Consider the following 72,089-nt stretch of genomic DNA (forward strand, 5'->3'; position numbering starts at 1 on the left):
TCATGGGACGACATAAACACACACATACACACACTAAGAAGTGAAGTGCTTCACTTTTCATTGTCACAGATGCGCTTGTGTTTTCAAGCACACAAAATAATACCAGCACAGTTCTCTGGTCATGGTAACCTTTGACCCTTCATGACTACACATGAACTATAATTGTTTAATTATGACTCTGTCCACTTAGTGCAAAAGGATGCTGACCACTAAAGCCATGCCCCCACACAAATACACTATATGATGCCTTGCAAAAGCATTCAGACCAATTATCACTGAAATGACCGAACCTGTAATAATGCTGATTTACAAATCCTAACTTTAAATATCCTTTTGTATTTTATTTCTAAGCACTGAAATATAAAATGACTATATTAATGTAACAATGTGAATGCAATATGTATACTGACTAAAGCCTCATTTATACTATGGAAGAAGACAAAAAAAATGTCTGCCTCTGAATGGGGATCGTCTGACACAATAGAGTTGTCGCAACCGTTGTTACACACCATACTACAGCCCAGGGCCCCTTCAACAAGACGAATGTATGCCTAAAAGTGGTGATTATTTGATGATTTGTGCTCCTCACGCGGTGATGACATAACACATTGCCCTGTGCAGGTGATATCTCCTTTTTACAAGAGTGTTTGGATGCAGGACTCACTGCTCAAGGTATATGTCACAACCATAACAACCACTCATGAACTCTGAGGGCTTGTCAATAGAAAAACACCCTCTGGTCAGCAGATTTCTGCATGGTGCGAGAATGCTAAGATCTTTTTTCGCCCCGCTACCATGCTAGGACTTAGCGCTGGTATTAGACGTGCTTACAGGTTCCACGTTTGACCCACTAGATGTGGTAAGCTTATGCATACTCTCACTGGATACTGTTCTGCTTCTCACTTTGGCATCAGTAAAACGTGTTGGGGACCAGGTTGGCGTCTAGCTCAGAGATTGGACCAGGACATTCAAAGGCCATTCTCAAGCCCAGAGAGAGTTCTGTGCCCAAATTACTGGCAACTAACTTTAGATCTCAGGTTGTTACCCTGCAGGCGTTCTCTCCTCCTAACTTTGAGTCAGACGATGTGCAAGCAAAAACAAATCACAATGTGTCATGGATGCTTTTACCCAACTAGGATTCTTAAGGCTTAAAATTTCCCATGGGCATAAAAGCTCATTAGGAGTACTACCTTCTCCTGGGCATGGGCAAAGGGTGTGTCACTTAAAGGACATATGTCTGGCTGCAGGCTGGGCTTACCCTAAAACCTTTGCCAGGTTTTAAAACCTGCACATACCACCCCTGTCTTCCCAGATCTATACAGAAGAAGAGGTTTGATCACTCACCATTCCATTTTTTTGAATGAGAGCATGTGTCATTGGTTAGTCATTTTACAAAAGCCCTTGGCTAAGCAATCGCTCTGCTCCTCTCCTTCCTGCTAATTTGGGTAGATGTGTTGAGACATTGCTCCACTACCTGGAATGATGCTTGTCTCTGTCTTGGCGTTTAGTCATTGGTTTATTGTCCACACTTTCATATTTTTCAGTATGAATGGGTGGTTACACCAGTGCCTTTTACTACCCTGTTGGCTAGTGGGCATTGCGCATCTGTGCTATGGCGTTATGGTGTACAGCTCCCATAGCATCAGCTTTTGACACAGTGTCTGTTACTTTAATAAAAGGGAACTTCTCGGTTACTCTAGTAACCTTGGCTCCCTGAAACCGGCAGTTAAACATTTTTCACTGTTATGGGACAAGAGATTCGTTCTCCTTCCTGTCATCTGGAATATGAATGTGTGTGTGTGTGTGTGTGTGTTTCAGTTTCAGTGCTTTGATAATAAACTATTTTCAAAGAACATATTTTCATTTTAAAGTATTTTTTTTTAAATAAGTGAACTGGCTTTTAGTCTGAAAATATTTTTTTAGCAAGGCACCATGCACATACTGGCAAACCCCTTCCCTAACTGCAAGGATTCTTAAAGGGACTGATGCACCGTTGTAAACACAAGGAGAGATGGAAAGGAGAGAAACGGAGGAAGACTTGTGATGTGTCCAAATAGCCATTTGCAGTTGTTCCTGTCACATTTTGTTTGTGCCATGAGAATAAAATGTGATTGTGGATGGGACGCACCGGCAAAAAGGACAGGCAGCTCTCCTAAACATCTGGCTATGCGAAGTATTTGTCATTAAGTCCGACTGTTGAAATGTGAAGTTTTGAGTCACTCAGGTACAACACCAACAACAGAGAGTTTGATTCAAAGTGTCACTGTAAGCACACAAGCAAACACTCATCCATACCTTGCTAAACATAAACACACACACACACACATACACACACACACACACACACTTTTAACCACACGTACACTCACAACCTTGTGAAAAATAAAGAACTTTGACTTTGGCTATGTTCGGAACAGCATACTAACATACTACTATTTCTGCGGTATATATTTTGTAATGTGCTATTTATTATGTTAATAACATGTAAAAGTGCTGTAATGTTATATGTAATGTGCTCGATTAGACCTTCCTTTCCAGTGTGAAGGTTGGAGAATAAACCAGAATTACAGTTTAGATTTTTATCATCTCTTTTATGACTCATTATGTGATGAAACTGCCAAAGGTTAAGATATTTTGTAACACAAAACTGAATTAAAAATATATTTCAGATATGTTAACTGGATGCCACTGAGATGCAATGTCATGAGGTCATATGACAACAATGTAGCATACTATTTGTTTAAATAGTAGATAGAATACAGTGTATACTGTGCAGTTTTTAAGTAGTAAACTAGTATTCCACTCCGAAAATAGCCAGTTTCATTCACTTCCTTCTAAAGTTCCGCTTCCTGCAAGACTTCCTCATGGAAGACAAAAGCTTCAGTCTCTCTGAATGAGGACATTTAAAGACGGCATGTTCTTAGTTATTCTTTGCCGCATTTCTTCGATGTTGCCGACAGCTGTTTGGGAGTTTCCTTTGTAGATATGTCAAGATATACAGAGAGCAGTGCAGTATGGAAGCATGTTGCTGAAGGCATGCAGGTGTTTTAATATACTGGAGTGCAGAGAAGCGATGGCACACCGTCAATGTCTTTTCCCCCTTGCTTTCTTTGTCTTTACCATCTGCACATGTTCTGGTCATCTCTCACGCACGTGACTCTTTCTTGGATTGAGGCTTGTTTCCCAGCAGAGCATCTATCTCACTTACAGTCTGAGGCGTCATTTGAGAGAGAATCTAATGAAAATAAATGGAAGGAAAATAATGTTAATTAAAAGTGTGTTTTTGTGTGTGTAGAGGAGCTGATTAGTTCTTCCACCATGTCTCCACTCCATGAAGGATGCCGTTTTTTATTGATAAGCTGTTCCTCATTTTCTCTCAGAATGTACAATGATTGAAACCAGTGGTTGCACTAACAAGATATGTTTCGCTATTTAGAGAATGTTTTAAACATTAATGGATAATTCCAACATGTTTTCCTCTAGACACACACATATATATATATATGATCAATAAAATGAAAAGTTATGTGCTTATTCTATTTCATGCATCCAAAATAGTTTTCATTCTTGTTTATAGTATATATATATATATATATATATATATATATATATATATATATATATATATATATATATATATATATATATATATAAAGAATGAAAACTATATCTTGTTTTATATATATATATATATATATATATATATATATATATATATATATATATATATATATATATATATATATATATAACAAGAATGAAAACTATTTTGGATGCATGAAATAGAATAAGCACATAACTTTTCATTTTATTGATCATTACATGTCTTCACTACATGTGTATGTGTGTGTGAAAGATTGAGCGGTCTCTTCCAAGACTAAGAAAATGCAAATGTTTAATGCAAAAATAATGCAAAAGTAACTGATGGATAGAAATGGATCCCCTACCATGTGGCGGCATTTTGCATGTCAATAAGGTATGTGGTTTAAAGTGCTTTTTGCAGTTTTGCAGGTTATGATGTTGCAGAAACTCCATGATTTGCTTTAAGAAATGCACGTGGCCATGTGACAGCAGACGTGTTTGATGCGTTTCATCCTTGTGCAGATTTCATTTTGTTATTAAACTTTTTAAATCATTCAGACAAGAATTTGTCAAGCCAACAAAGTTTTTTATAATTTGGCAGTACCATGTTGAGATGTGGATGCTGATATATTACAAGGGCTAGACAACAAAATAGCAAGATTCTGAGACACCGATTCATTTTTGGCATTTTTCCACTGCAGGCTACGGTTCGACTCGCCTCGACTCTACTCGCTTTACTTTTCTGAGCTTGCATTTCCACTGCAGTTTAGTGCCACCTCAACGTGGGTGGGATTATAGGATGATCGTCATAGTTGCGCCGCCTCTACTGCCGTGACATCATCTTAAACATGACACAAACTGACCAAAACAATAACACAACTGCTAGCTGTTAGCTACTAGCTCGTTGTGCTGCATAAAGCAGTTGTTGCATGGTGATTTTACACAAGTGTAACAGTTAAATTGGCCTGGTTGTTTTAGAAGCAAGCTTCCAGTAGCTGGTCAACTAAATAAAGTGAAGCTTTCAAGCAGAGTATAGAGTTAACATAACAAAACGTACCATCCTCCATCATGGCAGATGCTCGCGGGTTTAGATAGCATCCATTTGGTTGAACCACTTCCACTTTTCCTTGATGGTTCTGTAGTCAATTTAAGATTTTTTTCTTTTCCCTGTTGGTAGGTCCGGTGGTAGCCGTGTGCGGCCAAAAGCTGATACAATTCCTGAGAGACTTTTTCATTTCACTCATCGCTAACGAGTGGACTGTCTGCACCTCGTTTATTGACCATGGCATGGTTTTGCGCACAGCCATTTCTTTTTTCACAATTTGAAAGTCACGTGAACAAATGATACTGCTATCGCAGTTACTAAAACTTTAAAACTAGTAAGTTGACGTTGCCTGTCGGAAATCCAGTGACGCTGGTAGTGACGATTCTCCCTGACCAATCAGTGATCTGCAGGATTTTGACATCACATTTAGTATCGCCTCGGCTCGCTTGGAACCTTGGCCGAGGTGGTACTAAAAAAAGTATCAGGTACCAGGTACTATCCACAGTGGAAAAGCCCCATTTGTGAAGCATTGGATTGACTAGCACTGACACCATGTGCTATTTATAACATTATAAATGTAATTATTTATTAATCAATCTTTGGAACAGAATTTATGGTTCTTTGACCAAGTCAAATCAAATGAGGTCACTCTACCCTGTGAACTCTGACACCCCCTTAGTGGGGAGAGGACCTCAGGTTAGGAACCACTGATCTAAAGTCAGTTACACTTGTTCTACCCTGTTGTTGAAAAGAGCAGAATTGCTGGTCACTAGCATATGTCGTGTTTTGGATGCTGGCGCATGGTATGGGATGCTGGTTTGCTTATTAACTAGCTTAGCCAGCAAATCTTCCTTAGTAACCAGTATTTATTTATTATATTTTTTGCTGGTGCACCATGGCATTGGTGGACCACCAGCAAAACCAACACCAAACCAAACAGATATTAGCGATATACATAGCAAAAAAGGAAACTTCCTCTGTCCACAAACTGCATTGCAGTGTAGTTGTGTGTCCATAGTTTTGTATTGTAATCCAACATTAGGTGGAAAGCCTTTTCAGAAGAGTGTTAGATATTATAGCAGTAAAGAGTGGGATTCATTTAAAGGAATAGTTCACCCAAAAATGAAAATTACTCACCCTCATGCCATCCCAGATATGTATGACTTTCTGAAGATTTTTAGAAGAATGTCTCAGCTTTGTAGGTCCATACAATGCAAGTGAATGGTGATCAGGCCTTTGAAGGTCTAAAAAGGAGATAAAGGCAGCATAAAAGTAACCCATACAGCTGTGGCGGTCTAATCTATGTCTTTAGAAGCAATCCAGTTGGTATTGGGTGAGAAAAGACCAAAATATAATTCCTTTTCACTGTTCATCTTGCCATTGCAGCCTCTAGCCATGATCATCATTTCAAGCTCGATTACACTTCCTAGTGCTTGACACATGTGCAGAGCGCTAGATGGTGTTTTATGAAGTGTAATCGAGATAGAAATCATGGTTTCCAAAGAGACTGCTGTTAAGATATACAGTGGAAAAGGAGTTACATTTTGGTCTGTTCTCAAACAAAACCAACTGGATTGCTTTAGAAGACACTGATTAAACCACCGGAGTCAAACGGATTACTGACTTTATCTCCTTTTTGGAGCTTCAAAGTCCTGATCACCATTCACTTGAATTTTATGGACCATCAAAGATGAGATATTCTTCTAAAAATCTTCGTTTGTGTTGTGCAGAAGAAAGAAAGTCATACACATCTTAGGTGGCATGAGGGTGAGTAAATGTTGAGAGAATTTTCATTTTGGGGTGAACTATCCCTTTAATGGTTTTGAAATGAAATGTTCACGTGTCCACAAACTTTTGGCCATATCCAACATATTTTTTTACGTAACTAGGGATGCGCCTATTATTAACCTTGAATGTGGACCCTTTATGGTATGATCCAATTCCAGTTATTTTAGCTATATAAAAATACTAAATGAAAAAATGACGCTGCTTCATTTCACACTATTGCACAGGTAGACGACTGTGTAAACTATCTATGAATGAGAGATCCGGCGCTGAAATGGACAGTCCTCAGCTCTGTCTGACATGGCTTCAGCAAACTATATGCAGCCAGGAGAGAGAGAGAGAAAGCAAAAGAGCGCTGAAAGCAACTAGACAAAAAGCAGCTCAACTTAGCGTGCACTTTTATTACCGGTACTTCTTCAACTTTTAATGCACCAAAAACTGCATCTTGTTTCATCTTTTGTAAGAGAACATTCTCTCTTTCTTTACGGTGTATAGTAAACAGACAAGCGAATCTCACATTTATCATGGCTTATGAAATATCACCTATTATTGGAAATAAAAAAATAAAGGTATCACCGGAGGTTGTGCAGGTACATATGATGGACGTTTACATGGAGACTGCAATACTGCATCGTCACGCTGTCAGTAAAGTTAAAAGTTTATGATCATCTCTTTAACACATCACAGAGCAACAAGTAAATGATCTACTTACTCTTTTACGATAAATGTGAAATGTTTATAAGTCCACACCACTAAATATGGTATTATTATCCTTTGAGTTGATTACATTGCGGCTAATGATAACAGAACTTTGTAGCACTTGCCAGAAATGCAACTGCTTGCTTACATTCACGTCGTAAAATATGGTGGATAGTGTATCATTTTAAATGCATAAATCAGCTACATTACTTTATTATCAGCTAGGGTATTTTTATCAGCTCTTATAAATACACTAGCATATTTAAAGCATATTCAAAGGCTTCCAAGATAATAGAAATGAATTAAAAAGACAAACATTTTTTTTACATGGCATTGGACTTGCCAGAAACAAAGACTGCTGATGCTGCATGATGTTGAGTGTTTCTCATACATAAGGGAACCACAGACTAGTTTTCGTTTCTTCACAACAATTCTACTAGTAAAAAAGTGTGAGAGTATGTGTGTGTGTGTGTGTGTGTGTGTGTGTGTGTGTATGTGTGTGTGTGTGTGTGTGTTACCCGAAGGGCTCCAAGGTTCTCTAGAAGCTGGTCTGTATTGGAGACACCAAGAAGTACAGAACTGACTCCTTCACTACGTAAACACCACGCTGAGTGAGAGAATTTACAATACATTTATATTAGTCAGCTGTTTATATTAATAAATAATATCATATCCTGAAAATTGAGTTTCCTTGAATAAAAAAAATTTGATTTACTATGTAAACTTTGAAAAGATCACCCAAATATGAAAATTCATTCATTATTTACTCACCTTTATGTTTCAAACGAGTATGACAGTCTTTATTCTGTGGAAAACAAAAGGACATGACAACCCCAGTCACTATTCACTTTCATTGTATGGAAAGAAATATTGAATGAAAGTGAACAGTGACTGAGACTAACATACCTGATGGCCTGATGTCATCTTTTGTGTTCCACAGAAGACAAAAGCCATACAGGTTTGAAACAACATAAGTCGTAAGTCAATTATGAAATAATTGTATTTTTGGGTGAACTATCCCTTTAACTCTAGCTTTTAGAACTTCCTTCCTAGTCCAAAAATACAGTTTAATGAAACCAACCAACAAAACAATATTACAATAAAAATCCTGACTGTCTTACTTATAGACACTCACCAATGGCAAGTTGAGAAGCGGTGCAGCCCAGCCTGTCTGCCACCAAGTGGAGCTCTTTAATTTTAGCGAGCTGTCTGCGGCCCTCTTCACTGTACACTCGCTCCTTCAGCCACTGATAACCCTGATAAACACATTCACATAATACATATGGCAACTACAGATGAAGAGAATGTCAATTGCTATGTAAACACTTTCCGACTCACTTTCATAGCGGCTCTTGAACAGTCTGGAACCCCATCACTGTATTTCCCTGTGATCAGCCCACATGCAAGAGGAGACCATGTCAATGCTCCAACACCTGAGACAGTGAACATGTGAGAGTCACAAGGCTTGTAACTTGATTTAAGAACTTTCTAGTTCGCAATAGCCAAACAAAAACCAAACAAATAAAATTAAGCTGTTGAGCACTTTTGCTACAACAAGTTATTCATTTTAAAATGTAGATTTTTTTAGATTTGCTTTTAGAGACAAAAGATTACAATATAGACCTTAAAAATTCTACTTATGTGTGTTATCTCCCATATAAACTGAAGTTTAGAGGATATTAACTTGTTAGCACTTTATCATTTACTGTATACAGCATATATATAATATAGTACTACATATTCATAATGCCATCACAGATCATAACAACATTTTAAAGACAGTAATGTTGTTGTCCGTTAACTATAAACAACTGATTTAATTGATTGAACTAAAAATCTAATTAAAAATGGTCTATTTGACCCAATATTTATGTGTGCTTATGTAATGGTAGCCAGCTGGTATGTGATAGCTGTGCAGTGTGTAAACCTCACTCTCCTGGCCTTAAGAGACACATTAGCGTCAGAGGCTAATGGCCATGGCTTTTATAGCCTCCTTGACAAGCACGTCCGACTCCCATGCCAGGGATTGCTGGTCGAATCCTGGTCGGGGTGGATCGAATATGACCATTGACACTAAGTATTTTTGTGCTTAGTTGATTAGTAAAATATTCACATAGTGGAGTTTTTGTATCATTAGCTTAGCAACAAGCTAATGCTAAACTCTTTTGGAATTTGGAACTTTGAGTTGCATCTCGTGTCCTTCACGTGAGGAGTGCTATTTTTGTGGGGCGTGGAGTTTCTGCCCTTCTAGAGTGTTTTAATTCAGTCACTTATGAGGTTACGTTTTGGTTTAAGATGCTGCCTTAAGGCAGGGCTGGCACTAGAATTTTGGGGCCCTAGGCAGATTTTCAAAATGGGCCCCCCTGTACACATACACCTAACCAAACACACCCAACACCAATAACTAAGCAAAAAAAATGCAAGTTTTTTAAATGAATGAGACAGAATTAAATGACAAAGAGAACTCGCTGGTCGCTTTTCACTGGCCCGAGAGATGCCGAGCCACTAAAGAAAGCTGCCATCCACACGCCCAGAACCAGGAAAGTGCCACACTGGCTCTTAAATGTACTCACAGCGGTTGTTCAAAGAGGGAGCAGTGTTTTCCTGACGTAATGACAGAAAAAAAGCATCTGGAGTTATTCACACTAAGTAATGACAAACCTAGATGTGACATTTATAATGGGTTTATATTATTTATATTTTTACAGGCTTATTTATATTCGGGTGTTAAAACATAGTATATACAGTGTTTTGAATGTGACGTCTCCTCAGTTCCCGAGGGATTATGGGATTGTTAAGTGTCCAGTCGATCCACACTTCAGAATCTCGCCGGTAATAGTAGGTCATCCGTGTATTTCTTGCTTATTGCTTCATGAATACTGTGGCCTCCTGGTCAGTCGGTGCCACCTGTGTCTTCTGGTAAGTTGGCACCACCTTGATCTCCAGGACCTGGGTCTCCTTCAGAGTCTCCTGCTCCTGCTATATTGTTTCTTGATACTTGTCTTGTCTCAGTACCTGGTTCCCTCTCTGACTGTTCCCCATCTGTGTCTTGTTGACCTCTGTACTTGTGTGTATATATTACCCTTATGTTCACTCTGTCTTTAGCTGTCTTGTTTGGAAGGCTGCGTCCTCCAGATGTCGCAATTGTCGGCCACATACGTCATTATTTCAGAAAAGCGAGTAGGACACTTCGAATGCAGCCTTTGAATGCGACCTTCTTTCACGGGAATTCAGAGGAAGCATGAGGTGTATCCTTCGTAGGCACTCACAACCCACAATTCTTTGCTTCAACGGAAATGTTTATGTCTCACACAAAGCACTCGTGCTTGTTAAAGAGTGGCGTGCTGTCATAGCAACCATGTTACGTTCCGTTTCCATTTGTCTTACAAAGGCCGTCTCATTTAAACAAAGCTAGTTTAAAGGAGGACACTCGGTATACTGCAGCCTTAAAAGGACGCGTCCTACCTAGCACACAGCCTTCGAAACGAGACACAGCCTTTGTCAGTTCTAGTCCATTGTAGGCTGTTGTGCTGGTTTGCTTTGGTTTCCTGTGTTTTGAGTTTCCATTAAAGCTGCACATAAGATACTCATTTTCACTTCTATAGACTCAAATAAAACAGACGCAATATTTAAAATCACAACAGTTGATGGCACTATTTTGCTACCGTTGTTTTTGAGAACTGTGAGAAGATGCACTCTTGCTCTCTGATTACAATGGTGATGCTCTCAATGGTAAGTATCTTTGGAGGGTGGGGATTTGGAAAGAGAGGGGCATGTCTAAATTTGTGGCTAAGTCTGACGGAAGTTCCAGAACAGTCAACATCGCTTACAGCACCTTTACCTGTATAAATGTTACTGCGATGACAATAATAGGATTGTTTTCCAATATTTTCAATCATTCATGACTATCAAACTGATTCTTGTTATTAATGCTATTTTTAGAGTCTTGAATTGTATTGAACTGATTTTGGGTAGATGATCTTGTGCATTGAGCCACCTATTCTCTCACTTTTCTTTCCATGTTTGGTGTGAAAGGGCCTTTGGAATGTTGCTGCATTTGTAGGCTGTATCCAGTGACACAGCTAACGAGTACAATCCCTTTTAATATTGCCTGAAGATTATTTTAAATTGAGAGTAACATTTGTAGACTGACCAATCTTGTGGTAGAGCTCGGGCAGCTGCACCTCTACTTTATCCCTCTGGAAATAGTGATACTCGGCCTGCTCACACACTGGTGGGATCAAGTTAAACTGCCTTGCTACAGAGTATGCCTCCTACACAAACAAACACATAGACCATAAATGTAGTTAAACTGTCCTTTCAGTGGCAAAGTATCTATAATGACCCCATAGAATATATTAATGTAATTGCATTAGACAACAAAATATCAAACCAAGTGACATCTTCATTCACACTTCACTTTTCTGAACCTTGTTTGAAATCACTTTTACCCAACTGGTCTAAAGGGTATTTTAGTGGGTGTATGAAGTGAGTTCTCCTCAAGTTCCTAGCAGAGTAACTAGAGGTGTAGTTCAGCAAGTTAACTGTGGACATTATGTACATATGGACATAGATTTATCATTTGATTGTATCAAACGTCAACTTCTTTTTGTTTGTGCTTGTGCTATTTTTCTTTAAAATACATGCCATTTGATTTGATATTTTTAATGTAATGCAATGCCATTAAAACATTTGTATAGTATCACTTAATTGTCCAAATACATTTTGGGCTTGCTGTACTATTAGCATTGTAGATAGTAGCCCGTTTCACACATGCAACCAGGTAAATTACAGGAAAATTGTTGGGTTGTCTTTACTGGTAAATATACCACATGTCTCATGCGGAGTGGTGGTGGCGTAGTGGGCTAAAGCATATAACTGTTAATCAGAAGGTCGCTGGTTCGATCCCCAAAGCCACCACCATTGTGTCCTTGAGCAAGGCACTTAACTCCAGGTTGCTTTGGATAAAAGCGTCTGTCAAATGCATAAATGTAAATGTAAAAATGCAGTAAATTATTTGGAAAAGGCTGTATGTGTGAAAGGGGCTAATAACAACTAATATTGTATACAGTAATTTAATTAAGATGGAAATGTATGATATAAACTTTGTTATATGTCTGAGAGAAAGGATAAATAGAGGAAGAGATGGCTAGAACTTACCATGATCTCCATGGCACTCCATCGGGATGTGCCCCAGTACATGGCCATTCCCTGGTTTATAACGAATGTCATCGCACGTACTACCTCTGTAAACCACAAACACACCACTGTGCTGTTGATATGCCATAACTTATGCATTTTTAACTGCCATTTCAAGACTTTAAGGTAAAAAAAAATGTCAAGACCTTCCATAGGGCTGTTCACATCACTTCGATTGGCAAAGACGATATCCACATAATCCAGCTGTAGTCTAGACAGCGAACCTCTGAGACCTGCAGATACATCACCGTCACTATCATCATTATTGCCACCATTACTGCAGTCACCATGAAGAGCAGTTTACCTTCTATAATGTGTTTTCTGGACAGACCTCTCTCCGTCTCTGCTCTGTAGATTATGAATAATAATGTTAGAGAGGAACTTTGTCATTTGTGTCATTTTGAAAATATGGCATGGTAGAACTGAATATATACTCACTGTCCTCCCCAGTAGATCTTAGTTGTTACTACATAACTGGACCGTCTGAAACACATTTTTGAGGAAGACTGGTTATTATACAGTAAACAATCTTAATCTTCTCCTTAATTGATTAAATGGACTTTTCCTAACCTAGAGTACACAAATACAAAAATAAAAACATATATCTGCCCAGACCATACTAGTGTTATGTATACCTTGTCTTGTTTCACTGTTGCCCTTTTGTTTGCCATTTTTGTCACTTTTGCACTCCTTAGTCTCCTTGTTAGCGTTCGTGTTCCCTGTCATTGTTTTCACCTGCCCTTGTTAATTTGCCTTTGGTTTCTGTTAATCACTTTGTCATCTAGTTTGTGTTCTGTTTGTTCATTGGCCCCTTTGTCCCATGTTTTTGTATTTATATCCTGGTTTTTGGTTCAGTCCTTGTCTGTCGTTGGATGTTTGTGAATGCTGTTACCCTGGTCTGTGTTCCCTGCCCGAGTTCTCTATTTATGTTTATTTCCCCACTGAGGGTTTTCCTTTGTGTTTTTGTGAACAATAAAGTAAGCTGCATTTGGATCCTCAACCTTTGTCTGCCTTCATTGCCTTACATTCGTGACAGAACGACAGACCACCATGGATCCAGTGGTCTTACGTGCCAGATACCACCTGCTCTGCCTGAGGCAAGAGGACCCTCCGATTGAGGCCCACGTCCGCGACTTCCTTGGTCTTGCGGCTGTTGCGGACTTCCCGGACACCTCCCTTGTGGTCTTCTTCAGGGAAAACCTGAGTGGCTGGCTGAAGGAGCGTCTGCCGCTGGCATCATGCGGCTGGACTCTCCGCGACTTCCTGGAGTTGACCTTATTGTTGTGCGGCTCCCCGTTCACTGTGGGACATGCTGGGAAGGACCCTACCAACCCCACCTACTGTGGAGACTCTTCAGCCATCCCAGGCTCTCCCTGTTACGCCTGCCCCGGTCTGCGAGCCAGAGCCCACGCCTTCCCCGGTCTGCGAGCCAGAGCCCACGCATGTCATGGTGAGCGAGCCAGAGCCTATGCATGTCACGGTGAGCGAGCCTGCGCCCACGCCTGCCCCGGTCTGCGAGCCAGAGCCCACGCATGTCACCGCCAGCGAGCCGGAGCCCTTGCCAGCCACGGCCAGCGAACCTGAAGCTACGCTGACCAGGAACAGCGTCCCAGCTTCGCCAGTCGCATCAGCCCGGAGGAAGAGGAGAAGGGGAAAGGTCTCTGCTCTCCAGCCTCCGCCTGCCGCAGCCCCGTGCCCTAAACCCCTCTTGGCTCTGCGCCCAGCGAACCCAAGCCGGCGCATACCACGGTAACCCAGCCAGAGCCTGTCGTCTCAGAAGTCAGTGAGCCAGAGCCAGTAGCCTCGACCGTCCCTGAGCCAGCGCCAGTAGCCTCGACCGTCCCTGAGCCAGCGCCAGTAGCCTCGACCGTCCCTGAGCCAGCGCCAGTAGCCTCGACCGTCCCTGAGCCAGCGCCAGTAGCCTCGACCGTCCCTGAGCCAGCGCCAGTAGCCTCGACCGTCCAAGAGCTAGCGCCAGTAGCCATGACCGTCCAAAGGCCAGCGCCAGTGGTCGCGCCCGTCCAAGAGTCAGCTCCTCTCGAGCTTCCCAGTGCTCCGCCTTCCGAGCTTCCCAGTGCTCCGCCTTCCGAGCTTCCCAGTGCCCCGCCTTCCGAGCTTCCCAGTGCCCCGCCTTCCGAGCTTCCTAGTACTCTGCCTTCCGAGCTTTCCAGAGCTCCGCCTTCCGAGCTTCCTAGTACTCTGCCTTCCAAGCTTTCCAGAGCTCCGCCTTCCGAGCTTCCTAGTGCTCTGCCTTCCGAGCCTTCCGAGCTTTCCAGAGCTCCGCCTCCCGAGCTTCCTAGAGCTCTGTCCTCCGAGCTAACCGAGTTTTCCAGAGCTCCACCTCCTGAGCCTCCTAGGGCTCCGCCTCTCAAGTCTCCCGAGTCTCTCGAGCCCTCCAGGGCTCTGCCTCCCAAGTCTCTCGAGTCTTCTAGGGCTCCGCCCCTCAAGCTTCTCGAGCCTACCAGGGCTCTGCCCCTCGGGCCTCTCGAGCCTTCCAGGGCTCCGCCTCCTATGGCTCAGCCACCTACGGCTCCGCCTCCCGAGCCTCCCACAGCTCTGCCTCCCGAGCCTCCTATGGCTCCGCCTCCTGCGGCTCCGCCTCCCGAGCCTCCTGAGGCTCCGCCTCCTGCGGCTCCGCCACCCGAGCCTCCTACGCTCCGCCACCCGAGCCTCCTACGGCTCCGCCTCCCACGGCCGCGCCGCAAGAGCCACTCCCGGCTCCGCCTCCGAAGCCTCCCTCAGCCTCGCCTCCGACGCCTCCTAGTTCCTTCCCGGCTCTGCCTCCCTTGGCCCCGCCTCCTGGGCCTCCCTTGGCCCCGCCTCCTGGGCCTCCCACGTCCCCGCCCCCTGGGCGTCCCTCGGCTCCGCCTCCTAAGCCCCCCACGGTCCTGCCTACGCCTCCTTCGGCGCCGCCCCCAAGTCTTCTATGGCCCTGCCTCTGAAGTCCTCCTTAGCTCCGCCTCACGCGGCACCGCCGGACCCTATCCTGCTGCCACCACCCAGGACCCCAAAGCCTACCCACATCCCGTGGTCAACTCCCAGGCCTCCTGAACCTGTCCCTGCCCTGTGGCCAGCTCCCAGGCCTCCTTAGTTTTCACTTTTGTCCCTTGTTTAACTCCATAGTCTCCTTGTTAGCGTTCGTGTTCCCTGTCATTGTTTTCACCTGCCCTTGTTAATTTGCCTTTGGTTCCTGTTAATCACCTTGTCATCTAGTTTGTGTTCTGTTTGTTCATTGGCCCCTTTGTCCCATGTTTTTGTATTTTTTATCCTGGTTTTTGGTTCAGTCCTTGTCTGTCGTTGAATGTTTGTGAATGCTGTTACCCTGGTCTGTGTTCCCTGCCCGAGTTCTCTATTTATGTTTATTTCCCCACTGAGGGTTTTCTTTTGTGGTTTTGTGAACAATAAAGTAAGCTGCATTTGGATCCTCAACCTTCGTCTGCCTTCATTGCCTTACATTCGTGACAACTAGATTTGTTGAACAATCCTTTATTTGACTGAGAAGAGCAGTGCTTAAACACTTACATTCTACCACATAGAATGCAGGCAGGTCTGCAGAGTTTAAGGGGTTACATTGAGAAAGGTCTTGGGCTCAGGACCTCTCAACAAAACTATTTTTTAAATAACTGATGTGTTTTCAGGCAACTTGTTCTGTTGCTATGAAATCATAAAAAAGTGTTTACACCCCGTTTGACTATAAGAGCCATACAATTAGACAAACTAGACATTCCTTTCCCTGACAGATTTTTATTTATTTGTTGTATATTTTGATTGTGCTATTCATATAATTTGTCTTTGACTTTTAGATTTTTTTGTATATTGTTTTTTAAATATGGTACTTATTGTCAGGGGTCTGAACCAACCACATCTCAGTATACAGGATGAGTTTATAAAACGTGTTAATTCGAGCACTGGTATAGAGTCTAATTAATTGATATACATATATTCAAATTGATTTCCCACGATATTGATACAAATTGAGATACATTAAGCAGGTCACCTCCAGCCTTTCTTCTTAATGATGTTCCCTAGAGTGATTTCAGCCCTGAAGGAAAGAAGGACACAAAATCAGTTTCCTATAATTGCACTGCAAAAAAGAAAAAAGAAAAACTTTCTTAATCAGTCTTAATCTTTATCATGTTTCTATGTCAAATATCGAATCATCCTTAAAACAAGATACATTAATCTGAGATGCAAAATTGCATACAGTGTTAAAGCTGAAGTATGTAATTTCTGCACTACTAGCACCACTGAACAGAATTGCAAAAATAAACGACTTAATCCTCCCTGTGTGCTGTTGGTCAATTAAAGAAATAGTCCTTCCCCCAGCTCATGCCATTGGTTGAGTCAGTGTTATTGTGTTTGTATAGATGGGTCACTCAAATCAAACAGAGGAAATGTTATAGTGCCACAGAGACACAGTGTTTACAGTTTTTAAAAAATATGTACCTACAAATGGCTTACTTATAGTTGTCTCTGCATTTTAAGATGGGATAGGAGAAAGTATTTTAACACAGAGCAAGTTACATACTTAACTCTTTCCCCGCCAAACACGGAATTTTCGGGTTTCCGTGTTTTAAGTGTTATACGTTAAGGAAGACCCCTGCGCATGTTTTGAAAGAGTACGCAACTCTTTGATCAAAGAAACAGACTGCGATTGTCTCAAACATGAAGAAGTGGAGTATTGAGAAGCTCAAAATATCAGACATAAACATGCCTTTTTCTCAGCTTTTTGTCTGAAATGTTGTTTTTTGACAAAACCTACCTCTGTTCAAGTCGCAATAAAAAAAAGAACAAATGAAGATAAAATAAAATCGTTTTTTTTTTTTTGCCTAAAAGCAGAGGCCCAGATCTTTATTTTGATATATAGCATCTTCATATATTTATGGAAGAAAATATTCTGCGGGCCATTAAAGTTTAGCGAAAATCGTCAAAAACCCTGGCGGTGGCTGGCAACTTTTTTTTAAAAACACTGGCGGGGAAAGAGTTAAGCTTTAAGCATTATTTAGTGTAAATATAAGAAATGAGAAATATAAGTGTATTTTGTTTTGTTTTTCCTCAGTGGCAGATTTTTTCTACTTGTTTTAACCATAAACCAATCACTTTATTTGTAATTTTACTTAATGAGATGAAAACTAAAGTAATTGCTACACCACTAAAGTCGGAAAGTCATCAAAGACCTCAGATGGAACCTTGAAGCAGTCAGACTGCCTCACACATAGATGAGTGGCGCATCTGGGATCACACAAACTTCCTGATGCAACACAATGGGAAGCGGGCGGAGGTCCACAAAGACGATAAGGTAAGGTACGTGCCCATGATTTGTTCCCATCAGAGTAACCAACATCAAGTTAAGTGTAATGGCTTCTTCGTACAAAATGGGCTTTAGAGTGCCCACTATGTGGCTGATTGATGAGGCGCTGCTGTTGCTGAATGGCTATTAGAATATGATCACCCAAGGGGATTTGGGCATTGGTAAACTGGTCTTGATGTGTCCACATTTCCCTGGATAACAGGCCACGAGAGCAGAGGTGAAAGTCAAATATGGCCCTGGCGACCGCCAGAGTGAGGGGAGAGACAGCACCAGCTAATGGAGCTAGATCTACAACTTGCCCACCAGCTCCTGATTGGCTTTTTCCCCAGCAGGTTCTTTTTGGGATTATTTGCACGCCCCATCACCAATATGTTCCTGTGCTGGGGCAGGAAGATATCGTTAACAAGAACCTTAAATACAGGAATGGGGTCAGTGTGGATGACTGCTAATAGGCCATCCAGAGCTGTATCAATGCATCCAGTAAGGTTTTATAGCACTCATCTCTATGTAGCAGGGACAAGGGGAAAAATCTTACAGCCTTTTGCAGGATAAGTATGACCTGATGGGCAAACTTTAGCATCAGGCAGGAAGGAGTTGGACTGCTCAACCTTTGCACTTGGCGCATGGCAAAGTACAGCACAGGAATGGCAACCATTCATTACACGCTCCACAGCTTTGTCTAAATCCAGTCAATCAGCAGCAATGGTAGCCACATTTAGGTACCTCTTAATGTCTTTCACATTTGTCAGTTTCTTTGAAGGTCTCGTAACCTGACTAGAATGGACATGAGTGTGACAAAGATTGGGTCATTTCGAATGTATAGCCACCCAGGCAGGGCGGCTGGTAAAGTGGAGACATACAGATCCATCCAACAGCTCTGATACAGAGTTAAAGTGTACAACAGAGTCTGCAGTATGTGGAATAAAGGAGCACACCTGGCAGCATCGTCATGGCATGGTGGAGCATTGCAACTGGCAAAGTCAGAAGAAGGAATGGCAGATCCCGAAACGTGTCTGACAGAGACCTGGTACCTGCTAGCTACAGATAGGAAAGTTGTAATATCGGGACTTGCCAAGAACTCAACACAGCACAGTTTCTCATATGCTGGCACACACAGCTTTCTATCTGAAAAACACAAGAATTTTTGTCAGACTAGACGATGTACTGACTACAGTGTTAATGGCAGTGGCAATAGAAAGGTTTCACCTAACATGTTAGCCTCATAGTCTGTGAACCCTGAAGGCTCGCACTAAAGAAGCTTGTCACCATGTGACACATACAGAGTTGCACCAATGCCAGACTACCTGACTGCACCATGTATGTTGAACACTTTGGTATCAACCTTGAATGCCCCAATGAAGGATTGCTTATGACCAACAGTGTCTGGAGCTGGACAAGAGGCCAGTGTATTGATACAATGGGGACTGGCTGTGATAGTGCCAGCACACCCGATCCAGCCAAGAATAAAGGTTGACTTGGGGTTTATTACTTTTTTTGATGCAGATAGGTGAAGGTCACACTTAAAAAGAGCCTAGAGAACCTTCTACCAGAGTAATAGCTCATGTGGTGTATTGCCCCACAGAAGAGCACCACAGTTGGAACTCTTTGGTTCTACACTACAATAAAGGTTAAATAAAAAAAACAACATCCCTGACTCCTCATGATGACCATAGAAAACATCAAAGTATGGGGATTGACGTGTCTGAATCCTGTAGGCTAAGGAATCCTGGTGAGTTGCATCAGTGGTTTTGTCGCACAGGGTGGACTATCCTGCGCATCTTCCTCCACTTCTAACCCTTTCCAATACATCCACTATTTGCCTTGCCTTTATGATGTAGAGCTGATCACTATCCAGGTAATAGTCACACTCACTCAAGAAGTGGCATATGTCTGAGTGGCCAGCCTGCTTGCACAGGGAACAGACCTTGATGCTTAGTCTTCTACGGGCAGCATTAAAACTGCTCTTAAAACCCAAACGGGTCCGTCTTGGCTCCATACTTATAGCTGTACAACAGATTTTGCATTAAACTGGGCACCAGTGACCTGAAAGCCGAAGTTCAGCCTTATGGCTTGTCATAAGAATGCAGTTGAATTTTTAACGTATTTATTCCTTGAAAAAATTTGACAATAGTTTGCAATTTGTACAAGCATCAGCTCCAGGGATTTACATTTCTGTATAGCACCGAGACATCTAGCCTCAGGCAAAGTGTCGTTATCATCACTAAATCCTCTTGTGGGCTTGGCTCTTTTTTCTTTAGCCATGTTACACCTTAGGTAATATAGCAGTTGAATTTCTCATCTAAAGAGCTCAAGTACTCAAAACTATTTATACTCTTCGTATTAGAGAGACACCACTGCTTCGGTGCGCAGTTAGTAGCTGCCACTTCTGTAATTGTCAGATGCTACGTGCTGTCGCAGCAACAGTTGATCTTATGGCTGCTTTTGCAGGGAAGTCCACGTTTCTATGAGGGTTGGTATTGCAACAAACAGTTGCAAAGTTGGGCTTGAGTATGAACCGTCCGCTACCACCACGCCAGTTCAGAGCCGAGACACAAGTATGCAGTTGAAGGCAAGCTTTACTCAAAAACAGGGAGTGAGGGGGGCCTGGGTAGCTCAGCAAGTAAAGATGCTGACTACCACCCCTGGAGTCGCAAGTTAGAATCTAGGGCATGCTGAGTGACTCCAGCCAGGTCTCCTAAGCGACCCAATTGTCCCAGTTGCTAGGGAGGGTAGAGTCACATGGGGTAACCTCCTCGTGGTCGCAATAATGTGGTTCGCTCTCGGTGGGGTGCATGGTGAGTTGTGTGTGGATGCCGCTGTGGATGGCGTGAAGCCACCACATGCGCTATGTCTCCGTGGTTATGCGCTCAACAAGCCACACGATAAGATGCACGGGTTGACTGTCTCATACACAGAGGCAACAGAGATTCATTCTCCGCCACCTGGATTGAGGCGAGTCACTATTCCACCACAAGGACTTAGAGCGCATTGGGAATTTGGGAGAAAAAGGGGAGAAAATATTTTTTTTTAAAACGGAGTGAGCGTGAACACAGAATTCAGAGGCAATATTGCGATTGGTCCAATATAATCTACTCTGTACCTTCACCTAAGCCAGCTAGAAAGCTTTTTTCTAGCTGTTTGTTTTTGGAGAGGGAAGTTTGTTTTTGGAGTTAGCCCATATCTATTTGAGCCAAGATCATAGGGTGGCAGCTCTGATGCAGAGGCCCATATTCTTGTGTCCGAATGGTCAGTGGTATTACGAATATTATGAATATTCATAATTTCTCGGCAATTCAGCAATTTCTCATTGCTGAGAGAATTATATTGGACAACTTTGAATACACCACACACCCGCGAAAGAGATGATATCGCCAATATTGTATATATAAACACACCTCCTTTCCATTTAAAGAAGGCTGCATACTTCATTTGCAAAACTCTGTGCTAATTGCCTGGATAAGAATTATATAAATGATTACAAATGAAAACATATTATACATAAAAATAAACTATAATAATAAAAATAATTATATTTATTTTTAAAATGATGAATAATTATAAATATAATAATTCCTCAAATAATAATCAACTAATGGACAATAGCCAGATGGGCTGGTTTGAGTATTTCTGTAACTGCTGATCTCCTGGGATTTTTACACACAACAGTCTCTAGAGTTTACTCAGAATGGTGCCAGAAATATCCAGTGAGTGGCAGTTCTGAGGACAGAACTGCCTTGTTGATGAGAGAGGTCAACAAAGAATGGCCAGACTGGTTTGAGCTGACAGAAAGGATACGGTAACTCAGATAACCACTCTGTACAATTGTAGTGAGCAGAATAGCATCTCAGAATGCACAACACGTTGTGCCTTGAGGCAGTTTGGCTACAACAGCAGAATACCACATCGGGCACTTTATTAGAATCATATTGTTCCAAATAAGAGCTTAGTGAGTTTATATCCAGATGGCCGTGGCCTGATATGCATAATTCCTTTTGAGAATTAGGTGCTAAACTATTATCAGTAAATACCCACTGTAAAAGCATTTAAAATATGCTTGATGTGTATTTTGTCAACTATCAGGAGTACACTCGTATATAGAATATCCTCAAGCCTAGCAGACATGGACTAAAAGTCACAAATCTATAATTCAATATATGCTTTGAAAACACACGCAATGTCAGCTCATTCATAAAATTTGCTGATTTGAAAACTTAAATGTCTAAATCCCTGACGCTGTAATGTAGGTCACCAGAGCCGGATGGCAGTCAGATGCCCGCTGTGTACAGGACATTGCAAGCGTGAATTGGAAAGACATGCTTCCTGAAGTGTAGAGACTCTGCATTTTAAAGTGTGCTGGCTACTAAGTAGCAATTAATTTTACAGAAGTTATTATTTCAGAGCTAGTGAAATGGAAAAAAGATGGAAATGTATTATTTGATAAATGTTCCAATGGTCCATGTTTATAATTCAACTATATCGTATAGTGTGGTGGTTCTTAACTTGTTTTCAGGACCCAGATTTTATATTGGCCCCCAATTAGCAGATATTTGTAGAGATGTTCCTTCCATCCAGACCTAAATATATGCCTGTGATGCAGGAAGGGTCCACACAGCAGAATAAAAGGGCATGAGAAATAGAGTAAAGTACTTTGAAGGCAATCGTACCTGCCTGAAGCGTACACTTCTGCTGTGTCGAACAGATTCACTCCATTTTCATAAGCTATCGTCATCACGCTCTCTGCCATCTACAGACAAACATACACGCACACAAACACATGCATAACAGTGATTAGTCCCTTTAAAGTTTTAGGTACCCTATGTATATAACTCTGTAGTAAGAGGCTTGAGATAAACTTGTGATGTAATAATGTAAAATGTATCATAAACATTGTGAATCACCTCATCAGATATCTGAGAGCCAAATGTCACCCAGGTGCCTGTAAACAAAGAGGAGGAATAATCCCAATTAATTTCACATTTATTTACTGTACCTCGTTAATTGTCTTTGTTGTCTCCATTTTTATAAGTCATAAGGAATTTTTGACTTTGAGCAATATCATTTTCCCCTGGGAGTACAAGATAGAGATTAAAAAAAATTACGTAATTGGTTACTCACCAAGACCCAAGCAAGAAACGCGTAGACCCGACTTCCCGAGGTTTCTGAGGAAGAGAGAGAATGTGTGCATTTAGTTCTGTGATTGTATATGCTTACTTTATATTCATATAACGCTGCAACACTGCATCCTTATTATTTGGTGTTTGCATCACTATTACCATTGCCAGGGCTGGACTGGGAAGGGAAGAGATTTTACATAGCAACTGGCCCAAAAGTTGTTGAGTGGGGGGGGTTCGCTGTCCTTTTCTGTATATCAGGGCGCTGTTTTGTGGTCCGTTCTGCATAACCGTTCGGCTCATTTTAGCTTAACGTGGCACATTTGGCCCGTTTCATGGCCAACCCAACGGCCTGCTCGGTTCTCCCAATGGCCAGTCCTCCCCTGATCAGCCTCAAAGTGTGTCGGCCCACCTGGAAAATGCCGGTGTGCCAGATTACCAGTCCAGCCCTGACCATTGCTCATAGGGTTAAGGATTTGAAGACCGTCTATGCTACGAACATGAATGATACCTAAAATTGTGTGGCAATTGGTCCTAAATGTAATAAAGGTCCTAAATGTAAGAACTGGCCTTTAGTGTAATCCAATGCAGCAAAAGGGTGTTTGATATATTTTAGGTAAGGCAGTTTGGGTTTGCATATACTGTATTAGAATATATATATAGCTAGATATCCTGTTTGCATATACTGTATTAGAATATATATATAGCTAGATATCCTGTTTGCATATACTGAATTAGTATATACCTAGATATAATTTTTATTTTCTCAGTTTTGAAGAAATTTTGACCTTTTGTTAATAATGTTTATTAATGTATTGGAATACATATATGGGGCTTTATATTTTTTATATATAAAGATAAATTAGTGATAAATTGTTCTTATTTACTAAGTGCACAAATCATTGATCACTACACTGGTCATCTCACTAGTCACTCATTTATAAATCGCCTGTAGGAGCTATAAACATTAGAACTAATTATAAAATGATAAATGGTTAATTGGGGGAAAACATTTTTTTGACAAAAGAATTATGACAATTAGAGCCATCATTACATTTGGAACCAAAAATATTACATTCCATTTATTAAAAAAGTTATTATATTTAAGGCTGTTATTACAATCAGGACCACGGTTATTATGTAGGTCCTTTTTTACATTCAGGACCAAAGGTTTTTACATTTAGGGCCTTTAATATATTTAGGACTACATTTAGACCCTGGATGACCATCAGGGTTGTTAAATTATGAATGAAGTATCATTCATGCTCCAGATGCGAACACCCACAATCGCCATGGTCATGACCTCTTCGTGATGGCGCTGCTTCCACTTACAAGTGAGAGGGAAACACACTACACTTCTTGCCCCCAAGGGTCTCTAGAGACCATGACCCCTAATGGTCATCCAGAACTCATAAAATGTCTTGGTTACTTACGTAACCTTGGTTGACTGAAAGGAGGGAACAAGACACTGCATCAAAAGCTGATGCTGTGGGAGAACCCTTCAGGGGGTAGGATTTGAAAACCTACGTGTATACCATCACGGAAATTTGATTGGATGGAGAAGCTTAGGGCTCCGCCTATCCTGACGTCATTGTGAGCATAAAAGCAAAAACCGTCTTCACATCATCAGAATTTTCTGACTGAAGGGAAAGAGAGCATATCTCTTGTCCCATGACAGCAAAAAATCGGAATTTGTGTCTCGTATCTTTCATGGAACCAGGACTAAGCAAGTAATCAAGATGTTTTCCTGAGTCCCGGAGCTTCTAGAGCCAAACGTCATGTGTTTCACGGGCTTCTTTAAAAGCAATGATTCTCAATGAGCACTATTAGGGAACAGCACTCAAGCCGGTCAGCCAGAGGTATGCTTGCTGGTGGAAAACACTTGTCTGTCTTTTAAAAGACATACTTTTCAGCAAGTGGTCTCTTTTTTCTTCAATATACTCTTTAGGAGTCCAATGTTAACACTTTACAAACCCAGAAGAGTTTTGAGGAGGTGCTTATTTGCCAGTGCTCGCAGATAGAAGAACTCGTTCCCACGGACTATGTTGCAATACGCTCAGCGAAGCAATGGATAAGGTTTCCAGTAGCAAGTCTACACTCCCCTGAAAAATGAAAATTCGGATGCTTTTATGCTCACAATGACATCAGCATAGGCAGAGCACTAAGCTCCAACAGGCAGTTTAAATTGGTGCAATGGTAAAGGTTTCAAGTCCCAGCCCCTTACTGGTCCTCCAAGAGCATCAGCTTCTGATGCAGCATCTAATTTGTTCTTGAAACGGAACCGTGGTTATATATTTAACCCTCGTTACATATACTCAGAACAGTATTTCTGTTGTGGGGTACTTTTGTCCCTTTCCTCATGAGGAGGAGATAGCAATTTGACACTTTTCTGTTCCAGTGCTCTGATTGGTTGTTGACATCAGAGATGGCATACATGGTGTGGCCCACCCCTCTGTCTCTATGTGGAACTCATTCAAAGTTCATAGTTAAAATAGTGTCTTTAAGGATTTACCTATGCATTGTTCACTTTTCAAACCACTTCCAAAATAATATTGTCAATATGCTGAATAGAAAGAGCCCAAATATGATGCTGAAAGGTTGAACCAAAAACCATGTATTCATTCATACCTTTCAAGCTCAATTTTTGCTGAAAAGCATATACCATTCTCAGAATGGGTATGGACTAAATATAATGTAGATATGTGTTCATTCAAGGAGTAAGAGTATGTATGTGAAGATTTGTCTTTTCTTCTTTGTTCCAGCCACATGGCAAGTAGGGTTCATATTGTTCTCCTGGAAGTCCTATGGAATATATGGTCGTTCTCTCCTCTGGGCAACTTTTGGGGGGAGAGTCAAGATTGACAAGAAATTCAACTGCTATATTACCAAAGGTGTAACATGGCTAAAGAAAAAAAGAGCCAAGCCCACAAGAGGATTTTGTGATGATAACAACACTTTGCCTGAGGCTAGATGACTCGGTGCTATACAGAAATGTAACTCCCTGGAGCTGATGCTTTTACAAATTGCAAACTATTGTCAACAGATAGTGATCCAGACATGGGGGGTCAACTTCTCTGCAGGGCCCTTTGCCTGAAAAAAGATGCCTGCAAAGATGCCTACAATCCATTAGAAAAATCTTTGAGCTGTAAGGTAACGGCCTTTTAATATGCCATAGCAAACAGCAGGCAGTAAATATTCTTACTTATTGATAATTTATCTTTGTGGGCTTGGAGGAATCTCTACCATATTGACTTCACCACCTTGGTATGGAGATTCCACTCTCCTGGGTGGATCTTTTGTTGAAACAGAAAGTCTGCTGGTCTGTATGGATGCAAACCAAGGATAGGCCCATGAATAGGAGGCATTCAATGCATTGTCCCCTGTCCCCTGGTGTGAGGGAAAGAAAAAGGGGTCCCATGGGATAATTAACCAGTCCAGCTGAGGTTGAGGGGTGATCCTGGGAAGGTAACTTCAGTTGGGAAAATCTTTAAACATGACCATGAGGTAACATATGTGGCCACAGAGACAGTGGCTTACAGAGGGAAGGCAGCTGCTGCTCCCTGTACTTACGAGCCTCAATTGAGATCTCTAGGGACTGTTTAGATACCTCTGTAAATTTTGATCCAGGGACCACAGGCAGGTCTTACATGGCCTTTTTGGTTGGCACACTGTACCAACCGAATCTGATGTCTTGTCACAGTTAGAAGAGACATCAGACATCCAAGTAGTTATGGTGGCACATAATAAACATAAATGTATATTATAGAAAAATAATTATATTTGGGCGACTTGGACAGTGCAATGACAGCGCTAGGGCGTTTCAACCTGAAACTCCTGTTCATGGCACAAGCTCGCTTACATATAATATGTCAAGCCAATCGGCTTACATATCGTAAGCTGATAGATCCTTTGACGTGTAAATGGGTAGCCAGTCAAATTACATATCTTTTTTAAAAATTTGTTCAGTGTGAGGAGGGCGTGGCTGGGCCATTAGGATGCACGGCCGGTGCTGAATCAGATGTTCAGCAGGAAAGTGAGATAAAGGGAGGCCAGAGATGCCAGTTCTGGAGAGAGAGAGAGAGAGAGAGAGAAAGAGAGACGCATGCGGCCATGCTGCATGTGTGTGTGTTTTTTTTATGTTTGTTGAGTTTTATATTAAACTTTACATTGACTGTTCAGCTGGTTCCCACATCCTCCTTGCCCATCCTTTCACTGTTACATTCAGTTTGCAGACGGTTTACAGTTCAGTACATTCAGACGGTTTCACTGCAGCACGCTGCGAAAGTGTTCTGAAACCCTCCACCTAGAAGTTCTAGAAGTCTAGAACTGCTACATGGGGATTGTACTTGTCTAATTGTGCAGCAGCATGTTCACATGCTTAACTCAATATGTCTGTGTTTGTTCTAGCAATAGCTGCTGCTGTTGCAGATGCTTAAAAAAACTTTTTAAGTGTACTTATTTGCAAATTTTTCTGGCCTTAAATAAATACAATTCAGGAGAGTTAGTGCTTATTTTGTACCCTCTTCAAGGAAAGTGCTGTATATTGGCTATTTTACAACAGCTTTGAATACGGCTCATCTTATCAGCTTTTAATCCAATGATTTTTCCAAACATTAATGGAAGTGATAGCCTCTTCACTGCTAACCTTAACATCAGACTGAATAACTGAAAATGTGTTGAAGGCTAGAGTATCATCCTCACCATCACTAATTAGGGTGTACTCACACTAGGCGATCTGTACCGTGCTCAAGCACGTTTGACCCCCAAAGTTCAGTTCGTTTGACTTTACATTATGCTTGAAGAAGTGGGCTCGGGCATGGTTCAGTTGCCTCAGGCACAGAATGCATCTAGTGTGATTGCTAACAGAACTTGAACAAGATGTCAATGATACGACTTGGCAAAGGGATCACTTTGAGGTGATCAGAGGTGCAGTGTTTACTGGATATTTGGGCAGATGAGAGTATACAGGAACAACTGGATACAACACACAAGAAAGAGATGTTAGGTAAAATTTGCAACTATATTTGAGCTCGTGGATACCAAAGAACCATTGAGCAATGACATGACTCTGTAAATCTGGCAGCTCATCGGACAAAAAGGATAAATTCCAGTGGTACGATGCTGTCAACAATTAGACATGGCCACAAAGTAACATTACAATGATGGATATTGTGCTGTACAAGAGCGTTAAACGTGAACGCGTTAAGTGCAATGTGAGTGCAGGACAGTGGGGAAGGGGGACAATCGTGCATGGGCATGGTACAAGGCAACCGGGCCTAGTGTGAGTACGCCTGTAGTGACACATGCTGTGTTCAATAACAGCTAGTGAAGATCAGCTTTATGAAATCACTGCCTGCATACAGGAGCAACAGGCAACAGCTTTTCATACAAGCTACAGCTCACTTGTAAGTCCAATAGAAACTAAGAGATAGAAACAGACAGATTGTCAGCACGTTTAGATCCAGGCGGCTGCGTCACGCTTTTTTTTCTCTGCATCTATTTTTGTTGGCCTAGCCAGTCTATTTATAGCGATGTTGCAACTGTGCATTTGTTTGTGTCCAGTGCATGTGTGTGGAATGGACTATTCAATATACTGATATAGACATATTACCAGCCAAGACCATGAGAAATTGATAAATTAGCAGCATTAATAAATTATATTATCAAAAAAGTAAAAGCAAAAAGCACATCTATTCATCACAGGGCAATGAGTGAGAGAGAGAGAGCGAGCGAGTGAACAGGAAAGCTCATCTCTGCTGACACAAATATTTTCTAATTTTGCAGTTATCCTTAATTTTTATCTTTCTGTACTTCTCCATCATTTCCTTTTTACCACAGTCCTGCATTAGAGCTCCGAATCACACACATGTATGCATCATGGTGCATGTATGTTGAGATGCCATGGGGAAGTATGGATATTCACAGTATAAGCTGCATGTTTGAATGAAATTCAATAGTTAAATAGTATGAATAGTTTCAGATGCTTATTCTAATGCAGTTTTCCCCAAATACTATATATACTATTGCACTACCGTTATTTGATCATAGCATAGCAGGGACCAGAAGCCCTATGTACTGTAGGTGCAGAATATCATACAGACATGGGGATGGGCTCTTTTGTCCCAAAACACCATAGCAACCACTTAGCAACACCCTAGAAACCACTAATAACAATCTACTGTACCAAGTGCATACAGTATCAACACCTTAACCTAGCAACCACTAAGAACAACCTAGTAACCGCATAGCAACACGTTACAAAAAAGCTCTGAACACATATGCAAACACATACTGTAATCCTGCCCTAGCTACACCAACAACATCCAAGAAAACAGTTTAAATTTAAAGAGTTTAAATTTGTTTTAATATAATTGATAAGAAGTGCATTTTATAATGTCTTGATATAGTCAAAAATAATTTTGTTATTTAAAATGACTCGTAGCAAGCGTGAGTCTGACTAAACAGGTGTTCTACTTAATCATTCACACAGTTGGGGAACGTACTTTTAAAAGTTTACAAAATAATGATAGGCCTAACTGTAGCGAGCACATGAACATGAAGACAAAGCAAAATCCTGGACCTTTTAGGCAATTTTGAAATCCCAGCCAGATGTTTTATTTTGAGTCAGAAAAAGAGGATGTATGGTCATCCTAGATAAAGAGCTTGTAGAAGGCGAGCTCTCAGTATCTCTTTCTTTGTGTCTCATTAACACACAAGCCTATTCCTGGGAGACAAAGAGGTTTAATAAGGGTGAGATCTTTGCTCATTGTGTTTTTCTACTTCAAGCTTCGCTGTAAATCATTCTGTCTACTTTTTATTCACACACACACACACACACACACACACACACACACACACACACACACACACACACACACACACATACACACACACACACACACAGACAGGATTTTTATACTAACCCTAACCCTAACCCTACCCCTATAATTATCAGTTTGTAACCTAAAAAATGTCCTTCGGAAACTACCCAAACCAGCTCACACACACTAATCCCAGTTACAACAACATTGCCTCTTCTACAAGCCCAAACATACCGTATAGGCATGCACACAGACAGCTGTAATTTCAAATTGAAGGATCGTATATGTTCCTGTGCTTTTGACCAATGTTATTGCTAAAAATGAATATGTAAATACTGTGTATCATCATTGATCCTCCACCAAATATCATAGTGGGTGCGAGACACTGTGGCTTGAAGGCCTCTCCAGGTCTCCGTCTAACTATTAGACGATCAGGTGGAGGATCGGTGATGATCTGGGGGTGCAGATTCGTCTTTGTGGAGGACGCATGAATCAAGCAACATACAAGGTTATCCTGAAAGAAAACTTGCTTCATTCTGCTCTGACAATGTTCTCCAACTATGAAGATTGTTTTTTCCAGCAGGAAAATGCTCCATGCCACACAGCCAGGTCATGGCCCTATCATGGCCAGCCCAATTTCCAGACCTGAACCCCACTGAATACTTCTGGAATGTGATCAAGAGGAAGGCGGATGGCCACAAGCCAACAAACAAAGCCGAGCTGCTTGAATTTTAGCACAAGGAGTGGCATAAAGTCACCCAACAGCAGTGTGAAAGACTGGTAGAGAGCATACCAAGCTGTGATTTTAAATCAGGGTTATTCCAACAAATATTGATTTCTGAACTCTTCCTAATTTATAACATTAGTATTGTGTGGTTTAAATGAATATGAACGTGTTTTCTTTGCATTATTCGAGGTCTGAAATCACTGCATCTTTTTTGTTATTGTGACCTGTTGCCATTTTCTGCAAATAAATGCTCTAAATGACAATATTTGTATTTGGAATTTGGGAGAAATGTTGTCAGTTCTTTATAGAATAAAACAAAAATGTTCATTTTACTCAAACACATATCTATAATTAAGAGAAACGGATAAATTTGCAGTGGTCTCTTAATTTTTTACAGAGCTGTATATATATATATATATATATATAGAGAGAGAGAGAGAGAGAGAGAGAGAGAGAGAGAGAGAGAGAGAGAGAGAGAGAGAAAGAGAGTGTCTATATTATTCAAATTTGCTGTTTGACACATCCCAGATTGTTGTTTTAGAATGGTAGAGGTACAACAAATGAATGTATAAGTGTAAGTTGGCCTCTATATTTTAGGTGCTCACCTTTTTGCCTTCACATTTCATTTGATCCTGCTGTGTGACCAACGCATTTTTAAAAGGACATATATTCAATACAGATGTATATGCAAAATGTAAAAAACGGCATGCATGGTAATTATAAATTAGTTGGTTTAGCATGTTATGTCACAGGATGTGTGAATTACCCAAAACACACTTAGCTTTTGGGAGGCATCATGTCATTATTAATAGTGACCCACACAACAATATGCACACAAACTCTTTAGATGACAATTGTATTTTTGTAATGATAAGTTCTGCATTGCTGCTATGTAGATTACTGTAAGTAAATACAAGTGGTCATACATCAACACAGAGACATACAGATTCATAATAATCAGAAATGCAGAGCACACTACACCATCCTGGGCACACTCCGTTTAGAATACTGCAGTGCACCACAACAGGGTGGAGAAAGAGACAGAGAGAGAGAGCAACAAATGTGAAAATGTGAGATAGGCGGATAAATTGGGCAGAGAATAAAAATGAAATTATGGAAACCACAGAAGAAAATAGAAATATTGAAAGAACAAAACGTGAAAAGCAATGTGATAGAGTGAACGCTATTAAAGGAAAGAGGTGAATTGTGAGAGAGATAACAGAATGAGCAGCAGTGGTGGGAGAGAGAGCCACACTCGTTTCTTCACAGTGTGTCTGACTGCAAGCCGTAAAAACAACATTCTGATAAATGGACTTTATAATGAGTTAGCATAGCAGTTACCAAACATGCTGAGAGAATCAAAAAAAGAGTGAGAGAGAGAAGAAAGAGTGAGTGAATGGAATCTGTACCATTTACAATGTTGAATATAATCTGATTATAAAGTAATAAATTACTGTAATCTAATTAATTGTTGGTAATTAGTAGTTGTGGCAGGGCGGAGGGCGGGACCGGGTGTGTAGAATCACGACCCGGCCCCGCCCTCCGCCCTGCCACAGTAGTGTATTACATTACATTTTAAATTCTTGTAATCAGATTACAGTTACTGACTTTCAATCAACTTAATTACTTTAAACTTGCATTACTTGGGTTACACATATTTGTAATATAATATTTAATGCATGAATTATGTTCATATGTAAGTTTGTTTGTGTTATAAGGGCATGCACCCACTAATGAGTCACTAAAAGGAAGAAATGTGTGGTGCTGAGCAGTGTAGTTACTCTTAAAAAGCAATCCAATACAAATGACTAATTACGTCTGTAAAATTGAGATTACTTATTCGGAAAAGTAATCTGATTTCAAATGATTTTACTTTTAAGTTACTTTTTAAAAACTTTTAAGTTACTTTTTAAAAAGTAACTAAGGGAATAATGTATTAGACTTCTGAATTATACTTTTGTGTTCTTTTGAACCTTGAAAAGGTGGTCATGATAAACTGCCATTGTATGACATCACTGACCACAAAGTTTTTTCATAACCTCCCTTTGTGATAAGAAGAAAGAAAGTCATATAGGCTTATAACAACACAGAGGTGATTAAACAATGACTGATTTTACATTTTTGACTGAACTAATCCTTTAAGCAATTAAATTACAGTAACTAATTACTGAGTGTGAGTGCTGCTGAGTGTATGGAAAAACAAAATTTCTGTGAAAAGTGTTTTAGAAAGTAAATTGAAAGTAATGTAATTACAATAATAATGTGATTACTCCATTTATGTTCAGCAAAAGTAAAAATTTAATAATTGGTCATTGAATAGCCCACTGACTGACCGCTAATCTAAATATTGGGGGAAACATGTCACAACAAAAAATACTATATAAAACTATTTAATCTTACATTTCAACGTATTATGTTGCCATTCCTTATAAAGTTACCAGAAAAAATATTTTAATTTCTAAAATGATCAGCTGACAAATGGGTGCCATTGCTGAGTTAAAGGGACAGTTCACCCAAAAATTTAAATTCTCTCATCTTTTACTCACCCACATGCCATACCAGGTGTGTATGACTTTCTTTCTTCTGCAGAACACAAATTAAGATTTTTAGAATAATATTTCAGCTCTGTAGGTCCACACAATGCAAGTGAATGGGTGCCAAAATGTTGATGCCCCAAAAAGCACATAAAGGCAGCATAAAATGAATCCATACGACTCCAGTGGTTAAATCTATATCTTCAGAAGTGATATGATAGATGTGGGAGAGAAAAAGATCAATATTTAAGTCCATTTTTGCAAGAATGTCTTTTCCCTGCAAGACATTGTATAAGGGTCGGTAAATGATGAGAGAATTGTCATTTTTGGGTGAAATATTCCTCTAAACATGCAACATAATGAGATTATGTGACAACTGTTGGAAATGTTACATACAGAATGCTGATTCACATACTATTTTTTTTTTATAGTAAACGAGATATAGTATATACTGTGCAGTAAGAAGTATGCTATTATTCCATTATAAGCAAGCGAGAGAGAAAGAGAGCGACATTTTTTTTGTCATTGTGGTGGCGATATCGATAAAAATCTTATACAACGAGAGGCGTTTCATTTACAGGCCATGTCTACTTTGTGTTTAAATGAAGATTTTTATCGTGCATGTTTTTTGTCATTTTTATTCTGTTTTTAAAAACAACTATATGGGGTCCATTCACTGATATCTATCTCCCTTTGCGAAGTTGATCCAGGCATCTAATAGCAACATGAATTTCACCTCAGCTGACAGAATAATGACTTAACTGGTTCATATTTGCAGTGCTACTCCTCATAAAGGAGCAATGATATGTCAGTGATAGCACAGCAACTGTGCTGTTGACTCTTACTGGAGGCTTTTCGTGTTTCTACAGTGTCTGAAAGCTACAACAGAAATAAAAGAAGAATATTTGTTATGCATTAAAGAGGAAGATGTTTCATGATATATTATACAGTAAACATTTGATGCAGTTAAACATGAGTCACTATATGGCTGAGAGAACAATTTGAGATTATTTAGTTTTTTTAATATGCAGATCTGTGTGCATTAACAAAACTGTTAGCATTGATTTTGTAGTAAAAAAGTATTTGAAAATTAGACAAAAAGATGAAGATATAAGACTGTGTACTTTATATTATAACATCTAAAAAAGACACTCTTGGAAGAATACTCATCTTCCAAAAGAAGGAGGTGACTCAGCCTTATCATTGCTGTGTCCAATCCGTGCTTTGCGCATTTATTTCGATAGCATGCAGAGCTCTTGACGCTCTGAGCTGCTCTTTGTCTGCTTTGCCGGACAGCAGAAAGGGAACGCTGTCTCCAATCAGAGGCTTGCCCACTGGACTGTGGATGCCATTGCTTCGACATACCAGACCCAGGGCGAAGTTCCCACCCCTTTGGGATTAAGACCACATTCTATGGAGTATGGCATCCTCTTTGGTACTTGCAGTGGCACCTCTGTAGCAGACATCTGCAGGGCAGCGGGATGGGCAACACCCAATACCTTCACGAGATTTTATGATCTCCGTGTTGAGCCGGATTTGTCCTCTGCGTTGTCAGGTACGAACAGGTAAGTTTACGGGACAGCTGGCTGGGTATACTGCTTGCGTACAGCGCCTTTCCCCTCTGTGAGGCAAAGACGTGGACTTTCTTTTCCTGTGCAAGTTCACGAGTCTGTGGACCCTGGATGTCTGTCCTCCCTAGCCCTCTGGCTGGCGAATTCGGCAGAGAAATTCCTACCCGGATCCAGAACTTGTGTTAGTGTGCCCTGTACTGGGGTAGGTGCTCCACAGGTGCCAGTTACCTCTGGTAGCCCCCTGTGATGTATTTTCTGCGGTATGGTCTCCCTATCGGTAGACCCGCTTCTCCCTTGGACAGAGCACTCTCTGCCTCTGGTCACTGTGTTTGTAGAGCTCCTCCCCTTCGAGTAAGACCTACCACTGCGCCTTTTCCATGTGCGGCTGGTGAGCCCACATGACGCATTTGCTCCTTGACTGAATCTCCCCTTCAGGCAGGATGTGGTCTCCGCGGAGGAAAAGAACACCTTCCCCGCCGTGAATAATAGCGTTAGATGGCCCCAGCCGAATCAAAATACTCTGTGGAGAGAAAAAACATGGCCTGCTCCCATGCTAGTTACGTCCAAACCCCCCCAACGAGGCTACGTGCAGACCGGTGCACCTGCTATTATGCACGCAGCAGCTTGCTTGCACCTGCATCGGCAGTCCACGTAACACAGTTCAGCTAACTGTGGCATTTTGTATAGGGACCACTAGTGTCATTAAATCGAAACATCATTGAGTGAGTGACAGATAGGGACCATCTTGGATACTGTCGTAACCTCCGTGTCCTTATGGAGGGAATGAGACGTTGTGTCCCTCTTGCCACAAAGCACTACCCGCTGAAATGTCCGGGACTCTGTCTCGGCTCCTCAACACAAAACCAGAAAGAGTGGTTGTGAGCCAGCTCCTTTTATACCTGTATGTCCGGTGGAGTGGCATGCAAATTCCACTCGCCAATTCTCATTGGCATTTTCTGAAAGATCAGTGGTGTTTGGGGCTCCAAGAGCGACTTCTAGTGTCACTACATCCACACAACGTCTCATTCCCTCCATCAGGGAATGGAGGTTATGGCGGTTATGGTGGCCAAGGTGTTTTCAAACCTTTATGACTTTCTCGAGCCTTCATTCGAACAAGCTTTTAAATGCAGTGGATTATGTAATGCAAATGTTCAAATGTAACCTTAAAAGTCATGCACTGTAGTAAAAATTATTTTATGTCATAAGATAGCATTCTATGAGGAAAAGAGTGAAAAATAAGAACTGATAATCTGCCCTTTTACTTGTGATTTTTTTGAAAATGAATAAAAGCCATTATTATTGTAGTGGTTTTTCCCCCGGAAACAGGGGGAAAAACAAAAATCATATGGATTTGGAACAATATGAGGGTGAGTACATGATGACAGAATTTTCATTTTTTAATTAACTGCCCTTTTTTTTATTTTTATTTTTTTTATTTATTTATTTTTTTATTAACAGACAGACATACAAACCAAAATAGTGCATTAACGAACAATATAGTAATTCCATAATTCCAGAAGTGAAAATAACTGTGTGTGTGTGTGTGTGTGTGTGTGTGTGTGTGTGTGTGTGTGTGTGTGTGTGTGTGTGTGTGTGCATAAGCAAAATAACCATTTATTATTTATTACCATCATCATTACCATCACCACCACCACTCCTCACTACCAACATGCTGCCAACATTGTATCAGTCAATTTTTATTTCTATTCTTATTTCCATCTTTCCTCCTATGTAACAATTACCATTGTCAGCACTCTTCAAAAATAAAAGATATTTTAATAAGATAATATAAGATAACCCTCCCCCCACATCTCTTCAATCCCTATTTTCTCCTAGAAATTTATTTATTTATTTATTTATTTTTTTTTTCCTCTCTGTATGTTATGTGTAGTGTTTAATGTGCATTAAAACAAGGGGTACAGTGTGAGAGTGTCTCAACTTGGGACAGAGATGCTGTCCCATGGAAACCACTTCTCTCCTGTCTTGCCTGCCTAAGTGTTTGAGGTTTTTCAGTGTATATATACATACATAAATTTTATTTTAAAATGAAACTTTTCCTCTCTATTCTACGATGTGATGCATTAAAAACACATGAAAAGATTAGGGGGGAATTTTGGAAACAATCAATTAATTTAAATACAGCAGTAGTGAAAACACCAGGTTAGTAATTCCAAAACAGTACTAACAATGGTAATAATAATAATAGTATTAATAATAACAATAATGATACTGATGACAATGATGGCAATGGTGATAGCAATGATGAGAGCAACGACAATAACAACAGAAAAAAAAAAAAAAAAAAAATTTTATATATATATATAGTAATCATAACAGTAACAATAATGATAATAATGGCAATGATGACAAAAATATAGTAATATCCGTGGGTTGATTAAAAAGGAGGGAGGAGTCGAAGTTGAAAGGAGAGAGAGGATTCATAGTTGTAAGAGATCAGAAAGTGTTGAATGGCAGAGGTCGGTTTCAGATGCGTAATTATAAGGGGGAGATGTGTATTCCATTGTAATGAAGTCTGTAATAAGATTTTTCCAATGGTTAATGTGTATTTTGTTACGAGTTTTCCAGTTCATGAGGATAGTTTTCTTTGCGATGGTTAGAGCTATGAGGAGCATTTTGAGTTTATAGTTTTATCAGTGATTATTGTGAGGTCCCCAACAAGCAAAGAGAAGGCGATAATGGGATGTGGTAGCCGACCATAGTGGATAGTGACTGTGTGACCTCTTCCCAAAAGTGCTTGATTGGAGTGCAGTGCCAGGTTGCATGGATGTATGTATCTATAGAATTGTGATTGCAATGTGTGCAAACTTCTGATGTGAAACCCATTTTGGCTAATCTATTGCCCGTGTAATGTGTTCTATGAAGTGTTTTGTATTGTATTAATTGAAGATTTGCATTTTTGGACATGAGAAATATGTTTTTACAGATTTGGGTCCAGAAGTTGGTATCAGGAGCTATTGAAAGATTGTTTTCCCATTTTATTGTTGGTAAGTCTATGGTCTGAAGTTGATTTGAAATCATTTTGTATATTTTAGAGAGAAGTTTCTTTGGAGAGGAAATGTTAACCAAGTCTGATATTGCCGGTGGAAGTTCTAAATTTGTGGCTCTGATGTTTATTTTTGCCAGAACAGAAGATTTGAATTGTAAGTATTTTAAAAATTCATCGCTCCCGATGCCAAACTCCTGGGCCAATTGCGGATATGTTGTTAATGTGTTAGTTTTGAAAATATGGTTAATGTGAGTGATACCCCTTTCAGCCCATGTGCCAAAATTCAGTGTTTTCTTAGTGCTTATGAAGTCACGGTTATTCCACAGTGGGGTGAGGTTAGATGGAGCTAGTATAGAATTTGTGATTTGGTGAAATTTCCACCAGGCTGTCAGAGTGGCAGCTATAGTTACTGCATTAAAACATGTGTGTTGTTTGATTGATTTGGTGAGGAATGGTATGTCAGCTATATTTAATTCTTTGCATAGTGATTGTTCTATATCTAGCCATATAGTATCGGATTGGGTGGGGTGGATCCATTTGTATATGTATTGCAGTTGGTTAGCCACTGAGTAATAATACAAATTTGGTGCTTCTAGTCCTCCTTGAACCTTGTTTTTTTGTAGTGTAGTGAGTTTTATCCTTGGTGTTTTATTTTTCCAGTAGAAGTGAGTGATAATGGAGTCTAGTGATTTAAACCAGGTGAGTGTGGGGTGGGTTGGAATCATTGAAAATAGATAATTAATTTTTGGTAAAGTCGTCATTTTTATTACTGCTATCCTGCCAATTATGGAGATTGGAAGGTTGAGCCATCGAAGCTAACTGCCCTTTTAACATGGACCCCAATAAAGCAGGGGTCAGTATAAAACCTGCACACCCTTTATTAGCAAAAGGGTACAAATCAGAATTTGTCTTTACCTGAAAACAGCAACAGCAGTAACACATCAATGACACAAGAACAAGTAAAACCCAGCAGGAACTGATGTAAAACTGATGTAACATATGGTGTGTGAATAATATCTGGCAAATATCCATAGAGCACATATTTAAGCAGATTTACAAGGACGTAGCTCTGTAACATCTGTCTATGACAAGCATTACTGCGATACTCACAGATGACATGTCATCAGATGCATACGTTTCTTAATGAACGCCATCTCCTATAAATAACAAAAAAAATGGTAACTATTTAATCATAACAATTAGAGTCGTTATCATAATAATCGCTGGCATTAGCTGTTGTTACTCTGAACACCATTAATGGTATTACATATCAAGTATGCTCTTATCTGTGTGTATACATTCACATTTACATTTATGCATTTAGCAGATGCTTTTATCCAAAGCGACTTACAAAGCCCTTATTACAGGGACAATGAAGCTACTTAAGGCAACTCAACTTTGAAAACATCAACATCAGACATCAAACAACATCAGCAAGATGGACAGCGCTGTTTTGTCACAGTATCAAATGTGAAAAAAATCACTTCCATATAGGCCTACGTTAAGCAAAAAAGAAAGAAGAAAAGAAAAAAATCTGATAGCCGATTTTGCCTCTTCATTTTCATCATCCCTACATCAGTGGGAACAATGAGTCCGACTTTTTGATGCGCACAGGTGATCGATGCGGGGCTGCACGGTAGAAAGGAATAAGCGTAAACCGTCCTCCACCTGCAGCCTTGATCGGTAATTTGCTTTTAAGCAGGTGTCAAAGCGGAAAACCGTTCTCGCATAAGTAATTGAAGGGGATGAGGACTTTCATAGCCTTTCGAGAGGGAAAACTCAGTCAATACAAAGCAATCCATTTTGCAACAAGCGTGACAGATGTGTGCAGACGTGAACCGTTATCAGGGTTCATACACATTTTTATCAATCATTTTCCATGACTTTGAGGTGAATTTTCATGACCATATGTTTCCTAAAACATCTCTGTACACATGTCAAATAAGAAAAATCCATGTCAAAATTTTCCACAGCATATCTTAACTAATATGAATGACAACTGACAAGCTATGTGGTTTACTAGAAAATAAACATTTATTTAAACAACACTGACACCACTGTTAAATAATATAATGTGTCAAACTCTGAGAACTAAATTTTTTTGCATTCATATACATAAATGACTCAGAGGGACAAGAATGTTTGGAGAAAAAGAGAAAAAGGAAATAAAAGTGTCCAGTAACACTGAGATTAACTTAATTAAGATTAAAACAGCAGACTTCAATGCTGTGGAGGCGCGTTAGGTCCCAATGCAAGATAACTCCAATGAAAAAAATGCTTTTATGATAAATGAGAAACGTGTGTGCTTGTTTTTGTGCAACTGATGATGTCATCATGCTTAATAGGCAAAAATGCATGCGCATTTTCACAATCTACTCAGTTTACGCAGCAATGCATTTTGCATACTGCTGCTCCGCGCGGGCTCTGAGTAGTGCTTATTCACAATCGCGCCAAACGTGAAGAATTATTAGCATACTTGTTGTAATGGCTAGAAGGCGGAGACAGATGGGGAGTTTGGATCTACACGCGGGTTTATTGAACAATGGAGAAAACAAACAACACTGGAACAAATGAAACATCCACGGGGGGAAAACTGAAACTAAAACATGAAAACATCGAAGGAACACGGACTGGATAAACATGGCAGGATGAACACAGCAAGACAGGAAACAGAGTAAACATCAGGACCTTCCAAAACATCAAAACAGTCAGAACAACGAACGACAAGGGAATGGAGGAACAGTGGGGTTTAAATACACAGACACATGATGATAACAAACGACAATCAGGTGCGAACAATGACACAGTGAAAAAGAACGGGAATCATGGTGACGGCGACACGGAAAACACGGGGCAGACAACCAGGGATCATAACACTTGTACTGCTGAAAATATTTTTTAGTAAATGCCGTGAATTTTCCAAAACATTCAGTGTTAACTTGTTTTTCCATGACTTTTCCAAGCCTGGAAACACAATTCCATGGCATTTCCAAGATTTTCACGACCGTATGAAAACCTCTGCACTATAGCAACTCACAGATCGGGCATCCAGCTGGACCTTATTTTTTACATGTAACTGTACCAACTCAAATATTCTTGTTACTCCTTTACATGTCATAACCTCCGTTCTCTTTCACCCTCACACGTCTCCACTGCTGTCTCTACCTATCTTCCCACACAAAATGTATTTTCCACCCTGGATGTAAACACTACCATAGACACACTAGCTCTACTTTAACAACCTGCCTAGACAGCATCTGTCCTCTCTCCTTTAGGCCAGCACATACTACACCACCCAGCCCCTGGCTATCTTACGTCCTTTTTGAACATCGAACTGCCTTGCTGTCTGTCACTAAGTCGCTGAGAGGCGAAAGTTGAATCAAGATCATTCGTCCTTATTCTGCTGGACTTTTCTGCAGCCTTTGACACAGTCAACCATCAGATCTTACTCTCCTCCCTCTCTTCGCTGGGCATCACAGGAACTGTGCTTGATTGGTTTAATTCCTATCTCTCAGGTAGGTCTTTCAAGGTAGCCTGGAGAGGTGAGGTGTCCAAGCCACATCAGCTACTTACTGGGGTACCTCAGGGATCAGTGCTTGGGCCACTTCTCTTCTCTATATACACAACATCACTGGGACCCATAATTCAGGCACATGGTTTCTCTTACCACTGCTATGCCGATGACATGTAGCTCTATTTGTCTTTCCAGCCCAACGACACCAGAGTAACTGATCAAATATCTGCCTGTTTGGCAGACATCTCGGCCTGGATGAAGGAATACCACCTGCAACTTAACCCAGCCAAGACCAAACGCCTTGTCTTTTCTGACAAAACAGTCAGAAATCTTGGGGTAACAATCGATAACTAACAAAATTTCACAGACCACATCTCAAAGACCGCAAGATAATGTAGATTTACACTCTACAATATCAGAAAGATAAGACCCTTCCTCTCTGAACATGCCACACAACTTCTTGTTCAGTCACTTGTCATAACAAGATTGAACTACTGTAACGCTCTCATTGCAGGCCTCCCTGCATGTGCAATTATCTGCAAATGATCCAGAATGCAGCAGCACGTCTGGTCTTTAATGAACCAAAGAGAGTGCATGTTACACCACTACTTGTCTCTCTTCACTGGCTGCCGGTTGATGCACAAATTCATTGCTCTAATGCTGGCATACAAAACAGTCAATGGATCTGCTCCAACACACCTAAAATCATTTCTGCAGAGCTTTGCGCCCACTAGAAGCCTGCGGTTGGCTAAAGAATGTCGCCTTGTTGTACCAACACAAAGAGGCACCAACACACTTCATCATACGACGTTGGTGGAATGACCTTCCCAACTCCATCCGTGAAGCTGACTCACTCTCTGTGTTCAAAAACATCTAAAAACAAATCTTTTCCATGAGCACTTAACCAGTCACTAAAAACTAAAAACAATCATTCTTGTTGCACTTTAATCTGTTTTGAATACTACTATTCTGATGCTAGTGAAACTTTGTCTCCTTAGATGATTGGCTTATGTGTTCCTCTTTTGTATGCCGCTTTGGATAAAAGTGTCTTCCAAATAAGTAAATGTAAATGTAATTGGGCATTCCAAATTGGATGATCTTTTAACATTCATATCCAAGTTTATCGATTGATTTGACTGTTTAGAATAACGGTTTTTTTCTTCTTCTTCTTTCTTTTGCCAACTTGGAAATGTAAAACAAAAAGTGCAATGTGAATGTACTGTATATCGTGATAAATATCTATATCAAACAATATGAAAAAGAATATTGTGATAGTATTTTTGGCCATATCGCCCAGCCCTAGTTCACATAATTTTTCTGGCTGCTGTATATACTGTGCAGCATGCAGTACACAGGCATTCCATTCCATTCGTTGATCTATGTCTATCTATCTCCATCTATCTCCATCTCTGTATCCTATTCAGAGAGAAATTGGCGGAAAGACAGGAAAGAGAAATCTCTTTTCTTATCCATTTGAAACAGGCTTTGATAAGAAAATTCACAGGTTTTGAAGCTCCAGTGCCTTGATGTCTAAATTAACAATACGAAGATGACATCTCACACTATTGAGAAAAAAATGGGACACATACAATTAGTCACTTTTTGTCCCAAAACCTCCCTCTGGGTAATAATCTCTTAGAAATAGTCTTTTTCATCCTATCAGGCTGATTGAATAGCACAGCAGCTCAGTAGAGATGACTTCAATATTAACACATGGTAAATACAATCTCATTTTTCAACGCAGGCCAAAGTTGTTGTCCACTAGACCTGAATCTCTGTCTGTGATGCCGGGAAAGTGTCTGTAGTCTGTCCGACGCTAGTCTCGCAAAGCCATACTTCTGGCTATTGGCATAAAGTATGCTTCGCTTTGTAGCTTATTCTGGCAAAAGGACATATTTAAAAGAAGATCTGCCCACATAGACAGGAAAAGTCCACCTGACTGACATGTAATGCAATCAACCAAAGTTTGCTTTTTGACTCCCTGATTAAGGGTGGGTCTCTCTAACAGACTGATTTACAACAAAGTGGCAACTGATTTAAATATTGGCACAGCAGTCTGCAGACAAGTTTGTATAGACAAATTTACCCTGAGTTCCAAACAGCATAAACAATGCTTTCAGAGGGAGCTTCTAAGGGAGAACAATCATGATTCGTGATAGCCATGCGGTAAGGTCATTCCAAACAGAATTTTCAATACAAATGAATTTAAAAGTGAATTTCACATGACCACACTTTCCAGCCCTACAAAGCTCACACAGTGGAAAGTCTTCAAAGGGAATAGGGCTTAGGAATGATCACTTCTGAATGAAATTCACATGTAGGCTGTCACTATGGGGTAAAATAAAAACGGACAATAACAAGCCCTAATATGAATTGCTTTTAATATCAGCCTAATCGGGTTAATAATAATAAAAAAAAATGCTAATTATGGCAAATACCAATATAGTCACCCATACAGTATAATGTGCATCCCTTTAGTTTTTTGAGTGCAATACACATCAGATGGTACATAAATGGTCAGTGGACATGCCATCTGACAATGAGACTATTATAACACACACACACACACTAGACTTGCCACAATATCATAATTTTCACATTGCGCGGTCCACTTTCAAACTGACTAACACCAGTATTACCGCTAGTTGAATGCTAAGTGGTACTATGGGGTAATTTTCTTTAAGCAGTATCCTACACAATAACACAAGGCAGCTTGATTTCAAACTCTGACCTTTATTTTTTTTATTTTAACTTAAAATTCAAATGAAACAGATAAAATGCAATTAAAATGTGTGTTGTTCAACTTTTTGAAAGATGGCTTTTCAACAGATGTGAAGGGCAACGAACCCTTGGGGATTTCGTTGTCTGGGCAAATATTGTTGGTGTTTTATTACCTTTCATACCAAGACCCAGTTTTGCTGCTTCAGACTTTGAATGTGTGTGAAAAAATTTGTTTTGTTCCCTCCTAGGCCTGGGTGACTTGCAAGAAATATGTTCACTATATTTTTATTTAAAAACAAATAATAACACTATCCAATTACATCGTCAACCCCCCGGTTGAGGGATTGGTGTATATTCTTGCTTTAGTGATTTTACATTGAAAATGATTAAAAAATTAAAAAAAAAAAAAACATAAACCAAAGACATTTCTAAATTCAAATTGCACTTCAAACTAAACAAAAAAGCAATTGAGTGGTCAAACAAATTAATAAAATCATATATAACCACCTTTCCATTTAGCGTCATTCAAGTATCTGTCTTATAATACAAATTAAGATCTAAAAACAATTCTCAATGTAAACATAATAATAATAATTATGATAATAATCACTGAATATAAATCATTGTTCGAGTTGAACGTGTTTTTGTATTGTATTTTATGATTTAATCACGGATGTATAGGCTATATATAAAGTGACCCTAAAGAGTTGCGCTCACAACGAACTGCCAATCCGATCACTTGAAAAGTCATATATAATTTACATTTCATATGTATAACGGGATAAAAGGGAAAGGAGGAAGCGAGAACTGGTCTGACAATATAAATAATAATTTAATTAGTAATTAAAGCAAAAGACATATAACACACACACGCAGATACAGGACTGCTGCCTGTAGCTCTCTCGCTTTCTCGAACTGCCACCTCTGGCCGCCTTTATCCCTCTTGTGGGCTTGATTAGCCTGATTAGGGGCTGGGAATGCATCATCACGGCCCGGCCCGGCCCGGCCCCGCCCCGCCCTCCTCCTTGCCACACTCTTCCCTCCTTTGCTTCAGGCCGGGGAGCCCCGTGCATGATTAACACTACACCCTCCTTTCCGGGTGGGGGGCATGCCCTTCTGGCCCTACCTGATGGCAGGTCTTCCTTGCCTTCTCGGACCTGGGAGGGAGACAAGGGGAGGGAAAAAAAAACAAAAAAAAGAGAGGGAAAGGCCACCACAGAGCGAAAGCAGAAGAGAGAGAGAGGAGAGAGAAAACAAATGTTCTCGCCAGTTCTCTGATACGCCGTAGCCTGGTACTCGGTCACTCCTCCACCCTCTAGTGGATGACAGCTGCTCCTCCCTGGGTGGATCGGAGGCAGTCCTCTGGCCCCTGGCGGACAGAATGCCCCGCTTAGTTTTGGTGGATGGTAGGGGTCTCCTCCGCCCCTGGCAGCGGTTCTCCCACTCCAGGCGGTCAGTAGTGAGCCCCTTCCCGCTCGTGGACTGCGGTCTTATCTTTGAACCCTGCACGTTCTAGCGGCCCGACCACTGCAGGTGGTCAGTAGGGAGCCCCTCCTCCCCTCACAGTCGGTGGTCATTCCTCCGCATTTAGGTGGCCGGGCTTCTCAGACCCCCGCCGGATGGCCGCGGCTGCTCCTTTGGGGTGGATGGTAGTGGCAAGGACTCTACTACGGCGCATCCCTCCTTCTTCCCAGTTTTCGGCACCAATAAAACAGGGTTCAATGGAAAGGAGGAAGTGAGAACAAGCTTGACAATATAAATAATAATTTAATGATTAACTTAAAGCAAAAGACATATAACATACACACACATACAGGACAGCTGCCAGAAGCTCTCTTTCCCGAACTGCCGCCTCCGGATGTCTTTATCCCTCTCGTGGGCTTTATTAGCCTGATTAGTGGCCGGGCGTGCATCATCATGGCCTGGCCCCACCCTCCTCCTTTCCACAGTATGGTATTGCACAATATTGTTTACATAAACTCATATGCCTTCATCATGTGCAAATTCCCAGATGTCTAATGCGGAAGTAAGCATGAGATCTGAGTGTGAGGCGTTAAGGACATAATTATTAATATAATGCCCTTACCCAAACCCTTTATATACACCAATCAGTAGAGTGTGTAAACATGATAGGACGCTGTTGTGTGGGACAGAAGCAAGGAAGTGTCGAGTATTCGATGGAAACGATGTCCAGCGATGTCATTGGCTGTAGTGAAAGTCGTAGGAATTCAAACAAATGCAGTCACACGATATCATACTAATTAACCAAATTTAGAATAGTTGTACGAATCCTGATGATTTTGCCATGAGAGTGTGTTGCAACTGTTCCACGAGACTGCACACTTCCGAACAAACAGCTCGTCAGACATTCGCATAGACTGCGTTTACAAGCGCGTGTCTGTGTGTCTTAAAGCATTTCTTGTGTCATTACAAATCAGAGACGTCTTAGTTACCCACCATGCACATTATATTCGCTACCTGCAATTAAACGTATTCTGGCAGTGACACCTTTGGCTTTCAGTGCGTTATTAAGGTCCATTTATCATGGGTTGCAAACTCTTCATTAGACAACTATTCTTTATTTAAGGCTAGTCTATTCGTTAGGCTATTGAATTGATTTTGGAAGTTCCATTCATAATGTTTCCCCTTTTACCCAGAAAAAAATTTCACACTGGTGTTATCCCTTGTACCGAGTAAAACCGGTAACACCGTACACTGTGGCAACCCTAACACACACACACACACACACACACACACACACACACACACACACACGCACTCTTTCACCAATGTTTTAATGGATACATCTGTAAAACCCCATGTTCTAAGAATAGCATCTGTCTACCAGGGAAAAATGACCTTTAAAGACTTAATAGACAACATGGATATTCTAACTGTGAAAAATGTGAGCACATGTGTTGCGTAACAGCAGTCTGCAGTATTAACCTGACATCTAGATAACACACACAAATACAAATGTGTGATTTCTGTGCCACTAGGAGAACCAAATAATGCAAGTACACAAAAAATTATTATTTCCAACCAGGTTTCCTAAACACTCCTACCACTCCGCACCCACCTTCTATTGCTCAACCGAATAGGTAGTTCTGTCCCAAACAAACGGCATCGGCTGAGCTAGAAGTTGACATGTCGTACCACTCAAACAAACAAATAAACTACAAAATAGCCACAGAGTCACTGTGTTTACACTTCAGGAAGTCAACATACAAATGGCTCACTTATAACTCTGACCAGTATTTTAGTATTTTAACATTTGAAAAATAAAACAGGCTAAAGGAGAGGATACTGTTAAATAATTAAGCGAGTATGATCACTTTTGGAAGGTTGTGCGTCTTGGGTTATAGCTAATACTATAACATAATGAGAGTTTATCATTGTATATCTAATTTATTCTCATAACATTTAACATTCATATGTTTTCACCATTGACGCAATAAGGTGAAATAGCCATAAACAAACACAGACACGGTATTCTCAATGGAGGTCACTCACTGCCCCTTTGACATTCCGTTTGACATTCATTCAACTCACTCATAACACACACACACACACACACACACACACACACACACACACACACACACACACACACACACACACACACACACACACACACACACAGAGAATTAAAGTGACTGTAATAGGGCCCTCATTAATCTTTAAAAATTTATAAAACATCATTCAGCCCCGGAAGGTGCTCCCCAACAGGTTCTTTAACATAAAGAGAAATCTCACGAAATTTGTCAAGAAAATTTTCTGCCCGAGTAAAATTTCACCCCAAAACCAAAATGAATAAAAATACATATTTGGATTAAAGAAAGCAAATTCTAGGGCTATTACGTTGTTGCTGCATTGTGGCATTGTTTTCAATACAATTAACCCCCCCCCCCCCTTTAATTGAAAGCTTGTAAAGGATATCTATTAAAAGGAACATCTAAACCCCAAAAGAGAAAGTTCTGACATATTTTACTCAGTCTCATGTCATTCCCAACTAATATGAAATTCTTTCTTCTGTGAAACACAAAAGGATATACTGGATTGCTGCCATACGATCATTTTGAATGATAATCAAACAATTTTATTTATTCACATTAAGTTATTCCCTATCAAATCAAATCATTGATCAATATTCAACACAGTATATAATGACCCCAATTTAAATATGGTGAAATAACAATAACATTTAACCTTATTATTCAGTACATGAGTTGATCAATGATCTGATTTGGTTTGAAAGTGAATAACGATTAAAAATTCTGTCTCCTCATCTTCCTAAGTTATTGTATGCCTTTAGAATACTTGGAATGTGACACACGAGTCACATTAACTACTTTAATGATCCTTTGAGTGCATTTTTAAGCTTTAAAGTGAGGCACTATCCACACTGAAAAATAGGAAAGGTGCTCTATTGAAAATACTAAACCAGTACAATCGAAATCAACAAAATACATCTATGTTTATGATGAGAACATAATTATATTGTGTAAAGTCCAAGTGATATTCAACACAGTCATCAGAAGGTGATACGATCACATTGCTATGAAACGTTCAAATGGATTCAGACTTCTAAAGGATTTTGTTCACTTAACATGATTTTTACTTATTTAAAATGAGCTAATGCATCACTTTAGCATTTGGCCTCAGTTTTAATTTCACTGTGTACAATCTATCTATGTTCACTTAATCCAGTTGCGTTGGGACTATGAGAATCATATTTGTTGCATCAATGTATTGCTGAAACCAGGCAGGGGATTTCCAGTTCCCAGAATGCTTTGCATGGGACTGGATTGGAAGAGTACATTTAAGTGTTATTTTTATGTATTTCTATGCAAAATGAAGCAAGTAGGAGGCTTGTTAGTGTCTAATATTCTTTAATGTTGGGATTTAGAGGAGTAATGTTTTTTTGGAGGATACCATTGTGGAGAAGCGTGGAGCTAATGGTTAGGATAATGTTGGGTGCTTTATAGTTGTAACAACACCGTGTAATGGAATTATAATGAAGCAAATTCTGAAAGATTATCAGCATAATGATTGTTCGAGGATCTGTAAACTCTCAGCAACACCATACTTGCTATACATTGCAAAACAAAAATATATGTAATATACAAATGTGTTTGCTGCTATAGCTAGCAACAAGCTGCAAGTTTCAATAGAGTAATTTGAACAGAATTTGAATTTAAGTTAGGTTAACTCAGTTCATTTAGGTTCTACACAAAGTATTTGAGTAGAGACCACATTTTAATGTCATGTCAAAGAAACTAATTTCATTGTGTGGAACACATGGAAATAAGCGATCGCTTCATTAAATTATTATTTTTTTAAATATATCCTTTCTTTTGTAGAAGAAAGAAAGTAATGTGGGATTGAAATGGGATCGCTATTACTTTTAAGTCTCCACTCTTCTGTATGCAAAATAGTTTCTTTGATACTATAACCTAGACATTTTTTCGTGAGATTCACCCAAGCACATACACCCACACTCCTTCACCTGTCTAGCCACGCCCTTTTTCTGCTTACCTGTATTTCATGCTACTGTGCCGTCCAATAGCCTCCTTCATGTGGGCGTGGCCTTGAGGCAGGGGGCGGGACCCCATCACGTCCCGTGATATGACAGTGCTCTGAGTTGCATAACTGGCATTTCCTCCCTGTCCGCTCCCTCTTTCTCCTCCTCCGCCGCTGCTGCCCCCTGGTGGAGGTGCAGTTCGCAGGCCACACAGGCGGTCCTCGCTGCGGCTCTTGAGATTGTGCTCCGTACAAGCAAATGAGACCTGCATCCTGACCAGTGCTTACACACCTCCAGCCACTGTGGGTTGGAGTTGATCAGATAGTCTCTTTTGATGTTTGTGTTGTTTCTCAAGTAACAATGAAGATGTTGAAAGATATCTATCACAGCACGAGTTGATCGACAGACAGACAGACAGACAGACAGACAGACAGACAGACAGACAGACAGATAGATAGATAGATAGATAGATAGATAGATAGATAGATAGATAGATAGATAGATAGAACTCAAGAGAGGTCTTGCATGTGCTGGCACCAACTTGCAGCTGTTGCGCGTAGGGCACGCGTCCAAACGCTATCTTGACGCGGTCGGACGCGTGTTTGTATCGCCAGGCAAAAGTCACGACTGGCCGCGGTCCAGGCCCAAATCTGTTGCGTGCAGAGTCAGCTTATACAGTCGCCCACTGCACTTCTCCAATACCCGTATCGACGCAACTTGAAGATGTTTCCCTCCTTGTTGAGGCATTCCTCTGCAGAATCCGGGTGGTCTCTCTCTCTGTCCAAGGCGGGGGGACCTCCTCACTATGCGGAACCTCCCATCCACACTGGGTTTCCACTGACAGGATGCGCAACAGTCGGTGCCGCTTCACCTAATGGCACTCCGGAGCAGACCTCGAACGCGAGCGCAGAGAGGCGCGCAGACGCGTACACTTGTGTTCAACCGCGCTTCGCCATTTTCGTCAGTATAGAAACGTATGGACACAAAACCAAACATACACACACATATACATTCACACTATCTAGAGGTGGTCACTATCTGACACACAGCACGCTCTCACGCGCTCTCCATACAGCAGCAAACGTCGCGTTATTGTTCTGACGCGTAATTATTGCCATGGTGATCACCGCGCGCGATCAAAAAATAGTTTGACAGCTCCGCAGTGCCCATATTCCATCGCCAGGTCGTACTACAGTGATACTATAGTATAGTAATTACCGATATATAGCATAGTTAAAGCGCTAACGAAGAAATGCCGTCGATTAATGTGTGAAGGGAATTGTGTATCCGTTCTGTGCGACAGAACCATCAAACGCGATATTGCCAACTCAGAACCCACTGAAAACCTCTGTGAACCTCCACCCTCTCTCTCTCTCTCTCTACACACACTCTCTCTCTCTCTCTCTCTCTCTCTCTCTCTCTCTCTCTCTCTCTCTCTCTCTCTCTCTCTGATTTCCACTGCGATTAATGTGTGAATTGAGCAGGACCACTGCGGAATAATCACCTTATTGCTTGTGTTTTGTATGTGCTGAGAAACATTTTTTTGTCTCTTCATAACCACGGTCTCTAGGCACAATAAACATCTATACTGACACATAGAAAGTGATTAAGATTGTCAAGAAACTATTAAGATTGTGGTTCCAATATTCTGTAAGGATTCCTACTGGAATTTCTATCATGATTTTGAACCTATCCTAATGGGGATTTTTAAAAGGCTTCCAACATAACACAACATCAAGGGTTTTTAGAGCACATAGTTGTTCATAGGACTATTGTGGTCTCCAATAGGATAAAATGGCCACGTAGAACATCAGAAAGAATTAAAAAATATATATATTCAGGATGAATATAGATCTATAGCTCTGTAACATGACGTTATTACAATACAAAAAGCGAAGATATTTTTTTTGTGAGTGGATTTTCTCCCCTTTTTCTCCCCATTATGACATGCCCAATTCCCAATGCGCTGTAGGTCCTCGTGGTGGCGTAGTGACTTGCCTCAATCCGGGTGGCGGAGGTCGTATCTCAGTTGCCTCTGCATCTGAGACCGTCAATCCACGCATCTTACCATGTGGCTTGTTGAGCGTGTTACCGTGGAGACCTAACGCGCATGGAGGCTTCACGCTATTCTCCACGGCATCCACGCACATTATAAACCATGAACCACATTATAGCGACCACAAGGAGGTTAACCCAACGTGACTCTACCCACCCTAGCAACCAGGCCAATTGGTTGCTTAGGAAGCCTGACTGGAGTCACTCAGCATGCCCTGGATTCAAACTCACGACTCCAGATGTGGTAGTCAGCGTCTTTACTCGCTGAACTACTCAGGAGCATTTTGTTTATCCAGTAGCATTTTATTTGATTCTGTTGTTCCAAATTACAATATAAATGCCTAAAATGTATTTTATAGACAAGCGATTATACAGAAAGCACAGGGCGATAGCACACATGCAGCATGCAGTGCCACATCAGTTGTGAATACATACAAATATAAGCTCTGAAGTCCTCTCATAAATGTTAAATCAGTTTATCCAGTGTCTAATTTGATTCCATAACTTTTTATTATTATTATTATTGGTTCCAAATCCTGCACACATTCCTTTAGGATGTTTTGAATATGGTGACATGATGCAGAAAACCAGGAAATATATAGTGCACAACATGCAAGCGCTTACTAGCAACGAATCAATTTAAATACAGTATGTCCTACACTTCTTTCTTTCATAAGCTTAACAGAGACAATAAACTAAACTGCAAAACAATTCTGCCAGGTCTCTCAGTTGAACTCATCTCTCCTCACTACAAACACAAACTGTTTTAAAAGGCCAAGGGTGGTTTTCAAATCCAGATGGTTGTGTCTGTTGCTGATGAATGTGGCTGTTTTAACATCTGCACTGAACCAAGTCTGTAAGACATCACCAGTAGAGGAGACCGAATTATCAAAATTATTCTGCACTTACATCAAAACATCCCGAATAATACTGCATCCTATTTTATCAGTGTCAATATGAGCAAAACGTCAATTGTTTTCAGAAACAGGTCTTCTAGGATTTGATCAATTGTTTCTACATTCTGCATCACAGCAATTTGATAAGAAATGTTGCTTAACTGACTAACAGTGGAACATCATTTGAACACTGTCATGTCGCTAAAGTGCTTTTCAAAGCTGTACACAGTGCATCAGGGTGCACAGAGACTGCTGCCAACCAATCAGAGCGAGGCTGCAGAGGAGGCAGCCAGTGACAGTGCAGCTGTGCAGTGAACATGGGGGGAAAGAACAAATCTGCTCTCATCAGAGAACATCTGCACACAGTCCAGAGCCAGAGAAAGAGAGACAGAGATGGGGGTGTAAAACTGGCAGTACATGCTTCTGGTGTCTGGCAAATGAGTCAATCAAGAATCATACAGTTTGCTTGCAGTGAATTGCTGTACAGCAGAACTGTCCATGGTGCTGAAATGCTCCACAACTAGTTTTGCTCAATCCGGTCTCCCGAGAAGTCGTTATTTTAGTACAAGATGGCAAAATCGTTGAAATGAACAATGCTGTTACGGTTTCTTTTGAGTTTAACCCCTAGCCCTAGCCTTAAACTAAAATTACTTTTTTTAAAAAGGAAAAAAGAAAACATCAGGGTATAATGAGATGAGGGAAGTGTTTTACAGGTTACTGACATACGTCAGTCATTTATATTGCATAAATAAATATGAAACGAGTAACCGAATTTGTTCACAGACATTTTCTTTCTTAAATAGGCTAACTACATTTGTATGCCTATATTGTATCGATTTGAAATTCTTTTTGTTGATTAGTTGGTCTAAAAATTTTTACAAAATTTTTAAAAGATTTTTTTTGCATCTCACACAAATGATTACAAGTTGTCATAAGACTTGTTGGTTTTGCTTCAGGACGCAGATCTGTGGGAAATTGGACGTCAAGTGGCCACCCAACACAGGAGCAGCATCAAAAATGCTTTTAAAATCAAACATTGAAATGTATTAATACCACTATCAACTTAACTCGCCTCAACACATGATGATATTCTCAAATAGCTCTCCCGATCACTCCCCGTGTCTGGCCCAAACTCACATCACACTGTAAACCCTAATAAGTTAGCAGAACACAAAAAATGTGAGACAATCAGTTACATAATTGTTTTTAGTTAATAACCTCCCAAGTTTAAGTTACTAAAACTTTCAGATTTTGACTTAAAATACTGAGTAAGCCAACTCATGCATGTTCATGGCACATAACTTTAAAATTACCTTATTGGCTGAACTTAAAATTACCATGTAAGCTCAACTAACTTACACACTTCAAGTAGAGGGAACCTAACAAGCTAGTACAATGAATGCTAGCATGCTTAATGCATGCTATTATGAAACACTATGCTTTAATTAGAACAATCTGAATTAGTACCTGTCCTCAACCTAAGCTCAAGCTCCTCCTTTTACCAAAATGGTAATGGTTAAAAAACCTTTAACATAACAGAAACTCTTCTAAATAACACAAAAACATTAAACACTAAAAAGTCTACCCCTTTAAATTCATCTTGCACAAAGACACACTATATTACACTTAATTTTCTGTCGAGTGCCATGCAAAGCATACTGGGAAATACAAATCCCCTGCCTAAACAATTCATTATTTTAAGCATTAGGGTTTGCATTGCATTTTTTGAGATAATGTTGCAACATTGGGCTGGTCAAATGGAACAATTTTTGACAGAGCCAGTGTTTGCACTTTTAAAACGAACCTACAAAATGACTCATAATTTACGCACTCTCATGTAATTCCAAACCCATATGACTTCAGTGGAACACAAAAGGAAAAGAGCAGAATGACAGCCTCATTAGCCATTTACTTAATTTGCATCTTTTTGTTTAATATATTGAAAGTGAATGGTGACTGAGGCTGTCATTCTGCCTAACATCTCCTTTTGTGCTCCACCGAAGAAAGGGGTTGAAATAACACGGCTTCATAGATCTTAAAGGATTAGTTCACCCAAAAATTCAGTCAATATTTACTCACCCCTGTGTTGTTATAACCCTAAATTACTTTCTTTATTTTTCTTAACACAAAGGGAGAAATAAAAAATAAATAAAAAAAATCGTTCTCAGTGATGTCATACAAAGGATGTTTATAGTGACCACCTCTTCAAGCTTCAAAAGGACACAAAAGTATAATTCAGAAGTCTAATAAATTATTCCATGAGACTCTAGAGAGATTGTTATGAAAGCATAAGTTAAGTTTGGTGAGAAACAAACTGAAATTGAATGTATTATTTAGTGAAAATGTTCACTGACCATTGATCTCCTGTGCACGTTCATGATAGGGCACAAGAGCAACAGTTCACGCTGTCCCCTGGCGACATTGGGGCGAGGGGTCTCCCACAAAAACAGGTCCTCCACAGTGATAGTGACAACAGAACACAACACAGTTGTACACAAAACAGAGGACAGAAATGACTAGACATGTCTGAAGTTTGTAATCGAAGAATTGATGCATTTCTATGCCCAGCCTTATTTTTTTGAAAGGAGAACTCCGAAATCAAACAGAAACATAGTCACAATCACACTGTGTCCTAACCTGATGGCAAACAACACATGATAAAAGGTATCTTTTCTATGGTAATCAGAGTTTTTGTCCTAACCAGCAGTGACGAGGGATGGTACATTCTATCGATAGCTTGTTTTCTATTTTCAGAATTGCGTGGGTATCTCCGTCCACTGTGAACTGGCACTGGTCCAAAAAAATTAAAAATAAGGCTGGGCATAGAAATGCATCAATTCTTCGACTACAAACTCTTCAGACATGTTTAGTAAGTTCTGTTCTCTGTTTTTTGAGCAGCTGTGCTGTGTTCTTTTGCCACTATTGCTGTGGCAGGCCTGTCTTTAGATAAACAGACAAGTTTTTGCTTGAATGCCCCAATGTCACAAGGGGGCTGTGTTAACTGTTGCTCTCGTGTCCTGTCATGAATGTGCACAGGAGCTCAATGGTCTAAAAATAAAGAAAGACATATAGGGTTATAACAACACAGAGGTGAGTCAACAATTACTGAATTTTCATTTTTAGGTGAACTATCCCTTTAAGTGTTATCAGTAATACTTTAATGTATCACTATTGCGCTAGATTGTACTCCTGTTTAGCTTAAAATGGTCTCAGCTGCAAACAAAGTGAGGCGCAGTGAATGAACATGTGTGATGTGAAATCGGAACACAAACCACCTGGCTTGTGATTTAGTCCACATGGGGTAGAAATATAGAAAGAAAAAAGTATGCCCTCTTATTTGCCTTTGAGGTGTGTCCCACTAAACGCTTAATGAAGACATAATTGCAAATTAATTGGCAGAAAATGTCAAAAATAGGTCTGGACTGATAGCGTGCAGGGATTTATCAAAGGACAAAAAGTCCTTTTTTTTCTGTGTTCTAATTTCATAATGATAAAAAAACACATTTAAATGATGATTCGAAAAACAGTTGACTTCTCATTGCTCAGTTGTTTTAGCTAAATCTGTTGCTTGAAAAACTCTACTGGACAGCAAAAGGAACTACATCTCAATTATTCATGGAAGTAAGAATATGTTTTTCAAAAGAGGAAACCTGGAAACAGATCTTTCTCCCTCTAGAGATGAAGCTTTTAAGTGCTTCCATCTGGAGAAATATGCGATAGCATAAAAGCGTACACAGAAACACATACACATACATACACACAATCTAGGGCTCTTAGAGAAGTGCTGTCTATTTATTGAGATTAACAGTCAGGATTACGGCACACAAACCTAAGAAATGTTTTCTCTCATAAATCGCACCATCCCTGTGGTACTCACTGGCCTCTCTTGATGTTTTTTTCCTTCTGAGCCACCATAGGTAAGCCTCGCCTGCATCCTGCATTTTCACCCTCTTTATCTTTCTAAACCACCCAAGTAGATCTATTTCTCTCCATCTTCAAATCATTTCCTATCAAAATCAGACGAGACACAGGCACAACACGCTCATGTAATAGTATTCAAGGCAGCACATTCACATAGAGGTAAACAGGAAAAGTACACACAACATCAGAAATTATTTAAAAGAACAGAGACATATCCATGACAGATAGTCCTTAAAACACTTTGTAACATGGTTCCAAGAACTGTTACATAAACCTTTTGAAAAGAACATGAAAATAAAGGGAAGAAGCACTGAAGTCTGAAAGCACGCTGATGTAACACATGTAGGCCCAATGTGACAATACAAGGTGTTATCATTTACTACAAGCCTCATTCTATGATTAGAATCTACATGAGACCATTAAAATAAGCTGTTTTAACCACTTGATGAATTAGAACAGTATGCAGTAAATAATGAGTAATTTGTCATGTTTACATTCTGCATCCATGTCACTAATGCTAATGCTAACATGCTAAATATCACATGATATGGTCTTGGAAAATGTATCTATGTGAACGATCGTACAGATGTGGTTAAGTTTGCACCAGCTTGCAACTCTGCACTCCTGTCTGTTAATGTTAACTGATCTCGACAGAATGAAGAAATCAACTGGAAGAAATGTGTGCATTGAGGTGCATCAGCGGGTCACACACACCAATGACATGGACAATGGCAGTTTGATGATATTATTTAAACTTTTTTCCTGAAAATTCACGCTTGCTAGCTCTTTCAAATCACTGTAACCAACTCAAAAACACCTTCTTTTGGCAAGATTTTGTTCTGAATGACAACACACCGTTCTTTGAATTGGCTGTAAGTGCAGTATAATGGCTTGTTAAAGGAATCGTTCACCCAAACATTATTTACTCACCCTCATGCCATTCCAGATATGTATGACTTTCTTTCTTCTGTAAAACACAAATGAAGATTTGTAGAATATCGCAGCTCTGAAGGTCCATATATTGAAAGTGAATGGTAACCAAAACTTTGAAGCTCCAAAAAGCACATAAAGGCAGCATAAAAGTTATCCATTCAACTCCAGTAGAGTAATCCAGTTCTTCTGAGCAAAGCACACCAAAATATAGCTCTTACTGTGCATCTTGCCATTGCAGTTTTTTGAAATTATCATTATTTAAAGCTCAATCGCTCTTCCTACTGTTTGACGCATGTTCAGAGTACTAGATGGCGCTAGGAAGTGTAATTGAGCTTGAAATCATGATTGCCAAGGAGACAATAAAGAGGTTGATGTCATGATTTATAGTGAAAAAGGAATTATTTTTTGTCTGTTCTCACTCAAAACTGATTAGGTCGCTTCAGAAGACATGGATTAAACCACTGGATTGGATAACTTTAATGATACCTTTATGTGCTTTTTGGAGCTTCAAAGTTTTGGTCAACATTCACTTGAAGAAAAATCTTCATTTGTGTTAAGCAGAAGAAAAAATGTTATACACATCTGGAATTGCATGAGGGCGATTAAATGATGAGAGAATAAAAAATTTTGGGTGAACTATTTGATAGTGATGTTTGCCTTAGCAAACACCACTGATTAATGTTGAAATTTAAAATTTTGAACCTGGTTTGAGAAATAGGTGATACATTTATAGACTCAGTTGTCATAGATGGATCTGTACTCAAGTGAAATGTCAAAATCTTCCACACCTGACACCAGCCAAGCCACAGACACATGAATACACACACACACACACACACACACACACACACACACACACACACACACACACACACACACACACACACACACACACAGAGAGAGAGTTCTCTCAGGCTAAATAAGGAAGGACAATGCAGCCACTGTGCTTCAAGTCAATGAACCTTGAGCACGGCCGCCAGTTACCATGGCAACCTGCCGAGAGAGAATCACCTGGGGACACAGAACAGCCTTATGGGATTTGAGGTGCAATTACAACAGGGCCAAGTCTGAAAGTATTATAAACTCCTGACAATGTGTCCCGATTATATCTATAGCGGTTTAAAAGGCAGAGGCAGATTTGCACTAAATTTGAATAGCGGTAGGTGCTATTTAAATAGCAACAGCACATAAAAGGGCTTTTAGCAAAAAAAAAGGCCAATTGCTTGATCGTGTCATGTGAGTTTAACTTGCTCAAGCAGATATCAGCATTAATCTGCCTCTAATTTGGAGAAACATATCGAGGTAAATGTCATATTTCTGCTTACTAAATACCGTGTCTTTAATTTAACTATCTATCACTGAGATTATTGGGCTGCTGTGAGAGATTAATGCAATTTTATCAATAGGGCTGGGCAATAAAATGATATAGAGGTTTATCTATGTATCAGTATCATGGCTTGGGCTGTTTCTAACAAGTTATTGGAGAAACAAGGATGTGTGTGCGTGTGTGTGAGAGAGAGAGAGAGAGAGAGAGAGAGAGAGAGAGAGAGAGAGAGATGGAGTGTGTGTGATCACCTGTCTTTCCCAACAGAGATGCTGTAGTGTGTTAGTCAGCTTTCTGAAGATAATGTCATTTTGGTCAAATTCATCCTGTTTTCTCAATGGAAAAATAGCCATCTGAACGGAGGTATTCCTCCCTATTTCACGGTAGCTGGTGCACAATAATCTTTTACTATAAAAAAACGCAATTTCCTCCACCATTTTGAACAGTATTTCCTCTCCAATGTGGAATCTCCGGTAAGAAACAAGAAGCGCCTTGTTTGTGTAATTAATCAGTCTGTTGTGTCTCTCAGCTGTGATGAGCCTTAATGCTGAAGTTGTTATTTTAAAGACGTTTAAAGATGTTTCCTGGCTTTATTAGTGTAGTAGTAATACAAGCAATCACGGAGTGCTGATGAAATAAAACACTGACTCATGCTGACTCACTTCACCAACTGGGTCAATTTTGCCTCCACGTGCGGGCTAAAATATGTAATGTCACAAAGTTAAATGTTAAGAGACAGAGAGCTCTTAACACATATGCACTACTTTTACACATTAGTTTAGAATGGCAGGAACAAAAGCGGAGTGATACACACAGTAAAGCGTCCAAGTGCTGATGGTGTAAGACCATCAGTCCTCATGTCAGTCTCTCGTCAAATCAGATTCGAGGACCGGAACTACCTGTTGTATATATGTGCAACCAAACCAAACGCTTTTCACATACACTAAACACCGGCCAATATGCTGGTTTAAACTATTTTTGTTTAGAACGCTGCAAAATATGCTGTTTTAGATGTATTCGTCATAAAACAATTGCGTTATTCTGAGACTCATGGCTTGCCATAACTCTGCACTCTGCATGTTGAAAACAGTTTGTGCACACTCTCAGTCACTTTACATGCACACGCTGAGTTTCTCTTCCACATTTGCTCGTCACTGCCATTGCGTGAATCAACCGAGTGTCAGGTGACAAATAAACTCAGAGTTGAGCGCATTTGAAGCTTGTATTGGAAATAAATTTCTTGTTTTGAAGGCCCTGTATCTCGTGTGTGTGTGTGTGTGTGTGCGCGCACTAGGTGGCCTGTGTGTCTTGACAATCTTTGATAGTGAAACAGAACCGATCCAGGGGTGGATCTAAAAATTGTTTGGGAGGTGGCAAGGGAGTAATATGCAGACTATTAGGGGTGGCAACACTAAAGCAAGTGCTCATGTTTGGTTTTAACGGATTAAGGTACCAAACGTCATTGCAACAAGTACTAGTTCATTAATTGGAGTCACTATCGAATGACAAATTCCCATGATTTCTTTCTCTCAAATAAATATTTCACATAATATACTAATTTCATCTCTACATCTGCCACTATCAGTCTTGGGACTTCGTTAGTCAGTAGATTAATTCATAGATCAGCACTTTGATTAAGAACATAACTTATTGATCTAGTGGTTACTTTTTGCTTCTAGTTTTTAGAGTTTCATTGTTCTAGTTTGCCCAAATATAACCTTTTATTTTAATATACCAAGATTGTATCTGTATGTCAGTGCATGGGTGTTACACTTTAAAAATAAAATGCAATAAAAGATGCAGGGAGGCGAGAGTAGCAGAAACACAGACACATTTATTGACAGATCTGTATAAGAAAAAACAGCAAACTCTGAAGTTTAGACAGTGACAACCATAAACTCTCCGCACTAGCAGCGGTTACCCGGAAAAGTCAATGTGCTTCTGAGCATCAGTGAGCGAGATGACACAGCTCACAAAAACCCCTCTGCCATCGCACAACCCAGCCATGGAACACTCCAAATTAAATCAGTTTATATTAGGAGGAAACGCACTGTGCACAGTGTGCCTCATCAACAATCAGCACCTGGTTACCCCACACCTAAAAGCCATTAAGAGAGAGAGAGAGAGAGAGAGAGAGAGAGAGAGAAACAAAACACGCTCTACATGCACAAACAATATGGCCAAGAAGGCCATCGCAATGGGGGAAAAAGAGTGTGAGGGGCGGAACAACTGCTAATACTAACGACACTGATAACAGCCGCAACGAACACTTATCATAGCATTTAAAATAACACATTCCAGCACTGGATCGCTAGTCAAAACAAACACAGATGAAATAGAAACTCCTACTCCAGAACTGCAGATGTTTCAACAGGATTATACAAATACCTGACGAAAGCTTTTTCAAAAAGTGGTGAGGACACATTTCACCAGTCTCAACCCATAACTGTCAGCAATGTATCTAATAATCATTCAGTGAATACTTGGAAACAACTGAGAAATTCATCTTTTCCCTCTTTTTTTATCATGAATTTGGATAACTCAACCGGCGAAAGCCCAAACACTGTACACGTGCTGCAAAAGGAAGTATGCGATTGGTCCGATGCTGTGATTGGCCTCTGCTGTACTCAATTACGCGATTGGCCACTGCTGTAATGAGTCTGGTATGGGTCTGTGTAGACATTTGTTGGTTCAGTGAGAGTTGAGGCAGTTCGACATGAATAAAACCCTACACAATGTCAACATCAACTATAATATACTTTATATTTAATACACTTGGATACTTATGCTGGAGTGGCAGATGGGGTGGCAATGCATTTTCCCAGTAGACCTGCCTCTGAACAAATCATCATCTTTCTACATATGGCAAAACATTTAGACATTTCTCAAAATGTACATTTTAATTGTACATTGTCAGTTTTTGGAGTGGAGCATTCCACAGCAGAAAATGGCCTACTTGTAAAAGTGTGGATCTTTTAAAACAACCAATCAAAAACACATTAGCCTATACACTCACCTAAAGGATTATTAGGAACACCATACTAATAATGTGTTTGACCCCCTTTCGCCTTCAGAACTGCCTTAATTCTACGTGGCATTGATTCAACAAGGTGCTGAAAGCATTATTTAGAAATGTTGGCCCATATTGATAGGATAGCATCTTGCAGTTGATGGAGATTTGTGGGATGCACATCCAGGGCACGAAGCTCCCGTTCCACCACATCCCAAAGATGCTCTATTGGGCTGAGATCTGGTGACTGTGGGGGCCATTTTAGTACAGTGAACTCATTGTCATGTTCAAGAAACCAATTTGAAATGATTCGAGCTTTGTGACATGGTGCATTATCCTGCTGGAAGTAGCCATCAGAGGATGGGTACATGGTGGCCATAAAGGGATGGACATGGTCAGAAACAATGCTCAGGTAGGCTGTGGCATTTAAACGATGCCCAATTGGCACTAAGGGGCCTAAAGTGTACCAAGAAAACATCCCCCACACCATTACACCACCACCACCAGCCTGCACAGTGGTAACAAGGCATGATGGATCCATGTTTTCATTCTGTTTACGCCAAATTCTGACTCTACCATCTGAATGTCTCAACAGAAATCGAGACACATCAGACCAGGCAACATTTTTCCAGTCTTCAACTGTCCAATTTTGGTGAGCTCTTGCAAATTGTAGCCTCTTTTTCCTATTTGTAGTGGAGATGAGTGGTACCCGGTGGGGTCTTCTGCTGTTGTAGCCCATCCGTCTCAAGGTTGTGCGTGTTGTGGCTTCACAAATGCTTTGCTGCATACCTTTGGTTGTAACGAGTGGTTATTTCAGGCAAAGTTGCTCTTCTATCAGCTTGAATCAGTCGGCCCATTCTCCTCTGACCTCTAGCATCAACAAGGCATTTTTGCCCACAGGACTGCCGCATACTGGATGTTTTTCCCTTTTCACACCATTCTTTGTAAACCCTAGAAATGGTTGTGCGTGAAAATCCCAGTAACTGAGCAGATTGTGAAATACTCAGACCGGCCCGCCTGGCACCAACAACCATGCCACGCTCAAAATTGCTTAAATCACCTTTCTTTCCCATTCTGACATTCAGTTTGGAGTTCAGGAGATTGTCTTGACCAGGACCACACCCCTAAATGCATTGAAGCAACTGCCATGTGATTGGTTGATTAGATAATTGCATTAATGAGAAATTGAACAGGTGTTCCTAATAATCCTTTAGGTGAGTGTATATGATCATTATAATAGTATAACACAGTTTTTTTTTTTATCAGAACCACACTTTTACAATTGTTTTTCTAATATATCTATATGTAATGTTTTATTTTTCTTGTGTTAATTCCATGTATTACATGGCATCCTACTATTTAAATTTGGGCTTCTTTGAACTGCCATCAGAATCGTGGATCAGGAGAAACTAAATTTGACACAAATTATTATATTTTACAGATCACAGTAATTGTTATCACATCTGCTATAATTAGACTCAATTGCCCTGAGAATGCTGTTAGTTGATTTGAACTTTTCACTAAATTGTAAACGATTTCAATTGCAAACGACAGATATGAGGCCAAATAAGATCTAATGGTGCTTTCCCATACAACTCAAAACAAATTTCGCCTCGCATTGCTCACGCAAGTTTGACCACTGGATTCAGTTTATGTTTAAACTTGCGTTCGCGTGAGTAATGTGAACCTACGAGTATTCCTCCTTCTCTTCAGGAAAAGGACTGGAGGAGGGACTTCTACGACAACTTATCTTTCCGCCATCAACCATGGCCAATATCACAACGATTGCTGCTCTGTATCTGTTGTGGAAGTCCCAGATACGTTGACGTTGTGTCATACAATTCTGGGTGCCCACACACCACTACAACCTTTTTTTCATCCATTTTTCCTGATTTCTTCTGCTGCTACGCCAGTGACATCCGGGCAATCTCAATGCTGATAGGCTTTCGTGACAATGCGTCATGCGAATTTCTCGATTGAGTTGAAAAACTTGCAGTAACACGAGAATTAAGCGATTTTACATTTTCGCTTTGTGCCATTCGCCTCATTCGCACCGCCCGAAGCGTATTCGCGTCTATTCGCGTCTTTGCATTGACTTTGTTTGCAATCGCACCACGTGAAATGCTCGATTCGCATTATATGTGAGTGTACCATAACAGTGGTCTTATGTGTACAAGCAGGGATGGATTACTGACCAGGCCAATGGGGCCAGTGCCCAGGGGCCCTTGACTGCCCAGGGGGGCCCTGGGCTTTAAGGTTGCATGATCCAGTTTGGCAATCCCCCCCGCTGGAAAACCCATCAACAAGTCGAAAAGATGACCTCGTAGCTCATGGTAGGTCTGTCTATACATGTTTATAAGTTATCATTGAAAAACTATTTATCTGTGGGATAAATGAATGGGAATTTTACTTCCGAAACCAAACTGTTGTGCTCAAACTGACCATGACAATTCAAACTCCAACTGTCAAAAAATTCAAATGAAAACAAACCCAAACAAGGCCTTTCATCTGCTTTAAATGACTTTCTTTCTCTCTCTATTGCCTTTGTCTTTCTTACCTCCAAACTTCAATTAAGAACTAGTCTTTTAAGTTACTTTTAAAAAAGGCTTTCTGAAGCCAACATCAAAGTTGGTCTTGACAAACTTTACTTATGGTTGTTACAAATGTCACACTTTCACCACATCATATTTTGATTTAGAAATACTGTAGCAGGCAGTATACTGTATACTGCACAGTATGCATCTAGTTCCACACTCACCGGTACAGCATGGCTTGTTTCTCTGATTGGCAGTCATTTATGCTGAGGACACACTCTCTCAGGTAAAGCTCAAGTTGCCGTCGCTCAACCAGTCTGCGTGCCGCTTCCAAAATCTGAGAGGCCAAGGCATCAGTCTCTCCTTTCTGCACCTTCCCACGGTTCTGCACTCCCCCTTTTGCCCCGGTGCTGCCCCCTGCCCCGGATGAGGCTTTAGGCTTCTTGCTGATGCCGTACAAGTCCTCAACGGAGAACTTGCCCCCCTTGCCTCCGCGACCTCCAAACATCGCCATTGAGAACTAATAATCCTGGTCTTCAGTTTGAGATCTCAGCTGAGTGTGTTTAGAGAAGCACCAGCAATCAGGCGACTAAATATAAACAAGATCAAAAAATTAAAAATAGAACAAAGTTTCAGTATGCAGGTAAGAAATAAAACATATCATGTGGTGATTTATCTCAAAAGCAGAGGCATGAAGGCAAAAAGAAAAGAAAACCTTCAAATTCAGTAACTTTGTTCTGTTATACACTGAAAATATTGCCAAAATCTTTGTGGATGTCACAGTCAAAAATCAAACACACACACACACATTCCACTTTTTGTTCTTTTCACCATGCTGAAATAATCATATCGTCCAGACGAATGGATAAAACATTTCCAAAAATTGAAATAAGCAAATAAATTCGTTCTTACTTTTTCGATCTTTCTCCTGGTCTATTCCTCTCTTTGGAATGAAAAACAACAGGGGATTTACAATGATGTCATTTAGATAAATCAAAAACACACACACACACACACACACACACACACACACACACACACACACACAGACACTAATGCGCAAGCAGCTTGCATTGGACCTGATTAGAAAGAAAAAAACTCAGATAAAAAAGTGACCAGTTCGTCCCCCCATCCAACAGCTCAAATGCATCATTTAGGAAAGGAAGTGATAAAACATAACAAAACATATCAAAATACAGCAAAACAAAGATCTGAAATCAAACAGAAACCAAAAATATCAGAGATATAAATATAAAAATGGATTGTTGACCAACAATAACCTCATTTTTAGATCACAAATGAGATCTCTTTATATCTTAATTGTGTCTAACTGTAAACATCATTTTCCCTTATATACTAATTTACATTTTAACCTAAATGTTTGTCACAATGCTTTAAAATAAATCAGCATCAAAACATTACTACTGTCTGCACAGTAAAAGAGATGAATTACTATTTATTTTATATAAAAAAATGGTATAGCAAAAGAATTAACTTGATTACTTTGAATATAAGAGTGTATTTGATCAAAATAATCCTTAATATTAACTATCAATAATTTATTTATTTAATTATAAAATGAAATGAGACAAAAGCCCTCTATGTTTTACTTTAAGTGTCAGCTGTATATACATATATGCACACACTGTTGTACATATCTGTATGGATAATGTTTAACCGTCTGAGTGCAATAACACACACACACACACACACACACACACACACACACACACACACACACACACACACACACACACACACACACACACACACACAGGATATGAGAGCGGAGGCTGAGCTGCCCCTGATCCATGCTCTGTAAAAGGGTCAGATTATAAGGGATTAAACTCTGTTTGAGAAACTCTCGGATTGACTGCAATCTCTCTGGCCACAGCTGTTCTGTCTCTTATCCTCTCTTTCATTCTGTCAGTCACTCAGTCACTCACTCCTCATGCCTTCATTCAACATTGAGTTCTGGCCAAAGCATGTGAAAGGTTTAGGGTATGTGTTGGTAGCAAGGAGAGAGATTGCAAAATTCTGCTGCATCGCTTCACACGTGCTTCCTGTTAATGTCCCAAAACCTGCCAGTTTACATGGATCCAGACAAAAAAAACTGAAATAACATGAAATAAATCAGTTCACCTGCATTTATAAGACATAACTTGGATTAAACCAGCAGAATAGATCAACACAACAGGAACACAATTTCACAAAGTACAAAGTAAATGCAATAGCATACTAATTTAGCATTTTGTATACTGTGCAAAGTATGCAAATTGGGGTGGAATACCCAGGTGACCTACTGCATTTGTCAATATGTGCAGTATCCTAAAGAGTGTAATGCATTTATCCAACATTGGAATGCATTGAACTTGAGCTCCCCCAAATTTCCAGTGTGACAAATTAACCGGAAGTGATATCAACTGTAATTTTTAATTGGAATTTTGGACAAAAATTCAGGAAGAGCAGGGTCATCTAATCTGGCAATCAACACTATAATTTTAAAAAGGTTTGCATAACTCTCTTCAGTGACAGTTGTTCCACCATCCCTCCTCCACCCCATATCCAAATTTATTTTACATTTTCTAAGTAAACATTCAGTTCCATTAATCTATTAACATGTATAATCTTTCTTCGTGTACTATAGTTCATGGGGAACTTGGAGCACAATCTAGTCTCGCGCTTGAGACCCTCATTTTTGTATAGCAAACCAAACCCGTTTAACCATTCACCATAACCTCAAGATTATATGAACACGCAAACTCGTGAACATCTCTTTCTGTCTTTTCATTTGATGGATGCTAAAGGTTAAAACATTTGGTAACACTTTCCATTAATGGTTGCTTTGTTATAGGGATAGTTCACCCAAAAATGAAAAGTCTCTCAACATATACTCACCCTCATGCCATCCCAGATGTGTATGTCTTTCTTTCTTTTGCAAAACACAAATCAATATTTTAGAAAAATATCTCAGCTCTGTGGTCCTTACAGTGCAAGTGAATGGTGATCAGATCTTTAAAGCTTCAAAAATCACATACATGTGGATATTTTTTGTAAAAAAAGGACTTAAATGTTGATCTATTTCTCACCCACTCTATTCGTATTGCTTCTGAAGACATGGATTACTTTTATGTGGCCTCATGTGATCTTGTCACCATTCACTTGCATTGTAAGGACCAACAGAGCTGAGATATAGTTTTGCAGAAGAAAGAGAGTCACACACATCTGGGGTGTGAGTGAACTCTCCTTTTAAGGTTCATAAAGGGGTCATTAATGATTAAGCAGTCATTTACAAATGCATTATAAATCACTGATATGCAGTTATAAAAACACAAATAAAATGGTGACTTTTATGTAATACCTGCGAAATAGACCTATTTTACCTCATGTGTTACAAACTCTTCATTACTCTTGTTCAACATTAGCAACCTATGAAAATGTACCTTAATGTAAAGTGGACACATACTGCATGAAGGAGTTGCCAACATTAGAAACCTATACATAAAATTTCAGTATGGTTCATTAATGGTCATCAGGCTTTATTATACTGCTATAATGTGAATGAGCATTTATAACATGATCATGCATTGCATATCAATGATTTATAATACATTTGTAAATGAATTATTAGTCCCTAATGAACCCCTTTATAATACATTAACAAAGGGGACATAAATGTAAAGTGTTACTGGAAATTTCTAAGCACAATTAGATGAAAAATGCTAAATATCTTTATTGTACAATAACCATATAATGATACCAGTCTTTTTGTTGATCAAGTAACATTGACAATTGAGATTGTCACAATAATTTAGTATACTACTGTTTAAAACCTTTATTGTTACTTACAACATGTTTTTTCCACATTTTATTTCAAACATTGTAAGAATGTGCTTTTTTTTTTTTACATGTATGTATTTTATTGAATATTGATGAAGCAACATAATTTGTGTGAAAACTTGTCATTCTCATTTATAAATGTGGAGATAGACACCTTTCCTCGAATTATAGACCAATTTCTCTACTTTCCTAGTTATTATTTATTTATTTTTTTTTGAAAAACTATTTGTGCAAAGGCTTGATTATTTCATTGAAAAACACAATTTATTAAGATAACATCAGTATGGCTTCAGAGCAAATAGGTCCACTTTGATGGCAGTGATGGAACTGGTAGAAGAGATTTCTACAGCAATGGACAACAAGGAATATACTGTTGGGGTTTTTATAGACTTAAAAAAAGCATTCAATATCATGGCTTATTAATCAAGAAACTGGAGAGATATGGTATTAGTGGTATTGCTTAAGTACAAAAAAAAAAAAAAAAATGTCGAATCTGATTTATTGAAAGTTACTTGTGAGGTTCCACAGGGTTCAGTGCTAGGCCCCAAACTGTTTATACTATATATAAATGATATATGTAAAGTGTCATAATTCCTAAAATTTGTTATATTGGCTGATGACACTAATTTATATTGCTCCAGGAAAAGTTTGGAACAGCTTCTGAATACAGTAAAAAGGAATTGGAAGTCTTAAAGAAATGGTTTGATAATAGCAAGTTATCATTGAATCTAAGGAAAACAAAGATAATAATATTTGGTAATCTGAAAATCAATAATCAAGTTAAAATTATGAAAAATTATGTTGAAATAGAGTGTATGAAATTCAATTTCTAATTGATAATTGATCCTAAATTATGTTGGAAACCACATGGATAAAGATATAAAAATACAAATGTCTAATACCATTGCACTATTATATCAAACTAAAGATATCTTGAATCAGAAGTCACTACAGTATGTATGCTGTAAAGCTCTCTTTAGTTGTTAAAGTTCCATATATTACTATTGTGTGGAGGTATGGGGAAACACATATAAATCTAACACTAATCCAATTTTCAGGCAACAGAAGTGAGCTATAAGAATTGTAAATTGATTGGATTATTATGAACCAAATAATGTAGTAAGCACAAAATAATTTACTTCCTACGTGTATTCAGAGGTTATTTGAAATAAGAGCGAGCCAGTATGAATTTAGGGGAATATGTATGGAATTAAGAATGTGTAGTTCACTTTGCAAATTCAAAATAAAATAAAGTGGTAAACAAATATATAACTGAGGTATGATAATTATTGTGTATGAAAAATGTGGAACTTTTGATTTGTTACTGTTTTGTATTGTCTTTGCATAGAGTAGGATATGTTATGTAAAAAGGGTAGACATAATAAGCAAAAGCTTCAGCCTACACAATATTCTTTGTTTTCCTTTTAAATGTCATGCTTTATTGTTAGTTAGTTATTTCTATGTGCTTTCATTTTTTTGAAAATTTTAATAAGGACCAAGAATTTTTTTTTAATAAAATGTTTTAATAAATTGAAACATTGAAAAGAAATAACAACAGAAGGTTGTTTTAATACAATTAATTGTATGTATTTATTTAAGGTGGAAAGGGAGCCTTTTACCCCTCAACTGGAATGCACACTTCGCTTGGGAAAGTGCAATGTCTTTATAAATGAACACTGTGAAATCCCTCAAATGATCCCACTTTAAGGTGCTAAATGAGAAGGGACATGCTAAACCCTAGTGATTCATAGTGCTGCTATGTGGAAGAGAAATGCCAGGATTTTCCCAGTGCACATATTATGACGTCATGGCAACTAAACAAATCTATGTACATAACTGAAAGTAATTTGAACTTTTCAACTAAGTACATAAATAATCCAAGAAGGATGTAACTGGGGAATATCAAGTAGAAAAAAACACTAATGACTATTTTTCACACAAATAGGGGCTGCCATGGTCCATGCAGGTATACCCGTAGCCAGTCCTATCTCTTAATTTTATTTTACATGCTTTACATAAATTCATGCATTAATAGAAAATTAAACAGTAATATCTATAAAGTCTTGTCACAAACGCCTACGAGAGCACCTCTGCAATCGGCCACCGGAGATCTGACTCACCCGAATTTTAATCACCCGTGCACCCACATACCGGGCTTGATTAATTCACAGCTGATTCCCATTCCAGCTCCCTCTATTTAAGCTACACACAGTGACACACTCACTGCGAAGTCTTGTTTGTTCCGGCTACACTACTGAGCGTTCTAGTTACCAAACCTCTCTGATTATCTACTTACCGACCTTGCTTTCCCTGTTGACTACGATTGATTGCTGCCTGCCTACCTGAACCTTGCCTGCCTCTTCGTATTGCCCATTGCTGCCTGCCCTGACATTCTGCCTGCCTCACTACGCTCTGAGCCTGCCTACTATTGCCCCGTTCCCCATTGCTTGACCATTGCCCGCTTATACCTGTGAGTTCAATAAACAACTGCTTATGGATCCCAACTTAACTGAGTCTTTGTTACAGAAGACTTCGCCAAACATCGATCCAGTGGTGATATCACGCCTGGCCGAAGAACTCACCGCCCAAGCAAGTCAGCTATCAGCACAACACCACCAACTCGGCCGCCTGACGTCCGCCGTGGATGAAATTATGCGGGCTGTACAAGCTCTCAGCCAGCCAGCACCGGCGCCCACCGTGCCTCAAGCCAGCCAAGCGGCCAACACCGTTCCTCACTACCAGCCGCTCGCCGGTCCTCGACTTGCACACCCCGAGAAGTTTGACGGTACGCCCTCGAAGTGTAAGGGGTTCCTCATGCAGTGCTCGGTCTTCCTCTCTCAACAACCGGCACTTTACCCCACCGACGAGAGTAAGATCCTCTTCGTGTGCTCAGTGCTCACGGGCAGAGCTCTTGATTGGGCTAACGCGATCTGGTCCAACCAGGGTTTCACCCAGTCGACCTACGAATCCTTCATGGGCAGCCTGACCACCGTCTTTGATCATCCCGAGAGAGGCAAGAGCCCGGGCGAACAGCTGCTAGCCCTGCGTCAGGGAAATTGCACGGCAGCGGACTTCCTTCCGCACCCTCGCTACGCAGACTGGCTGGCCAGAAAGCCCCCTCAAGCTCCACTTCCGACAGGGTCTGAGTGCCAATCTTCAGTCTGAACTGGCCTGTCGTGATGAAGGTATCTCCCTCGATCAATTCATTACTCTCACTATACGGATCGACAATCTCATCCGCTCCAGGCGACCAACCCAGCGGTCCGCACCGGCAGCTCCGACTCGTTCATTCCACGAGGAACCCGAACCCATGCAGGTCGGCCGGACACATCTCTCTCAGGAGGAAAAGGAACGCCGCCTCTCGCACAACCTCTGCCTCTACTGCGGTCAAGCGGGGCATCAACGCGCTAACTGCCCGCGACGCCCATCACAATCCGGGGTGAGTCAAGTAACTACCTCAGCTCTCACTGCTTCTTGTCTTATAGTCCCCGTTAAACTTACTCACGTCACTGCTAACCTCACTACCCATGCTATGACTGACTCAGGAGCAGCGGGCAACTTTATTGATGAGTCACTGTGCAAACGTGCTAACATTCCCTTGATATCTTGTACTCCTCCTTTGGCAGTTGCAGCATTAGACGGGCGCCCTCTGGGGACCGGTCACGTGTGCTACACCACCACTGACGTGATCCTGCAGGTGGGGGCACTGCACACAGAAACCACACGCTTCTTCATCATTCACTCGCCCCACAACCCAGTTGTTCTCGGCCATCCCTGGTTACGCAAACACAACCCACACATCTCCTGGCGGGATCATCAAATCACACAGTGGAGCGACGACTGCCTCACGGAATGTCTAAAGTCCCCCACGCCTATCTTGGCAGGTTCCGCTAGTATTTCGGCAGCCCCTCACGCCTCCTCCCTGGTACCCTCTGAATACGCTGATCTAAGCGTAGCCTTCAGCAAGGTCAAGGCAGCGCAGCTCCCGCCTCATCGCGCGCACGACTGCGCCATCGAGCTCATTCCCGGCACGTCACCGCCCAAAGGACACATCTTTCCCCTGTCAGAACCCGAATCCCAAGCTATGAGATCCTACATAGAGGAGGAACTCGCAAAGGGGTTCATTCGGCCATCCACTTCTCCAGCCGCAGCCGGCTTCTTCTTCGTGGGTAAGAAAGATGGATCTTTGCGCCCCTGCATCGATTACCGCGGACTCAACGACGTCACCGTAAAGTTCCGCTACCCACTTCCTTTAATTCCCGCGGCCCTCGAACAACTACGGTCCGCCAAGATTTATACCATGCTGGACCTACGCTGCGCTTACAACCTCATTCGCATCCGAGAGGGGGACGAGTGGAAGACTGCCTTCTCCACCACAAACGGCCACTATGAATACTTGGTGATGCCTTTCGGCCTGTCAAATAG

General features: G+C 40.3%; 1 protein-coding gene across 1 annotated transcript; it reads right to left on the reverse strand.

The window, feature by feature from the left end:
• Positions 1-3,107: 3,107 nt before the first annotated feature.
• LOC127620835 (voltage-gated potassium channel subunit beta-3) lies at positions 3,108-49,539 on the reverse strand. The gene is made up of 14 exons (XM_052094095.1): positions 49,166-49,539; positions 22,737-22,780; positions 22,520-22,557; positions 22,286-22,365; positions 16,308-16,352; positions 12,749-12,793; positions 12,615-12,658; positions 12,457-12,543; positions 12,272-12,357; positions 11,265-11,385; positions 8,450-8,544; positions 8,247-8,367; positions 7,630-7,718; positions 3,108-3,235 (listed from the first exon to the last, which is right to left on the reverse strand). The coding sequence occupies exons 1-14, from the start codon at positions 49,420-49,422 to the stop codon at positions 3,146-3,148; spliced, it is 1,242 nt and encodes a 413-aa protein (XP_051950055.1). The 5' UTR covers positions 49,423-49,539; the 3' UTR covers positions 3,108-3,145.
• Between the last annotated feature and the right edge of the window lie 22,550 nt (positions 49,540-72,089).

Source organism: Xyrauchen texanus, chromosome 3 (genome assembly GCF_025860055.1).
Source record: "Xyrauchen texanus isolate HMW12.3.18 chromosome 3, RBS_HiC_50CHRs, whole genome shotgun sequence".
In the NCBI taxonomy this organism is placed as follows: Eukaryota; Metazoa; Chordata; class Actinopteri; order Cypriniformes; family Catostomidae; genus Xyrauchen; species Xyrauchen texanus.

Bases quoted from the DNA above. Each gene is read 5' to 3' on its own strand.
- LOC127620835 (XM_052094095.1), bottom strand. From the start codon at position 49,422: ATGCAGGTCTCATTTGCTTGTACGGAGCACAATCTCAAGAGCCGCAGC. The intron at 22,781-49,165 runs GTAAGCAGAAAA...TCTCTTCCTCAG, and splicing joins CACAGTAGCATGAAATACAG to AAACCTCGGGAAGTCGGGTC. The intron at 12,659-12,748 runs GTGAGTATATAT...CATAATCTACAG, and splicing joins AAGATCTACTGGGGAGGACA to AGCAGAGACGGAGAGAGGTC.